This window comes from Gossypium arboreum, chromosome 3 (assembly GCF_025698485.1).
Source record: "Gossypium arboreum isolate Shixiya-1 chromosome 3, ASM2569848v2, whole genome shotgun sequence".
NCBI lineage: Eukaryota > Viridiplantae > Streptophyta > Magnoliopsida > Malvales > Malvaceae > Gossypium > Gossypium arboreum.
The window spans coordinates 138,097,374-138,161,692 of record NC_069072.1 but is presented as its reverse complement, the minus strand read 5'-3'; the positions used below and the strand labels follow the sequence as shown (position 1 = coordinate 138,161,692).

Sequence of the window (64,319 nt, the reverse complement as noted above, 5' to 3'; positions counted from 1 at the left end):
ACTTCAGTAAATTTGCATCTCCAAGCAATGTTAAAGTGGTGGCTTCACAGAAGTCAGAGCTTGATTGTTACTTAGAAGAGACTTTGCTTCCCTCGGATGCAGACATACTTGGTTGGTGGCGTGTTAATTCTCAAAGGTTCCCTACACTTGCAAAGATGGCTCGTGATTTCCTCGCAATCCCAGTATCAGTTTCCGCACCATGTTCGCATATTAGTGCTATGACCAGAAATCCAGCCTACAGTAGATTGGACCCTGAGAGCATGGAAGCTTTGGTATGCAGTCAAAATTGGTTGGAATCTACAAAAGAAAGTAAGTCTAACTTTGACTTTGTTTAAACCCGTTTATTTAGCTAGAGTTTATCATCCTATTTTCCTACACTTCAATGGAGGGTCTACTTTTTAGAGTTACATCAAGTTTTCACCAATATGAATTCATTTTCTATCACAGATGATGGAGAACATCATGAACCCATGCAAAATATGGTACTAATATCCATTGAATTCTTTTTACAGCAACATGGCTAAGAATTTCAAAAGATTGAATTACATTAATGCATTTTCATTTCACAGGATAAAAGGAAAAGAAAGGTGGAAGAGAATGGCACTTCTACTGTAAAAGTTTTCAAAAACCGGAATCATGAAAAAGCTAGTAGTAATGGAGACATTGCTAGTGATTTCAACAAAAATGGTATTTGAACCATACTTGCCATTATTATCTGTTTTGCTACTTAAAATTGGTATCAATTGAACTGTTGAAATGCCAGATGGTAATCTATCTTTTGACAATTGGATGGAGCCACAATGTTCTTCTTCAGAGTCTGTTGGTGAAAAAGCAGAGATCATGGAAGCTTCGGTTCGCAATCGAGATAGGTTGGAATCGTCAATAGGAAGTAAGTTCTTATGGAGAAACTAGTGGTGGAGACAAATCCAAAACTACTTAAACAATGGTTTCCTTTAACATTTGGCACTGGCTGACTCCATTGTTAAGCAAAATTTCCTGATTCAGAACCAAATCATGGAAGAAACATTGCTGCCGCAATCGAAATTCCAAATGACGAACCATCATTCAACACTAATCAATTGGATGAGTTTCAAAGCTCATCTTCCGAGTCTGATGATGAGACAACATTGAGGGAGCAAAGGTCATGGTATAGAGAGGTTCATACTTTATTTCAATTTTTTTATGCATATTAGTGTTCTTACATTATGAATTTTATTTTCTTGTTCTTATAGGATGTTCGGACGTATTTAGTCTCAAGCTTTACAAACAAGGAGAAAAAACGATTAAATAGATGGGAAACGAGTGAGTTAAGCGGGTATGTTGCTAGTTTTAATTAGTTAATCTCATAATAAGAAGTGACCATTATAATCTAACTATATATATTAGAGTTTATGCTTCACGGAAATTTAACTATTTAATAAAATTTACTTTTCACAGAAAATAGATCGGACGAGACAAGGAATTTAAATTAATGGGCGAGAAACTAACACCTCTACTCATGGTGCCTCATTGTGATAAAACACTAATAGAGTACTATATCAATGATTCGGTAATTACTTATTACGTAATTGAGCCATAAATTAGTTTTTAAATTCTTATATTGGTATCATTTTTATAATATAATTAGTGTTACGTTTTACTCATCTTCAAAGTTAATAGTTCTACAATTTAATATTTTGATTGAAGATATGCTAATGATATTAATTATTAATGTTATGTGCAGGTCGTTAATGTTTTTTTTAAATTGCTTAAGAAGAGATCCGACAAATATCCAAATGTATAAATCAAACATTATTCGTTTGATCCTCAAATAGCTGTAAGAATTTTTATCTTGCCAAAAATTATTGGTATTTTAAAATAAAATTATTAGTATATTGTATAAAATTATATAAAGAGAGTAACATTTAACCTGTATATTTTGCAATTACCAGACTTGCTTAATACAAGGATCCAAATTAGAAGATGAAGTATTAGCTTGGTTTAAAGCTAAGAAGTTAAGAGGGGTCCATAAAGTAAGCTCAAATTTTCATCATTGTAGCTTGTGATGTAATTTGGACTTAAATCATTATCTAACTGTAATTCTTTTTCTTTATTTGTTTTTGTAGTTGTTTCTACCAATGTGTTTATCAGCGCATTGGGTTCTTTTTTGTGTCGATACCAGAGAGAAGAAGATTTCATGGTTAGATCCGATACCATCTTGTCGGATAATGTCTAATAATGTCGAAAAACAAATAATATTACAGTGGTTCACAAACTATCTACTGCCAGAGTTTGATTATAATGATGCAGATGAATGGCCATTTGTAGTGCGTACTGATATCCCAAAGCAAGAAAAGTAAGAATTCATCTTTCAAAACTTACAAGTTTTCTATATTTTATTTACTTATTATCTTACAATATTTTTTTTTCATTTCTTTTACTACAACTAAAGCTCGATTGATTGTAGAGTATTCGTGATGAAATATGGTGATTGTCTAACGCATGGTGATTTCTTCCCTTTTACACAAAAAGATATGATTCATCTCCGACGTCGTATCTTTCTTGATATATATCGTGGAAAGCTGCATGGTAAAAGATAAACAAATTTGCCACTTGTTTTGGAGCTGAAATTCAATGGATGTATTTTTTTTAATGTCTTTTTATTGTTATTTTTGTTAAATGTGACCCTTTTATGGACATATAGTATTTTCGTCATTAAATTTATACTTATTTTCCATCGCAATTGAAATAATGTTGAGCTTTTTGCACTTTAATTTAGCTCAAGCTTAAACAATTGATTCCATTTTCAATGTTAAGTTTTTCTGTTTCTCCTCCCATTGTTCATGATTCGGAGGCTAAAGTTTTATTAAACCAAAAATAGGCCCTGTTAGCTGTCCGTTAAATATTTAACTATGAGTCACTAAAATTTTAAATTTTAAAAATATTAGTGATGAAATTAAAAATTTTTGAAGTTAGTTGATCAAAATAGAATTTACTCTAAAGTTAGGTGACTAATATTTTAGTCATTATTTACGTTAAAAGAAAGCAATTTTGCTCTTTTTGAAAGGTTAATAGTCAAAATTAGCTTTAAAAAAATAAAAGTAAAATTGACAAGAGATATAAAAGTTAAAGCTAAATTTGAAAAGCACCAAATTTTAAATGGGCCAATTTTTTAAATGAGTCGAGCTTAAGTCTTGAATGTTTAAACTTGAATTTGACTCATATTTTAAATGGGCTTATTTTTTTAATAAGCTCATTTTTTGGGCCTAATATTTTTACTCAAATTCTCTCAAATTTTGCACAAGTTTTCGAGCCTGAATGGCTAATCCAACCCATGAATAAATCTAGGTGTAGCTAAGGAGGTCATCAAGGGTCTTGGCTCGTTAAATAGAATAATTTCAATATTAGTCCCTTGTAATCATCAAGTATTCAATTTAAACCCCTTTTTAGACAAAAAATTTACCTTTGAAAACTCAATACCAAATTCTCGACTTCACCCTTGATTATTAAATATATTTTGTCTCTTCTACAATTTTTTTTTTCCTTTACCTTAATATCTTAAGTTTCTACAAGGTACCTAAATTTGGCAATTTATATATACTTGGTAGCTAAATTTCTTTTAGACCTAACCAGTACTTAAACTTAAAAATCATAAACTAACTTGGTACCTTTTTTTAGGTACCTGACTAGCATTATTAAAATACATTGACATGCTACTAATAATCAATAGTATAATGACACGTGACAGCCTTACATTTTGACATATGACAAAAAATTTAGACACTAAGTAAATATAAATTACTAAGTTCAATTACCTCTATAATAATAATAATAATAATAATAATAATAATAATAATAGAAGTGTGAAAGATCCATGGTAAGAAGTTTGTGATTAGCTATGCTCAATTTGTTGTAATTTTTATGACATTCATGCCATTAGCATCCTCAATACATATGTTCTATTATTCAGATTATATGTCAATTATTTAGAGTTTAAATAGAAAAGATGAAAACTCGAATTTGACTGACATTTATTTTTCGATTTTTTATTTTGTTTTGCAGCCGACATTTGTAGTTATTATATGTGTTGATGGTTTAGAACACCATAGTCCTACAAATACTATGAGACCCTACACAGCACAAGTAATTGGATGCAAGTGTCACCATCCCACCATTTTTCTTCTTTTATTATTATTATTATTATTATTAAATTTTAAAGGTATAAGATAAAATTAATAATAATTTCAATAAATATTTATTGGGTCAAGCAGAAAAGAAGCTTGATGTTTCTTAAATAAAGTCTTAAGTTTGAATATTGTAGTTAAAAACAATAATGTTAGAAGAATTTTTTTCCCCTCCGATATAACTTGAGTCTGAATATAATTGAAGCTTAATGTAAATATCAAATATCGGAATACCAAACAATAATAATAAAAAAGTATATTTCATACTAGTTTGATCCCGTCATTAAGTTGACTTGAATTGGGTCAAATTTCAATTTTTATTTTTTTATTTTTTAGGTCTAACTAAACTAAATTGATTAGTTGAACCAAAACAATTGAAAATTAGAAAATTAAACAGCTCAATTTGAATCGAAAAATGTCAAATTACATATAATTTTATAAAATAATAAGCATGACATTTTTTTCCTCTTCAGTATTAATATGATAAAAAACGCAAAATAGAATAATTTTATTTAAATTTAATTATTAAAAACATTTGTTTTTTAAAAGGAAGAAAAAGTTAATAAATTAATAATGGACCCATTGAGAAGTGTACATGAAGATATACAGCATGAATGCACATCATGAGGTACTGAAACTGAAGTTTTTGTGTTTGACAGCAACATCTGAGCTAAAAAGATGCATTACACTGACTTCCTACCATTGATCCATTCAATCGTTTACTTCAACGTTTCAACTCCTAAAACGCCTATGTTACATTTCACGTGTTGTGTAAAAATAAGGCTTTTAAATCATGTTTTTAGAATCAGATCTATAGTTGAATAGGTTAAATTATCGGTTCATTTGATATGTTTAGATTTTCGGTTCAATCTGTTTATTATCATTCTTTTAGATTGGTATTTCATCCAGTTTTCAGTTTAACTGTCCGGTTTGGTCTTGTCTAATTCAAACATCATTGGATGTAAATGAGATACTAATACTCGCAAACTATTTAATTGAGTTTGATTTGAAAAAAAAAAATTCAAACTAAGCCGAATTCAAGCTTAATCTACTTTACCCAAACGGCTCGCAAACCTTATCGAGTTTTTTATTTTTTTATATTGTTAAAATATGTTATTGCCTTAATATATATCATTAACCCTAAACTTATTTATCAAGCTATAATTCTAGCTTAAATACAAAAATTGATAAATAAGATTAACCAAGCTCCAACATGCACAGCTCAGTTATATCTTGAGCCAAGCTCGAGCTTAAAAATAAATGTTTGATCAAGCTCAAGCAAATATAGAGTTCCGAATTTCAAGTCAAACTCGAGCTTGACATTATTCGGGCTCAGCTTGGCTTGATTACACCTCTAATAAAAAGTATATATATACAATTTTAAATTATTGCAAATCAATTTAAGGTAGTCTATATCGTACTAGTAGAGCTATTGTTTTTGTTACGATACTGATGCATATCAATATCAATGTGTTTTGGTGTACTATTTTGAATTTATTGAATATATTTCATATATAAAGGGATTAAAGCCTTGCCTGCCCCCAGCTATGTCCTAGATTTTGAAAACTTTGAGACTTCAAGTTTGGTTCCCACCGTATTCGTAGGTTCTCAATTATATTTATTTTAGTTTAAATCCCGCAATGTATATGTACGGATATATTTCAATTATTAATTTTATTTTACTTCACAATTCAATTCTAATTATAATTAACCCGACACATCATTAATATTTTGAATTGTAATTTTAATTTTAATCATACTTTTAATTTCTTAAAAATAGAAAACATTAATTAAAAAATCTAAAGTCAACTAATATAATATTTATAATTATAAGCTTGGAGTAAAGTTCAATAATTGATAACTTAATCCATTCTTTTATTGAATTGGTTGAAACTACTATTATATATAATAAATAAAAATATTCTTAACAAAAATCCTTTTATAAATAATTTAAATTTTAAAAATAGGGTAAAAATCTTTTGAGTATGAAATGCTTTAATACTTTAATTAATAAATATGTTAACAAACATTATTGAATCTTTGTTGCTTTATCTTTATTAACTTTAAGGCAATAAATTCTAATTACTACTCCTTAGTATATTTATTATTTGGGTTTTTTAAGGAAAAAGAATTAAATGCTTTGTTCTTTTTGTTTTATTATTATCGACCCGTTACTCAATTACTCTATTGGATCCTAATCCATATTTTATGCGGTTCGCACTTTGGTCTTGTAAGTGAAGTGTTCACGCTCTTTTACGAGACCGCACGATGTGGGTTTGCATCATCCTGTAAGCGAATCCACATTTAGAAAACACATGTTAACTATAAAGTAAAGTACATGTTGATATATATAAAAACTTGCCTATGATATCATATCTTATAAATACACAGTTTAATCCATTTCAAGAGGGTAAACTCTAAAATACTCTACAATTTCATAATTTTGAAAGAATTTTTTTCAATAAAAAATTAATTAATTAAATAATCAATAATCCTTGTGTCGGCCATAGGGTGAGAAGATTTTTAGTGCTCTTTTTGTGTGAAATCTAGTTGGCGAATATGAAATAAAATGATGTTCAATCTCAATCATTATTTAACTTTTAAAATATCTTTTTTTTTTACATTAATTAATCTGACATTTAAAAAATAAAATTAATGGATTATTTTAAAATCGACGAAAGTAGTGTATTAAATGTAAAATAAATACATAAATTAGTAACTAATTTGATAAATTTTGAGATTTATTAAAGATAATAAATTATTATTTTATTAAAACACGGTTAATATTTTCTTAAATACCATCTTAATTTTCTAATAATTGATATTAAATATTAATTAATATTTTTTCTCAATTTTTATTTTTTAATTGAAATGTTCTTAAAAAATGGATTAAAATAAAACAATTAAAACCCATTAATTATTAATAGAAAGTACTTGGGATTCTCTTTCATTATCTAAATTAAAATAATTAGGTAAACAACCCTTTTTTAATAAAATATAAATAAATTAATATCATTTTTAAAGCTAACGAATCCAATGTTTTTTTAATACAAAATATTCCCCAAAAAGTAGATGTTTTTCATTATTTATACTTAATTATATCAAAACATGAATCAAGAATTTGGTCGGATTATCGATTATTAATTTAACGGATTAAATTGTTGATTAAATAATAATTTAATAAAATAAGAATATCAATTAAAATGGGTAAAAGTACTATTGATGCCCCTATATTAAGAACCGGGTTACATTTTTTTCTCTACTTAAAAAATGAGTAAATCGATCTTTATACGTTAGATCAAAAAGTAATTTAGTCATTCTATTAAAAATCTCATCCATTTCTATTATTGGAAACTAGTCCCTATATGCCAGCATAAGGTATATATGACACGTCATGTGTCACCGTCAAAATGGATGAATTCTTTAATAATAAAAAAAACCAAATTGTTATTTGATCTAACATGCATAGACTAATTTATCCATTTTTAGTAGATGGAGCAAAATACAGTTTAACTCCTAGTATCGGGGCCATGATACTTTTACCATAAAAAAGGTTAAGATTAAAAAAATTAGAAATTAGTTTAAATTTTAAAATATCATAATTTGTACGAACTAATACGCATTGGTACGGGACAATATTGATCGAAATAGGTTAAAATGCATTACAATTTTAATTGAACAATTCTTAGACTATTGAGGATGGTTTATGACTAGAACGATGCATATTGACTAACATGCTCGTATCAACATTATATCAATTAAGAATATATGTAAACTTTTAACTCTGTTTTAAAATTAAAAAAATTCCACTACTAACTTAACAAATAACTATTTTTATATTTATTATAGAATTTATGCATATAATATTGATGTACTATTTTCTTGTTTTTACTTGACAATGTCAAGAGGGAATTTTTTAAATTATTGACTTGAGAATGTTAAAAATAAAAATAAAAAGTCTATGAAAGATGCTTCTGCAGTTAGCTTTTTTTAAATTTGTTTTTAAGTTGACTTGAGAATATATTTCATGTCGCTTTATTCTTCAACGATTTATCTTGTTTATTAATTATTGCTTTTCCACCAATACTGCATAAATTTGGCTGTTCTCTATTGCTTAAAACTTTGGTCATTATCAAATAGTAAATATTAAAATTTTTATTTTAATATTTATATATTATAATTAAATTTAAATAATAATTTGCTTATTAAATGATAATCTAAATACAATTATTATTTTATTAATTTTAAACTTGTTTAAAATTAATAAAATAATCCTTTCAAAAATTAATAAAATAATAATTATATATTTTATATAAACATTTTTATTATTTAAATGGTATTAGTCAAAATATATAATTTTTTATCCAGATTTGATTCAAATCGAACCGAAGCCTACCAAGTTGGATGAGTTGTTCAATTCATGAGCATGTTCATATATATATATATATATATATATATATATATATATAGATATTAGGAAATTATTAGTATAATTATAATTGTAATTATAAATTAATAATATATTCAAATAATTATAATTAAAATCGACCATTACAAAAGCAAGATATAACAAATAATCAAACCAATATCAAAATAAATTTGAATGGGATCCGCATATGATAAGGCTTAAACCATAATAAATTTAAAGAAAATATGCACATAGTTTACATTGAATTGGTGGTCAACCTGATCAGGCATTAGTTCATCAGTCTAATTGATTCGTCCAGTCCAACCACTTCGTCTGATTCAATTAAGTAAATCATTAAAAAAATTATAAAAATAAAAAATACTAAATAAAAATCTAGTTTAACCAGTCCATACCAATTCTCAATTTAACAAATCTGATACCTCTATCCAGACAAATACTTCAACCGGTTTCCAATTCATGTAATTGATCCATCTGGTTCAAATAACCATACATAAAACTAGAATCTAAGTTTTCAAAAATCTCAAAACATCAACCCTACTATAAATCCAAAAACATGTTTAAACGGGGCAATGCAATCGATATAATTCATTTCCAAACAATTGTATTTATATTATGGGTAATTATTTGATACATCGATTGTGAAGTTTTTAGATTTTACAAATGGATTTAAGATATGACAAGTGTTGCATTTATCTATATGTTTATTCTTTTACTATATCGTATAATACACTTATTATACCCTTAATTCACTTGTGAAATTTAATGAACTTAGGTAGGAGATGATTTTCCTTACAATACTTTTCTTTTTATTAAAATACACTCTAATTTCTTGCACTATTTATATATTTTAAATTTATTTTTAAAATATAAAATTAAGTGTTAATATTATTAGGATTATTTTATAGAATTTATGCAGGTCACATTTTAAAATAAAATTATATATGCGTATTATTAAAAAATATAATTAAATTCGAATAATTTTATTCTTAATCATCTAATATGCTAACGGTTACCCATTCCCTACTTTTTGATTCATGATATTTGATAGTCCATTTTCCATTAAACAAATGTGAAACACATTGAAAGACCATTTTTTTATATATATATAAAATCGAAAGCGTAAAATTCTAAAGAAAATCTTATTTCATTCTTTTAGAAAAAAAATCTCTAATGAAAGATTAATTTACGTTGGATCCGAAATTTATCTTATTTAATTAATACATTTTTTCAAAAAAATATGATATTCGATTTTTAATATTTATATTAGGTCTTGAATAAATTTGAAGTTAAAATTTATAAAGACAAATTCTCGTAGCTATGTTCAAAATTTTATATTTGAAATATCAAACTTCTTACTACTCGATTTAACAAGCATTTGATTTTTTTAAAAGCTATATTTCACATATTTGAGTTCAAATTATGTAAAGATAATAAAATATAATACTACCAGTAAGTGTTGAGTGTAGTTATGAGCAAGATTTTTAGAATCGAGCCAATGATTGAACTAATCAAACCATCGTTATTGGTTTGATCGATTTATCTAATTTAATTGAATAAATTATTTAAAATTTTAAAAATTCTAAACTAGTACCCTAATCAGTCTAATTTCAATGAAAGAACATAAATTTAAACCTTAAAACTATATTATTGAATCAATAGTTATAAATTTCGGATATGAATGATAAAAATAATTTATTCAAATAAATAAGTAAATTATTTTTTGTTAATTAATTTTATTTAACCAATGAAAAAAAATGTGTAGGGAAGAGCAATAATCTTGGGGATGTGACATATATTTATTTATTTTAAGGTAGCCGACAAAGCAAATTACATTGTTTCAAACACCCCCACTGCTTTGCACATGCAACCATTAGCATACATATAATAAAATATTCCATTATTAATTTAATTTTAAATACTAAAAGAAAATCTCCACTATTTTGAAAGAAATTCTTTATTTGTTATGCTTAACTTATTCTCTCTGAATAGATTCTTATTTCAGAATTCTTGCTTTTAATATTTTAAAATAAAATTTAAAGATTATAAAAAATTATATGTATTATTTTATCAAGAAATACAAAAAATAAAATTTTCAGAAGTAAATAAAAATAATATGACTACTGTGTTAAATATAAATGGATTATTGTTAAAAAAGTTAATTTCATAAGTGGATTAAAATATCTTATTTATTTAAAATTTTAAATATTAATTGAAAGGGCTTGATTAATTTTTAATTTCATTTATGAATGTATGGATAATTTTATAAAAATTATATAAAAATAATGAGATTTTGGTTAAAATGATAAAATTAAAACATTAAAATGATAATGTTCTAAGTTCAAGTCTTATTAAATCTATTTATTTTAAAATTTTACGTAAAGTATAAAAGGATAAAAATATCAAAATTTTTAAAACCATTTTGACGGTCGAACTGATTTATCGGTTTGACTCGATTAAAATCATAAAAGTCTAATAAAAGTTAAAAGGTTAAATATTAGATAAATAAAAATTAAGTTTAACGAGTCTATATCGGTTCATAGATCAATCGACTCAATGTCATTTATAATAATATTTACTAATTTATTAAAAATAAAAATTTAATAATTTTTATTGAATTGTAGCTCAATAATTGCTGAATTCATAAATAAATATTAAAATAGTTTTTAATAAAAAACTGAAATATTAATTAAAAACTTAAATAAATTTATAAAAAATAACTTATTCTCTCTACCAAAATATTCCTATTTCAATCGATTCTTGTAAATGTCTTCTTCAAATCAAAACCCAAATTTGAAGTTCAACAAAAAAGAATCAAAACCCAAATTTACTTCATAATATTTGGCTCCAAAAAAACATTAAATATGAAAAAATATATATATAAAATAAAACCCATTTCTTTATCCTAAGGTCTCTCATGTTTGCCTAAGTACTGGGAACTCAATCTTGAAGCCAAAGTGTAGGTCAAGGGTTCCATGTTTGGTTTCTTACAGTATAGGTGTTGTCAGATTCTGACACACAATTTCTATCTTATTTTCTCTCTCCCCCTTTTTTTTTAATGTTATGTCATTCATATAGTGAACCATTCAATTTTTTCTCCTGTATTTTCCTTTTCACTTACTTTTCCTGGAAAATTTTCAGCTATAACTTCAAGTTTCAGCCCTTCTTAAAAGCTGTATTTTCCTTGTATATTATGTGACTTCAAAACCAACCCAAAGTTTATCAAGTTTTCTTTTCACCCTTTTTCACCATTACCATATTGGGTTTTGGAAATTATATTGTTTGTTCATTTTTCTTATCTGGATTTGGTGGATTATATTTGGTAATTTTTCCCTCTTTTGTTATTCCTTTCTTGTACTACCATTTTTGTTTATTTTTACTAGTAATTTATTTAAAATAATCCCATTTTAATTCAATTTTTTTGGGGTTTTTTTGTTAATAAATCTCTTCTGGATTGTCGTCCTTCTTTTTCTTTGTTATAGACCAATATTAAAGACCCCTCTGAATATTGTACAATATGAACCCTTTGTTTATGGTAACATTTTTTATTTCACTATAAAACCATAATCCCAATCTTAACCTACCATCTGTTTGTCAAAATCCCTAGCTGTAATTATTGATTCCTTGTTTCAACTTGTGTTTTGTCACTTTTTTCCAATCTGGGTATTCACAAAAAGTCCTTTTTTTTTCAGTTTCTTTCATTAAAGGTCTCTTTGATTCTCTCTTTTCATATAGAAAATCTTTGGGTTTTCATTTTCTTGGGGTTTTTTTGTTGTTGTTGTAAAAGTAATGCAAATTGGAGGCGTCCAAAATGGCAAATCTTGTTCCAGGGGTTCTTTTGAAGCTTTTACAACATATGAACACTGATGTTAAAGTTGCTGGTGAACATAGGTCATCATTATTACAAGTAGTGAGTATAGTTCCTGCATTAGCAGGTGGTGAGTTGTTCCCTAACCAAGGTTTTTATCTTAAAGTTTCAGATTCATCTCATGCTACATATGTATCATTGCCTGATGAACATGATGATTTAATTCTTAGTGATAAGATCCAATTAGGTCAGTTTATACATGTAGACCGGTTAGAATCCGCTTCACCGGTTCCGATTCTTCGTGGGGTTCGACCGGTTCCCGGTCGGCACCCTTGTGTGGGAAGCCCTGAGGATATTGTTGCAACTCATTCTCTTGGGTTCCTCAATAATGGTAGTAAAAGTGGGTTGGGTTCAAAACCTGGAGAGAAAGTTAAGTCACCATCAAAAGTGGTGTTAGGTAGTGGTTATGGTGGAGAGAAAGGGAAATCTGTCGGGAGTAGATCAAATGTTGGATCAAAGGATGATGGAACGGATAAGAAAACAAAACCAGGTTCTTTGACTCGAACTAAGTCTTTATTGAGTAAACCGGCATTGAGTGTGGATGTGAAGAAGGATTCTTCAGGGAAATTGAAAGCTTTAAGTTCACGGTCAATTCCTTCGTCCCCAACAAGTTGTTACTCGTTGCCAACTTCTTTTGAGAAGTTTGCAACCAGGGTTAAGCATCAAACTGAAATAAAGGGGATGAAGAAAGGAAGTCCCAAGGTGGGATCTTTGGAGAAGACAAATTCCTTTAATGGGCCAAGTTCAACTGGAAAGAAAGCACCTGTCATCAAAACTTTGGTTCATGGGATTGAATTAGGGGCAAAGGCTTTGAGAAAGAGCTGGGAAGGGAATATGGAAGTAAAGGGTAAGAACCATTTGAACAAACCAAAGGCAACCAAGCATGATACCAAGGGAGAATCTCGGAGCATTTCGGTATGTATTCTTGTTCTTGGTCTGTTGTCTCTAACCATATAAAAGATAAGAAAGTTTAAAATAAGAGATAATAGAATCTGTTATGTTCTTTTGCCGAACATTGGTTTTTACTATTCTATTTTAGTTGTTAGATTTCCGGACTGGTATTTCTCGAAGGACATGATTTGATACTTGGACAGTGCTATTAAGTGTAGGGGTCGTTTAGTTTTTACTTCAATTTGCAGTAGATTTTTTTGAAGTGCTTGATGCGTGTTAGATATAGGTACATCAGAGCTTAAGGTTTGGGCACTGTAGAACGATTCGATCTATTTTTGTGGATTTTGATCGAAAGAGTTTAAGCATTGAATACGACTTCTCCTCCCCTATTATCTTCTAATGTCAAAAATGTTCTAGAATTGGAAGTACATGCGAATTATTTCTTCATTGTCTTGAATTCATGTTTCATTGAGCTACTTTTTCCCCATCTTATAATTGTAATTTCAATGCCAGGCTCCAAGGAAAAGCACATCAAGTGAAAAGTTGTCGTCCAGGGAGGAGACTAAGCTCCCGACATCTACCAGGTCATTAAAAGAGGAGAGCAAACCTCAGGTGTCAACTAGGAAAGTCGTGGGAAATGGAATGTCGAGTGACCATGACAAACAAAACAAACCCAAAACGTATGTTGGGAATAAATGCGGAGAACCAACTAATAATGGTGGCCTTGGAAACTTGGTTAAGGTTCAGATCAATAGTAAAAGATTGACAGATGGAAGTAGTGTTTCATGGGGCTCACTCCCCTCTTCACTTTCGAGGCTCGGGAAGGTATGAATATATGACTTTTGGAAGCCTTTGGGACCATACGATATACTTTTTGCATGGCTACAACAACTATTAATCGATGTTTAAGGGTCATTGCTTGTCTTTGACACATTCTAGCATTGGGAAATATATGGTTGCTTCTTTTATTCATGCCAAATTTTGTGTTTGTTGTTACAGGACATCATGAGACACCGGGATGCAGCGCAAACAGCTGCAATAGAAGCTTTACAAGAGGCTGCTGCTTCTGAGAGCTTACTTCGATGTTTAAGGTACGGATTTTAAACAATAAAATGAAGAAATTTGATTGAAGAAAATTCCAAAATGAGGAATCATCAACTATGTTAAATGTCTTTGTTTTGATTCTCTTTACCACTTTGTCAAATTTATTAATATGTTTGTGACAGAAACCTGTAAAACATGCTAATCTCGATGGAACTATACTTTCCCCAATCAATTGTTTCTATTGTATCCTCATTTTGCATGTCTTCGGTCTTGCCGGAAAACTTTTTGTTCTTTGCTTTTATGACATATTCGGTATACTATTTTATCTTGCAGCTTATATTCCGATCTTACTACCTCGGCCAAGGAAGACAACCCTCAGCCGACCGTGGATCAGTTCTTGACTCTCCATGCAAGCTTGAATAATGCTCGCATGGTTGCAGATTCTTTATCGAGAACTATCCCAGCCGGTTCATCTCCGGAATCGGAAGGTACCGTATCAGAAGAGGCAGTAAAAGTCGCATCAGATAGACGGAAATATGCAGTTTCGTGGGTGCAAGCCGCATTGGCTACCAATATGTCATCATTCTCTGTATTTACCAAAGAACATCATTCAACCTCGATTCATGGTTCAGCTTTTGCACAAAGCCAGAAGATCATCCCTGCCAACCAAAACATGTTAATTCTTGAACATTCGGCTAAGAACGGTTCCACAAAAACCCAAGTAAAAGCCCGTCCGGTAGTTGGTTCTAAGCTTGTAGCACAAGGTGTTCTTCGTAAACCCGGGAATGGCTCAGCTCTTGGTCCCAAGGCTTCGGTTCAACCACCACCTGAAATATGGACAAGGGGAAATGGCCTTGATGAAGTTGTTGACATGGCAGATATGTTGCAAATGGAATCCCAAGATTGGTTCCTAGGATTTGTCGAGAAATTCTTGGATGCCGATGTGGACACATCTGTTCTATCCGACAACGGTCAAATAGCCGGGATGTTGACACAGCTCAAGAGTGTTAATGATTGGTTAGACGAAATTAGTTCGAGTAAAGACGAAGGTGAGACACCCCCACATGTTTCGTTAGAAACAGTTGATCGGCTCCGGAAGAAAATATATGATTATCTTCTTACACATGTAGAGTCTGCCGCCGCAGCTCTAGGTGGTGGATCACAGTCGTCACCTCCCATCCGAACAGTTGAAACAAAAGCGAGAAAGTAACTCATTCGATGATCATTAAAATGCGGTTAGGCACAACGAAAGCTGGAGCCGAAGTCAGTTTACCGATTCATTGATATGTATATAAATCCTACATGGGTTTGGAGGTATAGATGCATAAAATGTCAAAAAATTAGGGTTTCAATTGAAAGTTGAGGTGATTTCATTTTCTTTTTCTTCTTCCTCCCCATATTGGTATTTGTTGCATGCAATTTATACAAATGAAAACAGTTTGAAAGGTATTTATACAACTCATTTCCAATGGCAATGAGATATTGTTTTCCTTTGGTAAAAATATGTTATAAGTCCTTGTAATATTCGTAAATGTGAAATTTAGTTGTATTTTTAAATTTTAAAATTTAAGTTTAATTGTTAATATCGATAAGCTTATTTTGTTATATTTAGGTTTATTATAACATTAATTTAAAATTAGATTGAACTCAATTGAATCCTATTATAGAAGCTTCAACTCGGTTTAAAGTAAAATTAAACCATACAACTTAGCTTGATTAAGTTGTTAATTATGATTTGTACATAAATATTTTAATTTATATTTAAATAACAAAATAAATTTAGGATTTCAGTTTTAAAGATTTATATTTTAAAATGTAATAATTTAATATACCAACACGTATTTTTATTGATCAATGAAAATATTTATAATTTTAAAATTTATATTTATAGAAATTGAAAATATAAATAAAATAAAATTCTATTTCTAGTCACCGTCAGAATCATGAAGTATATCAAACTTATTTTGATCTTGATAGGCATCCACTTCGTAATAAAATATTTATAACACACCTATTTGAATGTCTATAAGTAGATAATGTACCTCATTAAATCGAAAAATTATTTTATAGATTATTCCCACCACGTCATTTATGGCCCATTTTCAATTATTTAATTATTTCAACAATTTTTCCGTGTAATTGATACATAATTTTGGTAATTTTTTACCCTTAACTCTGAATTTTGAACTCGTTCGAGGTTTAGAGTTCGTGGTTCATGGTTCGAGTTTGAGTTCAAGTTTGGGGTTTAGGGTTCAACGTAAAAAAATTACCAAATTATATGTCAATGACATGATTTTTTTTTTGAAATGTCATTAAATAATTTAAAAAGGGAATATGGATGATGTGGTGGAAAGGGTCTATAAAATAATTTATCCGTTAAACTTTATTAACGTAAAAGCCTTTTGAGAAAAAAAAATTATTAGTGAAGGAAAAAGAATACAAATATTTATAATACGCAAAACAAGTTATCTCATTACAAATTTTATCAAGAAAATTCAGCGAGACAAAATATGAATTAAAAATATATATAACGCGTATTTACTGTCATTCATAACAACCAAGTAAAATATTATACTCAAGTATTAAAATATTCATAACAATATTAAAAATATTAACATATATAATAATTAAATAATTAAATGGAATTAAATATTAAAAGATTAAACATTGACTCACTTCAAGTTACAAAACCTAAAGGAACAACCTTTGTCTTTGTTTCTAGTGGTACAGCTTTAAAAAGTTGCGTGGCCCATGAGTTTGTGCAACAAATTGATGTGTTCTTTTTCTCCGCCCGTCCAAGGACTGCTTTTTTCACGTGATATCAACTTCAAAAGGTTCAAATTTTCACACTACACATCTCGTTTTACCATTCAGCCAATCACACCTCTTTTCTAGTTGATTGAATTTTCTTGGTCATTTATTAACATCCATTTTGCCATCAACGCCCTCTCGTTTGGTACAGTTGATAAAGACGAATAGATTGGTGTGGTTGTTTGAATTGGTTTAATTATTCGATTTAATCGGTTTTTTAATTAAATTGAATTAGTCAGTTGAATTTGTTGGATCATATTTTTAAATATTTTTATTTTATGAATTTTTAATCATTTATATAATCGAATTAGTCGAACTAATTAGAGACAATGAACTGAAATTTTAATTGGTTTGATCTCTGATTTAATTCTGAAAATTTTGAGTTTAGGTTTTCGAGATTTTGTCATGCACAATTATATGTATGGGTTTTTGAGGCCCGTATAATTGTCATGTATGAGTTTTAATTTAGTTCGTTAATTTTAGTCCGAACTGTATCAATTCTTAGTCTATTTATGCTGCAATAGTTTGATTCTACTTTATGATTATTCATATGGTATATGGTTTGCTTGTACTACAAGTGTGTTATAGTTTGATATTTGTGGCTACTTGATCATGTATTTGTATTGTACTTTGTATTCATACCTGATAACCTAATCATATCATTGACAATTAGGGATAGCTATTCGAATTGCAAAATTCGAGTTGTTGTTTTTTGGATTTAAATAATATTCAAATCTAAATTTTAAATTTATTGACCGTTACTGATTTGAAGCGAATCCGGATAAAACCAAATATTCATTACTTAAATTTTGAATTTAAATATTCAATCTACCTTATAATTTTGATTATATATATATAATGATTTAAATATTTGAGAAATGATTGAAAATTTTGAATGCTTTCTTTGCATATGAATAATAATATTTAATTTGAATTCAGAATTAAATAAATAATATTTAAATAATTTACGGATTATAAATTCGAATTTTTATGCAGATTTGCATAATCAATTTGAGATAATTAAAAAAAATATAGATATTTACCTTGCTATCATTTATATTGCCAATTAGACCTCTAGAAGATCTAATAACAAACCTAGCCCAGCCCAATAGACCTAATTCGATTCAGTTGAGTTTAGGCAAATTTTTATATTTTGTTCTGACTCGAATTCAATTTAAATAATAATAAATTTATTTTAAAATTTAAATTTAATTATAAAAATATTTAATAATTTTTAAATTTCGAAACGGGCTACAGAACTGGACTCTTTTTTTTTTTTTTCCCAAACTAACCCAACATCCTTACTCCGCTTATCAATAGTTTCACTACCAACACATCAAAGGACAGTTATCGGTGACTGAAAATTTTTATAAGGTTTAAATGAGAAGATGGACAGGCGAAATCAGAATTTTTACATAATTTTATTATTTTAATACTTTATATTTTATATATTTTTTAAAATTAAATTAAATTTTATTATTTTAAAATATTAAATTATAATTTTATCATTAATAATTTAAAATTTTATAAATTATAAACACTTAAATACAAAAATTATTTTAAAAGGTAAGCCTTACCAACCCCTAACTGAGCCACTGAAAGATGAATTTATCCTTATTAAAAGCCTCTCATCCTTTTGTAATAATTTAGAAGTTGAATAGAACTCATTAAATATGTATATATATATTTTTAAAATGAAAGTGATAATGTGTTTTTACTTTTATATTTTAATATGTTTTCTTTTTAGAAAAAAAAAGCCTGCTATAATAAGTAGATTTATTAGTAAGTACCTAAAACAGAAAAGGTCAAATTATGGTTTTAATCCTTCTATTATAAGAATGGAGACTTAGTCCACATAAATTAATCTTTTCCATTTTAAAGTGTTATTAGTTAATGGGTAAACTGCATTAATAGTTATTAACAGTCATCCAATTATTAGTAAGTTTCTTTTTTTGGTCACTCAATTATTAAAAGTTACAAGATAGTCATTCAACAATTCGATTTTTTCTTTGTTAATCACTTGTCGTTAAATGACTTTATGATGAGGCAACTTTTCATTTGGCATAATAGCATTTTTAATCCTCAAAATCTGTACATTGTGTCAGTTTAGTTTTGATTCTAAACAATTTAACCCTCAACATTTATACATTGCATAATTTGATTTGATTTTGTTAGTTTTGATTATCTTTGCGACATTTCACCTAAAAAGTTACAAAAATAAATTTATCAGTTAAATTTAATTAAAAATACCAAAAATAAGAACACCATAAAAATCCAAGATAATACTTTTCATCTCTTCTCATTCTTTTAAAATTAAACCTTAATGTCATGAGAAAAATATTTTTCTTTGTGACATTTCACCTAAAAAGTTACAAAAATAAATTTATCACTAAATTTGATAAAAAATATACCAAAAAATAAGACCAAAGAGAAGATCCAAGATAATATTTTTCATATTTTTTCATTCTTTCAAATAATCACAAAGAAAAAAAAATATAAAAATTACCAAATTAGACAATGTGTGAATGTTGAAGATTATTTTTTTTAGAATCAAAACTTAATTGACACAATGTATAAATGTTGAGGCTAAAATTGCTATTATACCAATTTTAAAAGTTGCGAAGTTTTCTTTTGTTAGTAATTTAACGGTTGGTGACTAAAAAGAAATTTACTAATAGTTAGATAACTACCAATGTAATTTACCTTTAGTTAATTTAAATAGTTAATACAATTAACTATTCGATCAAAATATTGAAGTTATTTTTTATTTAAAAAAACAAGTTTTGAAAAGTACGTTCTAAAAACATATCAATATTTTAATTGGAATAGTTTGCTATGTTAATTATTTGGACTAACTAATAATATTATAAAAGTAGTGATCAAATTATGCCAAATCAAATACAAGGAACTAAATCTCAAAATTGAGCTAGAAGGACCAAAAGAAATATACATATGGCTAAGGTATGGGTTAATACATTATTTGGTACCTAAGTTTAGCTCAGTATTCAATTTGATACCTAAGTTTTCTTTGTCCCAATTTGGCACCTGAGTTTAGCTTCAATTTTCACATTGGTACTTAATTTTTTTCAATTTGATAATTTAGGTTTTTTTGGTCCCAAATTGGTACTTAATTGTGGCTTCAACATTTAATTTAGCACATACTTTTTTCATTATCCTAATTAAATTCCTATTTTTTACTAAAGCAAACATATCAAAATTTATTGGCTCACACGATTTCATTAGTTTTGGTACCAAATTGAACATTAAAACCGAACTCATGTATGAAATTGCAAAAAGAAAAGAACTCAGGTACCAAATGGTACATCAACCCTTAAGGTATGGACAAATATTGCCGTAAATGTGATTATTAGCACTAAGGGCATAAATGACATTACGCTTTCTCCATTTTTAAAAAGTAAGTATTTATTTACAGACAAAATGGGAAAGAGAAGACTTCAGTGAGTCAACACACCGAGCTAGTGTCCGTTTTCCACGATTGGCTTATTGCTTAGATTTGCTTAGCTTCTTTTAGATCAAAACACCATTGAAACACCATTTTAATGAGTTAAAAATCTTTATCGGAAATGGGCAAACTCGTTCCCGATCGCTCGTTTTTCCTTTTATTTTTCCTTTTTCTTCACTTTCTCCTCTTCGATTTCGCTCTCTCTGAGATTTTCTTCGAAGAACGCTTCGAAGGTAAAAAAGACAAGGAAGAAAAAAACTTCAATTCATCATTTCTTGTTATGTAAATACTATTAAATCTAATATCGTTGAGCTTTATTTCATCTGTTGTATCCTTCTATAATTGTTTTTTTTGTGATCTGTAGAAGTTTCTAGAATACTTTTGGATTAGTTGTTCTTAGCAAATTAGTGAAAGAATTTACTGTTTTCTTCTTTTAGGATTTTAAACGGAAAATTTGTAACTAAGTTAAATAAGAGTATTTTTACGGTAGTGATTGGAAAGAAGAAGGTTCTGGAAGCTTTTGGTCAAACAGTTTGACTGTAGTGTATTGTGCTTCTAATTATTGTTTTCAATGATGGATCCTGTGTATTTCAATGATTGGAATTGATTTATTATGAGTGAAGTGTGATTGCTTATGAAAATGATATTCGATTTTTCTTCTTTTGGTTTCCGGAATGCTTTTGGATTTAATTTGTTCTTTGCAAAGTAGCCAAAAAGTTCCTGTTCTCTTCTTTTAGGATTTAGTAACGAGAATTTTGTAGCTAAATCAAACATAAAGGATTTTTGAGGTATTGATAGGAAAAGAAGATTCTGGAAAATTTGGTCAAATAGTTTGACTGTAGCTTATTGTGCTTGTAGTTATCGTTTTCAATGATGGATCCTGTGTATTTCAATGATTTGAATCTATTTAGTTTGAGTAACATGTGATTGCTTATGAAAAATGATATTTGATTTTTCATTTTTGGTTCCTAGAGTATTTTTGGATAACTTGTTCTTAGCAAACCAGTGAAGAAATTTATATTTTCTTCTTTTAGGATTTAGTGAAGGAACATTTGTAGCTAAATTAAACATAGAGGGGGTTTAACTGTAGTGATAGGAAAAGAAGATTCTGGAAGTTGTGGTCAAACAGTTTGACTGGATCATTATACTTGTAGTTATCACGTTCAATGATGGATCCTGTGTATTTGAATGATTTGAATTTATTTATTTGAGTAAAGTGTGATTACTTATGAAAAGATTTTTGATATTTTTTGTTTTCTTTTTGGAATTCGGAGACAGATGGGTGGAAGAGCCGATGGGTGCTGTCAGATTGGAAAAGGAGTGAGGGAAAAGCCGGCACCTTTAAGCACACCGCCGGCAAGTGGTCTGGCGATCCTGATGATAAAGGTATATTTACACTGTAATAATATATTTGGATTTTAGAGATTTAAATGCTGAATCATGAATCCTAGTAATTTAAGATAAAAAAATGCAATGACTGTTATATATAATGATTTTGTGAATTGATTGCGTTCTATAAGAACTGTTACTATTTTTATCATTTTCAACTTCTATGATCTTTTTATGAAGCATTACTAGTAATTGTTACATATTCATACATATTTATGTTTACCTAATAGGGTTAAAAAAAAGGATGTCTAAATATACATGGTTACATTTATGGAAGGCCTACCAAATTAGAGTCTTGGTGTACTTATTACATATATGGAATAGCACTGCTGGCTATAGCTGATTTTTTTATGCTTGGAAATCTTGCAGGTATTCAGACTTATAATGATGCCAAACATTATGCCATCTCTGCTAAGATACCAGAGTTTAGCAACAAAAACAGAACTCTAGTGGTCCAGTATTCTATTAAACTTGAACAAGACATTGAATGTGGTGGTGGTTACATCAAGCTTCTCTCCGGTTACGTAAACCAGAAGAAATTTGGTGGCGACACTCCTTACAGGTCTAGCAATTCATTTATATACGTTCGGTTACTAGTGTAATAACATGAGGGAAAAAGCTTATTTAACACATGTTCTGAAATAGTTAGACTTAAAATAAAGAATATTTAGTACAAATTTAAACTTGCCGTTAGAAAGATGACTATAAACTTTTGTGAAAATTAAGACCACTTCAAAATAAGCAATAAGTTTTCCTTCTCTTTGCCACAAACAAGTCATTAGAATGACAAAAAATTACCAATTGTGATTAGTTTATAGCTAACCAATGACTAAAACATGTGGAAAAAATAATACTCCCACCAAACGTAGCATAACATATAAATTTTGCCAATGGCAAATTTCATATTTCCACATCTTAGATTATTTCCATGCGAATCCAGACTGAAATAATCAGTTATCTACAACAGAAATTTCAGACTGTTGACCTGCTGTTTGTTTTCCAAAGTCATATTTATTGCTTTTGTATGTATATTTTGGTACCATATATAATTTTCTGGTTAGATTGCATTTTTTTCTTTTCCTCTTGGTGACGTTTGCCTTTTCTATAGATGTTATTATAGAAACTGATGCCATTTTCAGACTTACTTCATATTTACTTTAAACACTAGCTGATGGGTCTTTCATCGTGGTACAGTTTGATGTTTGGACCAGATATTTGTGGCACACAGACCAAAAAGCTCCATGTTATACTATCCTACCAGGGTCAAAATTATCCTATTAGAAAGGATCTACAATGTGAAACGGACAAGCTAACTCACTTTTACACATTTATTCTAAGGCCTGATGCCTCTTATAGCGTCTTAATTGATAACAGAGAGAGAGAAACAGGCAGCATGTATACTGATTGGGATATCCTTCCTCCACGAAAAATAAAGGATGTTAAAGCCAAAAAGGTAGGACTCCAAGTGTCAACATGAGGTATTCATTGATGGATACCAAATATGATATCTGATATGATGCATCTACACTATTATATTTGAAATTCAACTTTAAGAACGTACTTAGGCAAACGACCTTGATGAAGCACTGATTTATATTATGTTACTACCCAGAAAGAATTAGAGTCCCTCTCATTATTTTTTTGAATACGCTGGTATGTCCTGGTCTATTTACCTGCTGCCTCAAAAAATTAACTCACGTTTGTTCTTTTCACAGCCTGCAGATTGGGATGAAAGAGAATACATTGAGGATCCTGATGATGTCAAACCAGAGGTAACAAATGCTTCTCGTCCCTTTGGAATGTGATCTCTCAAACGATCATGTGATTTACTTTGAACTAAACACTTCTATTTTTATGCAGGGATATGATAAAATTCCAGCTCAGATTCCAGATCCAAAGGCAAAAGAGGTTTGTGCTCATTGTTCAGCATCCAAAGGTCGTATTTTCAGATGGATAGAACAATTTCAGTACAGATATAATTTGTGCCCATATTCCTATTCCTTTCTTTTGTCAAAACACGATGCGTCCCCCCCCCCCCCCAAAACTCCCCCTCCCCCTGAAGGATGATAAGGAGGCTCTAATTCTGGTAGTTGATATGCTTTCAATGATAAGAAGTTATTTAAAATTTCTTTTAATTTTGTTCTCATAGCCTGATGACTGGGATGATGAAGAGGATGGTATTTGGAAACCACCTAAGATCCCAAACCCAGCATACAAAGGACCATGGAAGCGTAAGGTACTTTCAAGCTATTAACGTAAGATAGAAAGTAAAACCTCTGCTAAAGTTCTAACTTCTTCATCCCTTATTCAGAAAATCAAGAACCCCAACTATAAGGGAAAGTGGAAGACTCCATGGATTGATAACCCAGGTATGTCCTTGCTAGATGTCAGCAACTCAATGGTAAAATCACACAACTAGAGCGTAACCAGGGGACTTTAACTTGCCATAAATGCTTAATATAGGCTATAAGTAGTCATCGAGCTGCTATGACTATTCAAGCTACTCTTCACATTTATATTGAGTTCTGATGGATTTATGCAGTTGCTATCCATGCCTGTCTTCGATACAGGCTGAATATGTACTCTCCCCCTTTTTTAATTGTTTCTTCTGATATGTTGCATAAACTCTAATTAATTTGTGAATTTTCCATTGTCTTCATTTTCCTGTCTTCCAGAGTTCGAAGATGATCCAGACCTCTATGTGCTGAGACCAATAAAATACGTGGGTATTGAAGTCTGGCAGGTAAGCATCAAACATTTCTTCATATGCTTTTGGTGGAGGGTGGTTTAAGATAGAACTAATCTTTTCAGGAACAAAGGAAATAATCCCATTGTTCTGAAGTTGATTACTTCCAATCTTGTTTCCTTTTTCGATAATGTTTATTAAATGACAAGTTAAAGAGGCATACCTCTTGTTCCTATGGTACATTTGCATGTTGGTTGCCAACCCACATCGAATACCTAATTCTCGGAAAGAAATGTATATGTTGAAATGAGGATGGGGTACAGTAAGCTGTATGGCAAAACTAAATGGATTATATCTCATATTGCAGGTAAAGGCTGGTTCGGTTTTTGACAACATATTGATTTGTGATGACCCACAATATGCAAGAGAAGTTGTAGAAGATATATGGGCCAGGAATAGGGAGGTGAGATGTTGATTTTCAGACTTCAGATTTAGAGTGAATTGAAGTGTCTAACTAGCTAACAATTTGCGTGGAATATTTCAGGCTGAAAAGGAAGCCTTTGAAGAAGCAGAGAAAGAACGAAGAGCCCGGGAAGAGGAGGTTGTTAGCCCAATATAGTTTCTCTTCGAACTTTGAATCCGGAATTCGTTGCATTATTTCTGAATATTAAGTCTTTGAATCTCTATTTGTGCAGGAAGCAAAAAGAGCTAGAGAGGAAGGTGAAAAGCGGAGAAGAGAGAGGGACCACCGACATAGAGACAGGAGGCACCGTAGAAGGGTATTTTATTTGTCTTCTTTATTTACTTTTCTCTAACACTTTCTTTTTACCTTTGTAAATCATTTAATCAACAAAAGTCAATGACCCCATGTGTGTTCATTGTTGAAGAAAGTGAGATCGAGTTTTAATCATAATAAATGAAGTTTATGGTAACTTTAGTTCTTTTCCTAAGTAGTGGTGGCTGATGGTATGTGTATATATAATATGCGTACGTATACATATTATACACATATTATACACACGCCAACGATTTGGAAGAAAGCATTTCTACGTTACGTTATAGTGGTGATGGAAGTAATCATGGGTTAGTGTGAAGAATTAGATTGTCATTGTTTGCACCATGTTAGAAAGAGAGGTCTGAACTGCAAATCGTTAGAATATTGCCTTTCTTTACCAAGCTACATTATAATATGAGTTGAAGTATTTTTTTTTTTCTTGGCAGCACGATCCTCGTGATTATCTGGACGATTACCATGTAAGTGCAATTCCTTTCCATTCCTTCACAAAAATTCTTTTTATGAAACCATTTATTCGTTTTGGTCTAGTTTTTATCTCAAATCGATGAATACGATTGTGGTAAAATTTGGTATTTGTGACATTCAGTGCCATCATAAATTGTTAATGTCCTTTGCATTTAGGTTTAGGGCTATCATAGATTGTTCTCTCCTTTCTTTTTTTCTTTGTTACTAGCTTCGAATTAGATCTGTCTATATTAGACACGACACGGACAAAATAAGTACAACACAATGCATAATCAAATATCCGACACACTAGAGTCCGAGTAACACATAACTCGATAGCATTCCTGACCAAACACTTAACCACAGATTCTTTTTTCTTTCCTTATTCTTTAGGATGAACTATGAGGTTGTCCACCACAATTTCGCGAGTTTTAGGATCCCATTTCGATTACGAAAAAGAGAAAAATCGAAGCAAGGTTCCACCTTGAGAGAGTTGGGGTTACTGTGTACTGGTTGTTCTCATTGTTGTCGTCGTTGTTGTGACATCGTTGTTGTAATATGAACAGTTAAGCTGAAAACTGCTAACATTCCATGATCCACCTCATGTTTGGATGCTAATTTTGTTGAATAAATTGGAACTTTCAATTATTGTTGTTTTGCTTACACTTTGCATCTGATTTAACTTTTCCACGTCATTTACAAATTATTTTTAAATTTAATTATAAAAATATATATATTTCAAATTAAGTGTAAGCCAATATTTTATTTTATTTTATTTTATCCTTTTGAGAATATCAGCCCAGATTTCATTGTAATGGGAAATCTTTTGTTATTATATTAGGGTTTAGTTTATATTATTTTATTTTTAAAATGTTTATTAGTTAGTTGAAAATTTTAACTCATAATTTTTAAAATAAATTTATGTGAACTTCAAATGATTACGATTTTTTTAAAGAAAATTAGTTGAATAATTATTAAAAGACTTCACATTGAATTTCAAGTTAACATTTTAACAAGAAAAAGTAAGTGTTAATAATTTAGATTAATTAATAATGTTATAAACATAAAAGTATTTAATTATGTAAAATTAAAATATTAAATTTTTCTGTTTCTTTTTTATTTTTAGATTAAACGCTCAAGCTCAATTAAACTTTTTAAAATGATTAAATAAAAGTTAATTTTTTTAGAAGTGTTTAATTTTTCATGCATTTCATTATATTTATAATAAAAATAAATGAATAGTGACTTATTTAAAATAGGAACACATGATAATTGAATTAGATATTACTTAATATATATTATTAAAAGAGTTTTTCTTTGAAATATTTTTGAAAAACAATTGACTCTTATTTGAGCACATTCAAAAGTAAGGTAACTTGAATCGAATCAAATTGATTAGATTAAAATTTATCAAAAATTAGTTTGGAATATGTTAATTTAAGAATCGATTACGGATTAATCGGACAATTGAACTAAAATTTTAACATATACCATAAATTTTTAATAATTTATTTAATAAATTAATTAAATTAATTGGACCAACAAATTGATGATTTGATGAATTTAATTATAGTAAGATTTTGAAAACTAAAAAGTTATAATTCCAATGTAAACATTTAATCATTTTTTGATGATGAGGTGAGCAGTTCCGTTTTGATCGAGGGACCAAATTTGTTGAACAAACTTATCTTAAAATTTGCCCCATTTCAAAGAGCGGTAGGTGAAGCTAACAGATGTCTCATAAAAAGGGGACAGCAATTATGTCACCAAGTTGGCTCAATTTCACTTCTACGTGTAGTTGCACAACCTTTATAAAATCGTCACCGACCAGTAACTGTATCATCACCTTTTAAAATGGTAAAAATCTTAGTGAAATCTAATATATATAGCTCATTTATTATAATTTAATTATCAATTTTCCATTAATTCTATAAAGTAGTTGCTTAAATTTCGCTATTAGTCCTTGTACTTTGCAAAAGTTATGGATTTAGTTTCTATGCTTTAATTTAATTAATTTTAATCTTTGTACTTTTTAAATTTTAAAATTTCAATCATTATCGAACAATAACTATTACATCCATTAAGTTAAATATTGCTATTTTCAAAATATGATGTGGCAAACATTTGATTATATGTGTAATATCATGTTAGCTTGCTATTTTAACATTGCTCTTTGAAAATTCAGTTAATAGATTAATAAGTGACATTTACGATAAGACTGAAATTTTAAAATTCAAAAAGTATAGAGATTTAGAATAATCTAATTAAAGAATATGTACTAAATCTACAACTATACATATAGTATAAGACTATTAATTGAATTTAACTGAACTAATTTAATTGCTACTATTTAAATCGAACTAAAATTTTAAAATTTTAAAAATACAAGGATTAACATTGACTAATTTGAAAAGTATCGAATTAAAATGAATCAGATTAAAATATAAGGACTAAATTCATAACTTTTGCAAAGAACATGGAATAATAGTAGAATTTAACCAAAATAATTTGATATAATTTATTTTTAAATAATATGACAGATACACCTTGAATTTTTATAGTCAAATGCTCTTTTTACAGTTTTAGAAAAACATAAAATAATAAAATATATAATATTATCAAGTTGTCAGAAAAAGAAGAAGCATATGCCTATTTTCAAACATAAATAAAAATTAACGAGAAAATTTTGATATTAAAATTAAAATACACTCCTTGAAAAATAAAAAATTAAAAATAACTAAATAACTAAATAACAATAAATAATTAAATTTATAAAATTAAAGTAATATATAATAACTATAATAAATATATATAGAAAGCGTTCCTTTATATTATATATTCTATCAAAAGTGTCAAGGCGATGAAAATTGAAAAAAAGGTGGGAAAATTTAAAAATAAAAAATATTTATTTAACAAAATATTTTCTTAGTCTCTCTTTTTAAAAAAATAGAATTTTTCTCTCGTAAAATAAAAAATGATCAAAATTTACTTTTTACTAATAAATTTATTTATTTCAAAATAAATTAATAGTTTTTAATATCCACAAATTTTTTTAAAAAAACTTTGCTTTACAATTTGATTAAATTTTATTTATACCTAGTAGAAAAAATGTTTTAATTTAATTTATTCCTATTACTTTAGAAAGTAAAGGCGAAATTGACAAATTTTTAATAATAAATACCATTTATTTTACCTGATGTTAAATAAAATAAAAATTGAATAATATAAAACAATCATAGAATATCTCAATAATATCACATAATCAATATTTTTTTCTCAAAATCTTTGAAAATCAATAGTTTGGGGTAAACTATAACCGAGGTCACTAAATTGTTAGTATGTTTACTTTTTGATCATTTAACTTCAAAAAATTACAAAATAATCATTAAATTGTTTGAAATTTTTTAATTAAGTCATAGGGCTATTAAAATCGATGTTGTATGGCATTTTTTGCTTGCACCGCTTGCACAAATCGAAAGCTCTCTTCCCCTTCTTTTTTACAATTCAGTTTTTTTCATGAAACAACTTTGAACGTTATGAATCTATGAATCAAAATTCAAATAGATTTCTTCTCTGATCTCCGTTATTGATCGTCAACTCGATTTGGATCTAAAGTATGTTTTTTTACTTATCAATGGGTATTGAACTACTGATTCATCGTACAAATCGTTAAATCATAGTTTAGAGTTCGTTAGCTGAACTTTAAAAAAAAATAACAATCTGGTAACTTAAATGAAAATTTTCATATAGTTTAATAACTTAAATGAAAATTTTTAAATAATTTAGTGACCGTTTTATAATTTTTTTAAATTAAGTGATCAAAACGTAAATTTTTTAATTAATTAATGATATTGAGTACAATTTACTCAATAATGAAAATCTATGTTTTTCCTCAAAATAAATCTTTTTTCATGTGTTTCACTCAACAAAAAACAGACATTTTATTGACAAGTGACAGCCCACAATGTACATACGCTGTATCTCTCTCTAAAAAGAGAAAGCTTTCTCTAAAGGAGAATCCATTTTTAGAAGGAGAAAAAAGAGAGAGAAATGCAAATGCTCTCTAAAGCTTCATCTGCTATGGCCTCCTTTCCTTGTTCAAGGGTTTGTTTTCTTCTTCCTTTTTTCATTTTCATTTTCCCTTTTTTTAATCCTTGAATTTGAATTTTTTTAGGAAGGAAACTGAAAATATAATGAAATATAATAGCAAAGATCTGATTTTTTTTTATACCCAATTTGAGAAAAATGACATTTCCTTTTATGGCTAATCGAAGAAATGGGTGTTGGACTAGTTTTAGCTTGATGGGAAATCTGGGTTTTGGCTTTTGTGATGTATAATTTGCTCTTTTTATGCCATTTTTAGCCATCTGTTTTTTTTTTCCCAAATTAGGGTTCATATGATTTTAACTGGTTTTGCCTTGTATGAACACTTGAAACTTGTTTTGTCACTGTATGTTGATATGAATCTTGTTCAATATGTTGTGATTTATAGTTAGTGTTTCCATTATCTGAATTTCATATGATGCACTTTAAAAAAGAGAACTTATTAAGGTGGGATCTAAGTCCCATTCCTTGTACTTAGATACATAACAATTCACCATGCTCGGCAGTCCCGGTTCCGAGGTTGGTTTTGCGATGGCTTTATCTGGTTTAGGGTAAGCATTGCAATACCAATGTCAGATACGAGCCTCAAGTGACTTTCCATTAGTTTTTGTTTTTCTCGAGCCTCAGGCTTACGCTATATTACCTATATCACCAGCTATGTTATGTGGTCTAGGTTTGCAATGCTACAATACCGATTTCACCTATACGGGAAGCTTTGATACCAATTGATATGGATCTCCAGAGAACCATACCAAAAAAGCTAGATATTAGGGCGAGAGAGAGTAGGTCCATATAAACCTTTTAAGGAAATCCCCTACTTTCCAATGTAGGATCCAAGCCCTATAACAGAGTTGCATGATGTCACCAGCTATGTTATGTGGTCTAGGTTTGCAATGCTACAATACTGATTTCACCTATGATGTGAAGTTTCGATACCAATTGATATGGATCTTTGGAGAACCATACCCAAAAAGCTAGATATTAGGGTGTGAAAGTATAGGTCCATATAAACCCTTCTAAGGAAATCCCGTACTTTCCAATGTATGTTCCGATCTGAGCCCTATAACAGAGTTGCATGATATGAATCACTTCCCACAAGTCATTAAACTAAAGCCTTGACTTTGATACGAACTTGCTGCTTTCTCTCTATACATTTACTTGTCTTGTATGTATGTAGCTATTAGGGTGAGAGAGTCTAGGTCCATATAAACCCTTTTAAGGAAATCTCATACTTCCCGATGTAGGATCCGAGCCCTATAACAAAGTTGCATGATATGAATCATTTCCCACAAGTCTTGACTTTGATACGAACCTGCTTTCTCTCTATACATTTGCTTGTCTTGTATGTATGTAGATATCCGTATATGAATTGGTGGTTTGCAATCATGATTATAATTTGAAATAATTTTATGTGATTTTGTATTTGATTGTTATTGCAGGAACTTTTGTCTTGATTATATGTTGGTTTATGGTTATATTTGAAAGCCTATTTTCGAATGTTTTAGGTGAGGAGTGGGCTTTGTGTTTGGCCAGGCTTGAGGCAACTTTGCATAAGAAAGGGTCTCGAGTATGGCTTGCGCTTATTATCGATGCCCCTCAAAACCTTGCGCGGGGCAAGTCGTTCTCTTAGGGTCGCGGAGTTTTGTAGTGTCACCAACGTGTCTTCCTCATTGCAAATTGAATTGGTGAGCACACCTCTTTTAATATTTCTCGTGTTTAAAATGTTCCGTTTTAATAATCTTTTTACTTGTTTTGTTTTCGTGATTGTTTGTTCACCTTCATTTTGTCAACTCATTGTTTTTTGCAGGTACCATGTCTTAGAGACAACTATGCATATCTTTTACACGACGTGGACACAGGCACGGTTGGAGTCGTTGATCCTTCAATAGCTATGCCCATTATCGATGCTTTGAGTCGGAAAAACCGGAACTTGAATTATATATTGAATACCCATCACCATCACGATCATACTGGTGGGAATGCAGAGCTGAAAGCAAGGTATGGAGCAAAGGTATGAAAATTGGTATCTCTTGGTTCAGTCATCTTTTCAGCTCCTATCAGACATTAAAATCATAAACTCGACTGGAATATCCATTTGTAGTCTGTGAAAGCAAGGTACAGAACAGGGTATCAGCTGGGCTTGGCAAGTAAAGTGAGCCATATCCCAGCCTGGCCTATAGACAGGTTTATTTACAATGCATGTGCAAGTGAAGCTTATTAACGGTCTTTAGACAGTGACATATATATGGGTTTCAATTGTTTGGAAAGGCATTTGAATTATGGATTTTGTATATCATGACCGGGATAATGATAGTATTAATAACTGTTGTTCTTCGTGTAGGTTATTGGTTCGGGAATAGACAAGGATAGGATCCCTGGAATTGATATTGTTCTAAATGATGGGGACAAGTGGATGTTTGCGGGTCATGAGGTGCATGTCATTGAAACTCCTGGTCATACCCGAGGTTAGATTCATTACCCATTTTATCTGAAATTCAACTGAATAATGTATGAACTTACAGCAGTCATATTCTGGTCTCCGCTTTGTGGTAGCTTGTACCTTCTCAATCCCCCTTTTCTCTTTATTAGCTATATTACTCGGACTTGGTCGTGAGTGTTGGATATGTATATATGTCCAACCAGGGTATTTTCGTTTTTTAAAAGTTTTTCATGTCTTTGGAGGGTCATATCTCATCATACTAATGTTCATATATGCATCAAATCCAAGCATCACAAGTACTTAAAGAAAAATGAAGAGCTGGAGTAACATAGTTTATTAGTATTTATTGTTATTATTAAATTGAAACATGTCATGCAGGCCATATCAGCTTCTATTTTCCAAGTTCTGCAGCAATATTTACCGGGGACACATTGTTCAGCTTATCATGTGGCAAGCTTTTCGAAGGAACCCCGGAACAGGTATCTTCTTTGACATCTAAAATTTACGATATCTTAGTTAACGGTGGATACCCTAAAGGGCTATTTGGACTTGGCTGTTAGTATCGAATGTCGGTATGTTCGATATTTTTCAAGTTTTCCATGTATTTGGGGGTTGATCCAGTATCCCCGCACCTATATCTGGCATTAGACATGACTATCATACGTAGGTTAGGAAAAATGAAGAGTCCGGATAAGTGAAAGTAACATAGAATTAAATGTGAAACAAATGTAAAATTCTGGTGCCATATATCACAAACTTTCATATTCTGGTGAATCATCTGTGTTATTATCAAAACATATCTTAACGGCTGAATTCTACCCGGCAGATGCTTTCTTCCCTTCAGAGGATCATGTCTCTGCCTGATGATACAAATATATATTGTGGTCACGAATATACTTTGGTTAGTCTATTAATCTTTTCAATTGAACCCTTCAGTTTTCCCCACGCGGAATTCAGAAAGGCACTAACCATATAACGTACCTGTTTTGGCAGAGTAATTCGAAATTTGCATTGTCGATAGAACCCAAGAACGAAGCACTTCAGTCGTATGCAGCGCATGTAACTCACCTTCGCAACAAAGGGTTGCCTACGGTAATTTCTATAGTTTGTCTTTCTTAGCTGATTTCTCATACCTTTTAAGGATTTCTTTTTTGTTCAATATACCTTTCAAGGACTAGATCATAAAATTTGTCGAACAAACCGATAATGATTTGTTTCACCGAGCTTTGGGGCATTTGTTCTTCTTAATGCATTTATGTAAATGCCTATTTCATACATGTGTTTAAGGACATCGTCACACTGCTATTTGCGTCTTCTTACCTTCGATAACATGGGTTTTCCTTTGTTGATCGGGTTATATGTTGTTCAGCCCTAAACTAGTCATGTCAATTGTTTTAGATAGGGATAATATAATTTTTGGTCATTGAACTTAGTAATTAGGTATACTTTAGTAATTGAACTTGGATTTCGTGAAGATTTAATGATGTGACTAGTGTGCTTGTAACATGACTGGATTGGTCAGTCGAATTAATTGGACCGATAATTGACCAGTATACTGATCCAAACAAAGGGTTGAACTGATTGAATCAAAAACTGCTTGAAACCAGTAAAAATAAAAAAAAAAACTAAGACAAAAACCAGTAATTGAATAGGTTGAAACGGTTTAATAATCTTTTTTTAGTTATTTATGCAACTGTGTTTGACCGTTGGCTCAACTAGATCCATACGAGTCGAGCAAGCTCCCCCGAATTGCCCAATAATGTAGCATCAACTAACAATCTGCTGTTTTTCAGATTCCAACTACGCTGAAAAAAGAGAAGGCGTGTAATCCGTTCCTTCGAACATCGAGCACAGAAATCAGGCAGGCATTAAATATTCCGGCCAATGCAAATGCGGCTGAAGCACTGGGTGTCATTCGTCAAGCAAAGGATAATTTCTAGGGCTTGTTTAGACATCATTTCTGTATGTGTATAGGTGATGTTAGCTCTTCCATATGTGAAATAAAAAACCACAAATGTTTACCAATGTTCATATGCTTTGATTTTTCTTTTTGGTTCTTTCGAAATTCTCTTGAGCTAATCTCAAAATATTATTTTGCTTATTTCCTCATAACAATTTTTTATTCCTTTGCCTCTTATATACATGTAATTGTTTAACATTAAAATCCCAAAATCGGATTGGAGATCGAATTGATTTGTTTTATGGTCCAATAAGTTTAATTGATTAGGTTGATTGGTTTTGAGTTAGGTCAATTTAGATCATGTTAATTTGAAGTTTTAAAAATTTCAGGTTTTTTGGTCATGTAAGTTTCAAGTTTGGATCATTTTGAATCTGATTCATTGAGTTTATTTGTGTTTTAGGTTTGGGATTTTTGGGTTGAATTATTATTGGTATAGATCAGTTTGGATTTTTATCACTTCCATAGTAGGTTATTTATTTGCGCTATTTTTAAGTTTGAATTAATTTAGGTGTGATTGAAGAAGTTTAAGTTGTGTTTTTGTTAATAAATTAGGTTAATCGGTCGAGTTTAGGTTTGAATTGATTGAGTCGGATTTTAATATATTTTTATAAAGATAAGGATAGTTTAAAAGATGAATTTTAGAGAATTTATTGATAATTTAAATATAAATTGTTATTTCATATTGATTTAATCAAAATTAGTAAATTATAGGAAGATTTTTAAAATAGCATCGTTCAGTTTTTGGTTATTTTAAATTTTTTATCAATTTATTTATTGCTGTTAGAAAAATTAATCAAAATGGTTATGCGGTAGTTTGTTGACTGGGTTTGCAAAAAGAAAAAGAAAAATTATCTTATAATCCCTTTAAAAATTACGAAATTTTTAAGTTAATCCTTTAAATCCCCATATTAAATAACATAAAAAAAATGCTAGATCTAGGTTCCAAACTTTTCTTCAGTTTCCTCCTCTATCTAGACATTGAGATAAATTTCTTAATTATTCTTGTTTTCCATTTATTTATTTTCCAACTTAATAGTTTAGTTGCACTGTGTTTTTAAAAGCGCTTTGATTTATGAAAAGATGATTTATCTTCAAACAGAAACTATATGTGTTAAGGTTTTTTTTTAAATACAAAGCTTTCTGTTAACCCAAACACTGAAACCACAAAACAATTGCATTCTAATCAAATCATACCAAAAAAAAGAAAAAAAAATATTAATCTGCACAGCTTTTGATTAACCCAAACTCTGAAATCTTGATATAGTTTTCATATTTGAGTAAAAGACGACAAAGTAAAGATTTTAAAATTTAGGTTGAATAACCACGGGGTTAGGTGACATGGTAAGTATTTCTTCTACTTTAAACAATGATTTAGGGTTTAATCCTCGCCTTGAGTATGAAATAACTTTAAAACTCGTGGCCATCATCTACCCTTTTAATGGGCTTACAAAATGGTAAAGATTGGTGATTAGACTTCTTTTGTTAGATGTATTGATTCAGTGGTAGGTTTTAAACCGATTGAGGGCTTACAAAACGTAGAGGATTAGTGACTGAGTTTCTTTTTTCTTAAATGTATTGATTCAAAGAAAGGCTTTAAATGAATTAAGCCAATAAACAATTGATCCATATTTTTTATTCTTTTAATCTTTTTATTTTGAAATTTTGAAATAATTTATTTAATTAAATTGGATGAACCAATTGGACTAGCGAACAGGTGGCTTGATCGATTTGATTTTTGAAAACCTTAGTAATTGGACTTAGATTTTTTAAAATTAAAAAAGGAAAGAAACTAAATTTTAAGAAATAAAAGTAGAAAATTAAATTCTAAAAATACGAAAAAGTATAAAAACTTAGAGCATATTTTAACTGTTAATATATATGGTTAAAGTGAATAGCTTAAGTCCCTTGAGTACTTAGGTCTAAGTCTCGCCATATGTGTATAATATATGTGGTTTATTTATTTATTTGTTTATCATTCATGTTCGTTTTACAGTCTATATTAAGGATTTATGATTATCATTTTCAACTATATCATCATTAAAGTTAGAACTTGCATTCTATTTTTGAAATTTTAATATGCCTTACCACTATATCTACCACTTAGAGCAGAAGTTTTAATCAATATTTTTTTTAATCAAATTTTATTCAATATTAAAGATAAAACGGGATAATACGGTTTAAACCCGTATTAAACAAGCAAATCAATACTTTAATCACCATGTTTATCATACATATTAATTTTTTTATTTATAAGTTATGTCATATTTATGTAATATTTATATCATCATATTTAAAGAAAAATTTGGAAAGAATTTAGGAAGACAAATAGTAGCCAGTAGGTGACAAATGAAGTTTAGTGGGAGCTGTAATTTTCACCTGAAAGCGCCCATGTATCTGACGCCCCATGGACCTTCTCACCCGATTTCTGGTCCCCACCACCCACTGGCCACTAGTCACTACCCCACTTTTTTTCCTTTCAACCAAAATATTAGTTACATAAGATTTATTATGGTCTAATTTTGGTTTTAATCCTCTATTATTTTGGAATTTAAAATTTAGTCCTTTTCTGATAATTGGTAAGGTTTAAAGGATTTTTTACGGATCAAACTCGAGATTGGTGTTAACCAAATACTCTTAACGCAAGTACTTTTTCACTCACTAGTGGTTCAGTGACAAACCATCTACTTTTGGTGGATACCAAAAAAAAATATAATTTAACTAATAATATTAACAATTAAATTTCGAGTTCTAGAGATTTTTTAAAGAAAAATTATAGCTAATAATATTAACTATTAACTTTCATCAAATTAAGCTAAGATCAGGTAAAAGTACCAGAGAAGCTCCTGTACTTGGAGGCAAATTGCATTTTGGCTCTTTTATTGAAAAAATAGATAAATTAGTCCTTATACATTTTAAAACATGCAAATTAACCCTTCCGTTAAATTTCATCTGTAAAATGATGATGTGGAATGTTAATTTAAATGGTTAATTCTTATTTTAGTCCCTAAAATATAGCTAAAATATCATTTTGATAAAGGGTTAATTTTCACGTTTCAAAATTTCAAATGGTATAAAGGTTAATTTACCCATTTTTTAGTATAGGGTCGAAATGCAATCCACCCCTCAATAGAAGGGCTTCCCACATACTTTTACCACTAAAATTAGTATATTAACAAAATCATGAGAACTTAAACTTAAAATTAACAATTAACTCTCGTCAAATCAAATTTTAAATCCAAATTAAATACTAAAAATTAACATAATAATATTTAAATTCCAAAATGTACAATATTCACGAAATATAAGTATCACATTGGACAAAAAAACACAGATAACAAATTAAAAAAATGTCAAACTCGTGATAGTGAAATTAAATACCAAATTTCAGTACAGTAGAGGGACTAAAATAAGAATTAGTCCTATTAATTTTCCTTCACTTTGAGAAGGGGAAAGAATAATAATTAAATCAACGTTTCGCCCCGCCAAACAGCTTTTTTATTCACAACGCCCATAATATTTATCAATTTTCCGCACACTAATCGATAACATCGACGATCCCCATTTTTTGCTGATAAAAAAGGGGAAAAAAAAGAAAAAGGAGAGGAAATGGCGGAGAAGGCGGCCGCGTATGACGTGGCGCGTGGAGGTTGGAGCGAAACTCGGACGTGCGTTGTTCTAGGAGGTCGAGGATTCATAGGAAGAACGTTAGTCAACAGGTTACTGCGACTCGGAGGCTGGATCGTCCGAGTTGCTGACTCATCATCTCACTCGCTGCTGCCCGATTCTTCCTCTGGTTCAGATTCTCTCCTCTCTGATGCTATCAGTTCTGGTCAAGCCTCCTTTTGCCACGTCGATGTTCTCGATACTTCTCAAATCGTCAAAGGTAAAAAAGTAAAGTAGATATACGATCAATATTCGCATGTGTGTATTGATCCGCATGTGTGTATATACCTCTTTAAACATATAAGCATTTCCGATGGAGATACTGGAGAAATGCTAGGAAAGAGAGCTCGATCAGTTATCTATTTAAGGCGATTTAAAGTTAGTTTAACTGAGAATGGAGTTTCCGCTTAGCATTTTTGTTGATTGTTGATTTTTGCTTTCTAAAGAAGTTGCAGTGAAGTCAAATAAAACTCATAGTTGATCGTAAATGAACAAATGATTGACAGGTCATATCCGTTATAGCATAATCGGTCTCTATAAAAGTAAAATCATATATATATATTTAAAAATATGCTTTTTTGCTTTCGACTTAAAACTTGTTTGTTTTGTCTCTGGAAATGAACGTGAGTTGAAAAAGCGATTGTTAAAATAGTATTAGATTTACATTAATTGAAATAGAGGCTTTTTGTTGTTACCTCAGAGATGGCTTTAACTTTAGCTGGAGATCTTAGAAAATTAGGGATACACATAAGTTAGTTAGTGAGACGCCATGAAAAAATGTTTGAGAGTTGAAAATGTTAGTTTTATCAATCTTTTTTATTTTCACCCTTTGCAAGCTAAACAAGGAAGATAGACCTACTGGATGCATTTGTTTCTGTTTGTTTGCGAGAAAAATAGATAAAAGAAATTAGTATCTGAATTTTTTTTTTTTGTTAAGGAACTGAAGCGTATGCTGAGACAGAAAGGAAATAAATTTAATTCACATATGTTGCATTTTTATGTCATCTTCAGTTTTAAAATATCATTGCAACTTTGGAAATGTTTGAGAAATTGGCTCTGTTCTGACAATACACCTCTTGCAGTAACTACAGGTGCAGATGTTGTATTTTACATGGAACCGACTGATTTAGACGCACATGATTTCTGTAATTGCTACATGATCATAGTTCAAGGTAATGGGCCTTTCTTGTTTGCCTCTTTTGATGAGATTTATAACTATATACTATATTTTAAAATCATACCATTGCGTTGACAATATTTTCAGGTGCAAAAAATGTCATTAATGCATGCCGGGAAAGCAAAGTTAAGCGACTTGTATACAATAGTTCTGCAGATGTTGTTTTTGATGGTTCACAAGATATACTTAATGGTGATGAGTCCTTCACTTATCCAGGGAAAGTATGTTTCATATTGCTTCAATATGATAAAACTATTTTGGGTTTTGAGTTTTCATCTGTTTGCTAATTGTCCTTTTGTTTGTTGATGCGCCCCTAAAGTTTAAGGATATGACAGTTGACCTTAAGTTTCAAGCGGAAGGACTAATTAGGGTAGCTAACAATATTGGCGGTCTTCAAACATGTGTACTTCGCCCTAGCAATGTCTTTGGATCTGGTGAAACACAATTTGTGCCTTTGCTAGCGAATCTATCCAAATTCGGTTTGGCAAAGGTTTGTGAACAATCTTAACTTCGCTTTATTTGTGAAGAGCTGTAGTTTTACTATTATCTTGATTATTTTAAAATTCTTACTGTTATATATTTCTACATTGATTATCAAAGTATAGGCTAAAAGTGAAATACGGCAATGTGTGTTTATGAACCTCTTTACTTTTAGTCCTAATTTCCCATGTTTGATTTAACTCAAGTAAGATCCTTTTTGCATCCCAGATCATTTATGCCTTTTGGGAATGTGCAGCTAGTTGTCTGTTTCTAAAATTATATTATGTCTTGCTTTTTGTTTTTTTTGGAAAATCTATGTTTACTTTATATTATGATGGAATATGTAGTATTTCTATTAATCCTTTTTATAGTAACAGCTCTCATTTCAGTTCATTACAGGAAGTGGTGGAAATATGTCTGACTTTACCTATGTTGAGAATGTTGCTCATGCTCATATCTGTGCTGCAGAAACTATAGATTCTCGGGTAGTCTCGGTGGCTGGAAAGGTACTCCTTAAGTTTGAAAGATATGTAAAGTTCTCTCATATTTTAATTAATATTAAAACTATGTCTAAGGGAGATGTTCTCAATATGCAGGCTTTTTTCATTACAAATCTCGAGCCTATAATGTTCTGGGAATTTATATCTCTCATACTTGAAGGCTTAGGGTATCAAAGGTAAAGCATGCTGGTTTTCCAATGTGTGAAAGTCTGCGATATCGTACTGATTCGTGGTAGGTTACTATGCTGTAGATTCATCAAACTAACATGATTGTGACATGTAATATATTTAATTGTGTTACATTTTTTGTTCATAATTTACTTGTGTTACTAAGACGGTTATCATGGGCCAGAGGAGGGAACAAAGAAACTGTGATCATTTTATGAAGCCTTGTTCCTTATTTGGATCCTGTCCTTTGGTCTTTGAAATTTGAAATATGTTTTTCATTGCCAATTCATCAGCACAAATACTGCTAGATTTTGGCATACCATTAGATGCAAGAATTTTAGTGTAGGAATGGATGTTCTTTCTTGTTTGGAAGTGGAATCCTACTAATATGATATACAAAATCTGCTGGTTTATGTTTTAGTGTCCTGTTTGACTTCCTTCTCTGAATTCTCTTTTCTTTTGGTTGACAATTTATGTACCTTTTTTCATTCTGCTAAATTGGCTGCTGAAGCAATTACAAAATCCCTTTTCCCTTTTATTTTCTTTTTTGTCACCTTTAGTATTCTCCTAACTGGCATTGTCTATTGCATTACAGACCGTTCATAAAAGTTCCTACTTGGATGGTTTCCTATGTAGTCATACTTAGTCAATACATACACGACAAGTTGAGCTACAGAATGTATAGATATTCCGTGTCACCTCATTACATTGTTCAGTTAGCTTCACGTAACAGAACTTTTGACTGCTCCGCAGCTCAAAAGCATCTTGGATACTCACCTGTTGTCTCACTAGAAGTAAGTTTCTGCTGTTTTTCCTTATATGTAAATCCATTCTTTTGTAACATGTAATATTCTTGTCATCTGTCTTTTCTTTTGGCATCCCTATTTTATACAGAATATTTCCAGATCCTCTGTTAGCTGTTAGTTTTTCATGATTTATTAGGACTTTTACAAAAATAGAAAAAAAAATCAGTTGACTAGCCAAAGTTTAAACTTAGTGTATTCAACATACTTTTCAATATCTGAACATATATTTTTCATCTCTTGGTATTTCTGAATAATATTCATCTTTATAGAGTAGAAGCACTAATTGTTGTCTCCGCTTCTAAGGGATTGAGTGGTTATAACTCATAAGTTGACACATGAACATATCTTTGGTGGGAAGTTAGCTAGAGTTTAGGTTAATTCAGCTTATTTTCATGAACTGAACACTAGGATGAATGGAACTTGGTGGAATTGGGTATCCTCATTGCTTTGCTAAATTTGAAAGCTGGAGGAATTTTTGAAGCAAAGGAATGGCTGTTGGGTGTAGAATTTTCTTATAGAAACTAATAGCTGCTTTTGTCCTTTACGCCTTATCCTTTTCTTCCTTAAGTTGATAAATGGAAAGAAAATTTTCATTCTCTATTACACTTTTTCCCGTTCATGTTACATTTTGTTATACCTTTGAGAAATTGAATTGAGCTCATAGAATGGTTTATCTGAAGATCGTTTTTGTCATCTCGTGACCACATCAATCACATAAAGTAGTTTTCAAAGATCCACTAGGGTGACTACAACTTTTTTATCTGAAAGTTTGACTTACCTTTTTTATTTTTGTTGCCGATAATGCAGGATGGTATCAAGTTAACAGTTGCATCATTCTCTCATTTATCTAAAGACTCATCTTTTATGAGATTCGGCAATTTTGATGAGCAATCCAAAGCAGAGAAGCTGCTAGGCAGCGGGATAGGTATTCTATTATATGTTTTTTATGCAGATTTCAATAATGGTATTGCATAGCTATTTCTCTGAAGTTTATGCTTAGCCAAAGAATTTGTAGGGTCCTTTCAACAATTGAGCACATGATTAGTCAGTTTGTAGATTTACTTTTGCGTACTAATTTTGAGCATGTCATGCTATGCCATGAGATTGTACTATGGGATTGAATAGTTAAAATGATTCTTTCTTCTAAAGTTGGTGAAGGTCTTTGAGGTTGTAATTGTAGCCTACAGGCTGCATAGTCTATCTTGACTTCAGCTTTAAGCCTAAGCCGAGGCAACATTTCATTTCAAACTGTACAATCAGATGGAGGCATAAAACAAGATGCATCAATTGGTCACTATTTGAACACTTGAGTCAGCATCGTTTCTCTGGATGCACTCCATACCTGAGTGTTACATTTATTTTTTAATCTATTATGTGTTGTTTTTAGCAGTCATAAGATGTGGTTAGGGTTTTTCTAAATATATGTTTTCTTAAAAATTTTAAAAGAAAAAAATATCTTTGATTTTTATTTTATTAATAATAGTTTATTTAAACTTTTAGTAATTTTACCGAGTTGGTGTCATTTGATACCAAAGCTCAATCAAACACTGTGTTATAGCATATAGATAGATGTATCCAAATAGGCTCTTATAAATAAATGAGGCATGATAGTGCAATTTTCTCCATATAGTGACCTTGAATTACTTCGATTCAGTTGCAGATGTCCTGCTGTGGAGGGATGAAAGGAGAACATTTATGTGCTTCCTTATACTGGCTTTGGCATTTTACTGGTTCTTTTTCTGTGGAAAAACTTTTACCTCATCTGCAGCCCAGCTTCTGCTGCTAGTTACAGCCATTCTTTATGGATACGGTATTTTAGCATCAGATATGTGAGTATTGCTAATTACATCCCTTGGTTCTTTCATTGCAGTTCACCAGGTCAATTTGTTGTAGTTCCCTGTTTTTACTCATCGATTGATTCAATCTGGAATGTGAACCAGTTCCATGGTCCTCTTTGGACCTCTTTCACTTTTTGTTTTCCAGTGTCCATGTTCGATGCCAAATTCTTTTGATTAAGATACTCTTTCCATTAACTCTCTTCTTTTCCATTTCCTTGTTTTTGCATATACCCCAGCTTCGGGAATGTCATTACCAATACAGAGATGGGGTTTGATTGCTTGTTTTCCTTTAGAATTTCTTTTTAAATAGTTAAAGAAATGTTCTAAAGTACTAATCATGTTTCCCTTGGTTCACTTTTACCATTTCCATCAACATGACCCAATCGGGCTTTCTTCCTGTCTGGTAAGCTAGTTTATTAGATGCCACGCCCTTTTCCCCCTTGAAACAATTGGGACACCTACCTGAACCAATTTTCTCTTACAGTATTTACATTCCTACTATTAGCTTATAAAATCTGCAGTTCTATTTTTTATTCAGTAACTTGCTGAATATCGTATTATTGAAATATATTTTTCTGTCTTAATTATGATTGCCTTTGCGACAGATGTGGTTTTGCTGTTCAAAACATACCTTCATCTTGTTTTGAAATCCAAAACTCAGACATGAAAAATTCAATCAGATCCATATCTTATATGTGGAATAGAGTAGTTTGTAGTATCCGATTGTTGGCCAAGGGAGAGGATTGGAGCAGGTTTTTCAAGGTTTGTATTTTGATGGCAGTGTGTTTACGGTTTCATGCTTTCTTTTATAGTTTCTTTTACTTTTTAAACTTTTCATTCTTGAACATGTCAAACACGTAATCTCAGTAAAAGTATCATGGACGCCCCTGTACTGAGAGTTGGATTATTTTGCCCCTTTCTACTTTAAAAAGTGGGCAAATTAGCTAATGGCAGAAATGAATGGAATATTTTACGGAAGGACCGGTTTTCTCTTTGATCTAATTTGCAGAGGCTAATTTGTCCTTTTTTCTATAGAGGGGGCAAAATGCAATCTCACTCTTATAACAAGGCCCTACATAGTACTTCTACCCGAAATCTCCGACGGTCCGACCTCATATGCCACCCTTGAAACCCTCATTTATTTCAGTTGAAATTTTGTATCCAGGTGCATTCTGGTACTTCATTGTTTTGCAAAATGTGCCACTATAATTTCCCATTGCATCTTAGGTTTTAAATAAATGTAATAATGTTATCGGGTTATTGAGTTACAACTGTCCATCTCCTTATTATAAGCACTCATCGACGAAATTGGTTTCCCTGTCAAATATTTTGAATCTAACTGAGGGGTTAGCTTCTTTATAGCCTGACATACATAAACTTTACTGCAAACTTAATGTGGATCTGTTCCAAACTTTGACTTGAAGCAACCTGAAATTTTTTGATTGATTATAACCATATGAGCTATGCATAGGTCCATACAAATACTGACATATGCATGTAACTTATACAGGTTGTGGCTTTCCTTTATTTGTTCAAGTGGATTGTATCGTTTTCCTTGGCTGTTCTTGTTGGCATCAGTAAGTAACTATATTACTTTTTGTTTAAAGGGGTAATTATATTGTTTCATCGTGTGATACTGACTTCGGAAATAATCTGTAATGCAGTTCTGGTTTTTGCCTTCACTGCATTCTTCATTTACGAACAATATGAATCAGTGATAGAAGGACTCTGGGCAGTTTTGTTGTTTGGTATCATGGAATCAAAAGGATTGATAATAAGTACCCTGCCAGAGTCTGTCACAGCATTTCTTCGAAATGACAACGGTTCGCATCAAGAAAAAGCTCACTTCTCGTAAATGCACGGTAATTACCAGTTCAAGCTCTTGTAGTAGTATTTTAGTTTTCCTTACTGATCGGCTTGTATTGTGTTTAGACTAGCTTAGACTAGCATCGATGATCAGACGATAGAAATTGTTTTCCTATCAAAATATAGTAGCTTAATTGAACAGCATAAATTCTACCCCGTATCAGTAAAAGTAAATCAGGGTAAAATACACATGTTACCAGACTTGACGGTGAGTGTTGAATACAGGTACGTTTATATTGTTATCTTTTTGTATCTCATCATTTTTCAACATCGGTATTCGAATATATGCCTAGTTTTAGAGAAAATGAAGATTCTGAGTAACATAGGGGACAACTATGTAGCACATGTTACCTGAATATTTCAACTGTTGAAATGTGGTTACTGGCCAAATGTAGTGTTCTAAAACTACATTCCATCAGGGACTTCCTTTTCTGGGTCGATTCGAAATTGAGAAAAGGCTGTAGATGTTATAGTTCGAATTCTAGATTTATTAGATGTTCACTCTTTTATGTAACTACATAAATAAAGGTAAATTAGTGAAAAATGGGCAAATTAGGTCTTACACGTTAGATTCAAGAACAAATTTGTTCTTCTTTTAAAAGTTTTATTCATTTCTATTATTAAAAATTAGTCCATGTATGTCAACACAAGTTGTACGTGTTATGTATAACTGTCTGGTTATTTTGTCAACTATGTTAGTTTTAAATAGTAAAAATGAATTACTTTTTTAACAGAAAAAACTAATTTACTCTTTGATTTACTACACAGGAACTAATTTATCCTTTTTTTTTTATTAAAGGGGGTGAAATGTAATCTAAGAGACCTTCATAATCCATTTACCCTTAAATAAATTATAGTAATCCTCAAGTTCAGCTCGAGATGTTTTGTATCAAGCATTTTTCTGTTTTTCACCTTTCTTCGGCATATTGCTGGGGTATGTTATTCAGACTTAATGCGGTATGTTTAATATTTTCTAAACTTTTTCATGTATTGAGATTGTAATTTGAGTTGCATTTTGTCCTAATTATAAATTTAGAATTTATATAACTTATAAAGTTGTACTTAGAAATTTTGATCCTGATTTTTCATTCTCGATTTTTGTCTGTTTTATTCATTTGAAGAGAATATTAAGCTTTTCTCTTATACCCTTAATTTTATTATTTCCAAATTCCGATCATAACTTTGAGAAATATTTTTAAAATACATACTATCTTATACGTAATGAATTTTAATTAAAAGTGTTCCAAAATTGAAAGAATTCTTTATTAAAACATTTTTAATCCAATTATTTTCCTTTTAACCAACAAAGTCTTAGATTAAATATCAATGATCCAATTCCTTTTATTAAAAACATGACGCATAATATATACGATAAATCAGACGTTACAAATCGATGTTTAAATATTATGTTTGTAAAATAATTTTTAATGAAGAGAAAATAAAATAATAGCGCTCTATTATGATAAGGTACTTTGAGAACGATTCTCAATAAACATATCAACACTCTTATTTAGGCAAATCACATATAAACGTTTTAAACATGATTAGAAACTAAAATTTAAAACAAAAACTACAATTACTTTTAAATAAAATAGAGTGGACAAAACAAAATTTACGAAAATGTAGATAAAAAACATGACCATGAACGAAAATTAAAAATAATTTTTAAAAAATCATTTGAAAATAATTATTAAGGAAACCGTAACCAACAACTAACTTAAACATCGATACCATTTCATCTAAAGAAAAAAATTAAATTAGAAAAAAAAAGCTGTTAGGGTTTTAGATTTAATAATGGGTGTTATGATTTGATAATACTCTCAAAAACTTTTTAAAATTAAATTAACATTACACCCTTAAAAAATCAAATATATGAATAAAAATGTTAAATTTAGGATCATAAGGTTTTCATTTATAAATATTACACAGCTTTGAGGCTACTAAAATTGATCACGTAAGCAAACATTCTCTTTTCTAAATTCTATATAATTCAATTTAATTGAATTCCAATATTATTATCAATAGGAATTTTATTATTAAATAGAGCTAAATTTTTAAATTTAAAAATAAAACTAAATTTCAGATATATAAAAATACAGCGATGGGAGCACAAATAAGCAAGTTGTATCATCGAATTTATAAATAAATATCTTAAATCATAACTTCACCCTACACTTATACCTAATTTCCTATTTCTATACTTAAATTTTGTTTGTCCCATTTTATAATTGTGAATAGATACAAATTAATTGAATCAATACAATGAATTGAATTGAGCTTTTTTTTTTTATAAATTTTAGTTTAATCGGTCGATGAATTAATGACTTAATTAATTCAACTAAAGGTATCTTCAGGTTGGGTCAGGTTTGGATCGAGTCCTAGTAAAATTTTAGACTCCACCCAAAAAATAGATTTAAATTTTGCCCAAATCCGATCCATTATAGATACTAAACCTAAGTCTGGACCAATTCGACTCATATTAAAGCCTATAGTATCAATATAGTACGGAAGGTATTGATACCTTGGGGAGAGTATTGAGACTCAGTCAATTTTTCTTTAGGCATGTATTAATATATTGGGAAGGGTATTAATATCTTAAGTATGTATTCGGGTCGAGTCGAGCCTAGATGAAAAAAACATTGCCTGAAACACGACCCATTCTTTAAATAAATCTTGTTTTTCGTCCAAACTCTCACACTTTGTGGACAGATCTTCAAAATGGATTGAATGAACTGGCCATAAACACCTCTAAAATCAACCACTAATCAAGTTCTAAATACATTGATAAAAAGTGCCAAAATGAAAAAAAAAAAAAAAAAGAAAAAGAAAAAATAGCAGCCATCTGCTGACATCACTTACATGCACCTCAAGAGCGGCACGGCCTTTGGGTCACGGGCTAGGGCTTCCTTTATTGAAACGACGACGTTTACCTTGTTTCTCCTCCCTGTATATATATAAATAACTGTTCCCACATCTTCTACAGATTTCGGTTGGTCGGTTTTTTCTCTAGGAAAATTCATTCAATTTGATTTTCTAATTTTTAGGGTTTCTTTCAATTTCATATCACTCACACACAATTTAAGAAAAAAAAATATTAAATCACTACCGTTTTTATAACTCTAACAATGTTCCCGCCGATGAAGCAACAAAACATCGGGAAACAATCGGAAGTATCCGATACGCCGTCGAGCAATTTATGGGTAGGGAACTTATCGGGTGAGACCGTGGATTCAGATCTGATGGATTTGTTCGGCAAGTTCGGTGAACTCGATAGCGTCGCTACGTACTCTTCTAGAAGCTTCGCTTTCGTGTTCTTCAAGCGTGTGGAAGATGCGAAGGCGGCTAAGGAAGCTCTACGAGGAGCCACCTTGCATGGAAACCAGATCAAGATTGAGTTTGCTCGACCGGTTCGTTTCGATGTTCTTATCTTCTCTGACTATTTTTTAGGTTTTTCAGTTTTTGCTCGGTTTTTGTATATTTATTTGTGTCTTGAAAGAAACAAAAGAAAGTTTGATGTTTTAGTTCTGAATGCATATATTTACATTCTAGTTTTACAGTTTGTCATATATTATTCGTCTCATTTATATCAATGCTCGGAATAAATCTTGGAATTCTAAGGAATGCAACCAAATATGAAAATTAGAATTTAAATTTTATAAAGAGATATAAAAATTAAGGAATGCGGGCTCAATATGATATAATTCTTTTGTATTGAAAGAGTAGGCGACATTAAAAAGAGTCAAGGTGTAATCTGGGTTTCGATGAGAAAGCAATTTAGGCATGAGATTGCCGAAGTTTCTTAATTCTTTCTTTAGTGGAACTAGGAAATCTTTGCAACTGTTAAAGGCATATCAATCTAATGCGAAAATGTTTCAAATTTTATGGTTTTATGGCTTAAGGAGGGTAATGGTGTGAAACTTTTAAGACAATTTCCAGTGTTCTAACTCTATAAAGCTTTTCTCAGAAAAATGTGCAATTAGTGGTCCAAAGTATACGAATGCTAGTTTTTTCTTATTGTATTTGGATTGTTACATATCGGTTTAGTGATAATAATCTTACCAAGCAATATTTCGAATTTTAACATGTACTATTATTCTTCTAGCTATATGAATAGAAAAACGGGTGCAGTAATGATCTTACACCAAGCAAAATTTCCAATTTTAACATGCATGCTCAATGGATTGATACATGATCTTAACGTGTATTCTTTATTATTCACAAAACTCTACTTTTTTATTTCATTTTTCTGTCTTATCACTTCTCCCCTTAATAACCTAGCAACAAGCAATAAAAACGGATATGAAGTATGAAGGTTGATGAAATTAAATAATATTTAGTTAGTAATATTTGTATAAAAAAGTGCTACTTCCTTTCCTTTTGTTTCTATAATGTGGGAAACTTTATAGGAGAAACACGTATATTGAAAATGCCATACATGCCCTTTCAAAACTAGTTTCATTTGTAAAATGAGTTCAACCATTCCTCTATTGATAGCTAAATCATCACTGTTAGCTTAATTGGCTTCTAATCTAGCCGATAATCATTGGTAAAAAATTAACATGGTTCATTTGGTGGCTATTGTTGACTGAGGTAAACTACAAACTACTCACTGACATGTTATTGCAATGAAAATTTACAAGATATATGGTATTTTGTCTAAGAGAAGACTAAAGCCCTTATAAACTAGAATTATAAACTAGAAACCTTCCATAAAGAATCACAAACTATAATGTTAAAGAGAAACCAAAGTGCTCTGTGAATTCATTGACCTCCCTTTTTAAATGTCATTCCATATGAATTAACAGAGGGTTCTATGAGGGTTGTATTCCCCCAACCGTGTTTGGATATGTTTCGGGTATTTATACTTAAAGAAAAATGAAAAAGTTGTAGGAACATAATTTAAAAGATCTCGAGATACAAATTTGTTTCTTCATTGTCTTCTTCCTAAAACCCATCTTCATTTCCCTTCCATCTTTTTTCAAAATATGGTTACTCTTGTGCGCATTGGGCCTTTGTGCCCATGAGAAAAGAGAACAAAAGAAAAAAAAAATTGATGTGGTCATCAATCTTAATTGGAGTGTCATACTCTTATTTTTACTAAGCTGATTGAAGTCCTTTTCATTCTGACATCCAGAGCGAAGGGTCAAATTTATACAACATTAAGCAGAAATTGATGTTGGGGGAATCCTTTGAGACTTTCGCTTGTTCTTTTATTCTTTAAATATGCTTAAGTAACTCTTAGAAGTGAATTTCTATTTACTTGTTTCCCCTTGACTTGAAAGAGAAGTTTGCCATGCTGAAAGTGGTTTATATTGTTTTTATTTGCTATTTTTTCCCTTGTTCCTTGTTCTTGACTTGAAGGATGGTATAATGGCAGATCTAGACTTTTGCTTGCAATAGAATAAATATTTTGCATTTATATGAATTCATAGTAATAGAATCCTAGCATCACATCAATAGGTTGTGATTCAAATTTTGCAGTTATATGATCTATATTCCTCCAGTAATTAGTGTGTTTAAACTTGGATCATCTATTTTCTTTTTCCTTCTAACTTGTCCTGCCTTATGTGATAAATAATGTCTAATCTTTTATCTTTTTGGGGTTTGTTGTGAAATTCCTCAGGCAAAGCCTTGTAAGAGTCTATGGGTTGGTGGAATTAGTCAAACTATTTCGAAGGAAGAATTGGAAGAAGAGTTTTCCAAGTTTGGTAAAATTGAAGACTTCAAGTTCCTTAGAGATCGTAATACTGCATTTGTAGAGTATTTTAGAATGGAAGATGCTTCCCAGGCCATGAGAAGCATGAATGGAAAGAGAATAGGTGGTGCACAGATACGTGTTGATTTTTTGCGATCCCATCCTTCAAGAAGAGTAAGTACATACATTTAGAATGTTAAATCTGCTTTTAATAGTTAGGCTACCAATTGGTTAGCATCTATATTCCCAGACTAGTACTTTCCTGTGCTTAACACCTGTTCAACCGTTTTTCCATTTCTCCATGTAACTTCAAAGTTGAAACACTCATTTCAAATGCTTAATGTGCTAGTAGTTGTCATATTGAATGAACTTTCTCCTCGATCCTTTTAACAGGAACAGTGGCCTAACTCTCATGATCTCAGAGATGGGCCTTTTACTGGTAGAATGGGGCCTTCTGATAGCCATTTGTTGAAAAGACCAGTGAGTAATAAACCTAAAGCCTCTGTTGAACTAGATTTTGCATAATTATTCTTCATTTTTCTTGCACCTACATTTATTGCCTAAATTGAATATTTATACATTTTTCATGTAAATCATCTTTGTAGCATTCTCAAATAGTTGGCCGAAAGGGAGACAGTCAGCCTACCAATGTTTTGTGGGTAGGCTATCCTCCATCTGTGCAAATTGATGAACAAATGCTTCATAATGCCATGATACTGTTTGGTGAGATTGAGAACATTAAGAGCTTCCCTTCAAGACACTATGCTTTTGTGGAGTTCAGGAGCGTGGAGGAAGCTCGTCGTGCAAAGGAGGGTTTACAGGGTCGTTTATTTAACGATCCAAGGATTACTATTATGTTCTCAAGCAGTGAACTTGCACCTGGCAAAGATTACTCTGGCCTTTATTCAGGCATAAAGGGGCCAGGGCTTGCCATGCTCATAAGTGATCATCCATTTAGATCTTCACAAATGGACATGTTCGGTCAAAATCATACACTACCACCAAATACGGTAACTGGACCATTAGCAACTAGTGGTATTCTTGGATCGAATGTGCCAGTCAGGCCTTTTAATCATCAAGGTAGCTATGACCCTTTGCTTTCTGGTCCAGAATACAACGATTTATCTTCACATCATAATATGTTGGATGCTGATCTTAAAAATCTCACGGGTTCTAATTGGAGAAAATCTTCTCCTTCTCTCCCTTCTGCTCAAGTTGTCAGGCCTCCAATGAGACAGACGTCTGGTTCTTGGGATGTTTATGATGTGAATCAATTTCAAAGAGATGCAAAACGTTCGAGGATAGAGGTTTCATTGCCTATTGATGATGCTTCTTTTCCTTTAAGAAAGATGGATGATCTTGGGCCTGGCTCAGACCATTTTGGGCCAGTAATTGGTGGGGGTGCTTCAAGTCCATTTTTGAATGTCCAGGGAAAGGGTCGTTTGAGTCCAGTGCCTGGAAAGCTCCCTGCTGGTGGACCTGGACGAGCTCATCCTGATAATGATTACATTTGGCGTGGCATTATTGCCAAGGGTGGAACCCCTGTTTGTCATGCCCGATGTGTTCCCATCGGAAAAGGGCTCGAGATAGAACTGTAAGTGCTGTTATTTTCGTTGGTACATCTTTCCATTTAGACTTCCCTATTTGTGAAGGAAATGCTTGATATTTGTTTGATCTGGTTAGATTTCTATTAAGGCTTACTTTCAGTTTTGAATTCTGGACAGAGTATATTGTGGTTTTACTGGAACCATTCTTTTGACTCTGTTTTCTGTGGTTAATGTTCTATTAGATAGATGAAGGGCGTATTCCATAAACATTCCTGTTGTAATTTATGTGCTATTCATAAATGTTTTGCATGCTACTCTTGTAATTTGTTGTAGTTTTAAACTCCTCTTGGGTTTCGTTTTACTCGTGGTATCTGAATGAAATTTCTTATTTACTAAAGATTCCTGTTTGAGGCATTGCCTGTAAGGTTATTTTCTTTGAGTGCTCACTTCCTCAAAATATGTTAAATTTGAGTTTTCTTTGTTGTACTTCGGTGTTCTTTTGTTTATTTATTTATTTTTAATTCCTTCCAGTTGGATATTATTATGTTACTGAATTTCCTTCTTTTCTTTTCCTCAGTCCCGAAGTTGTTAACTGTTCAGCCAGAACAGGACTGGATATGCTAGCAAAACACTATTGTGAGGCCATTGGATTTGATATTGTTTTCTTCTTACCAGATAGTGAAGATGATTTTGCATCATATACTGAATTCCTTCGCTACCTTGGCTCAAAAAACAGAGCTGGTGTTGCTAAGTTTGATGATGGGACAACACTATTTTTGGTGCCCCCATCAGAATTCTTAACCAAGGTTCTTAAAGTTACAGGACCTGAACGGCTCTATGGAGTCGTTTTAAAGTTGCCTCCACAGGTGCCTTCCACTGCACCTCTACAATCACATCCACCTTCTCTTTCTCAGCATGATTATAGTCTTCCACATTTGAAGGAAGAACAAGCTTTGCAGAGGGAGTATGGAAGGGTTTCACACGAGGAGTCCGTACCTTCTGCAAGGCCTCTTGCGCAAACTACTGTACAAAATCAACCACCCAGCAATGCTGCAGCACTTCCCCAAACTGGTGTTTCTTTAACACCAGATCTGATTGCTACTCTGGCCTCTTTTCTCCCAACGGTGTCACAGTCTACTGCTGTTGGTGGTGTTCAGCCTCCATTAGTGACATCAACTACACAGCCCTCATTTCCTCAAGGCATTGCACCGAAAGGAGTTCCTGCACAAAATTGGAACCAGGAGCAGCAAGCTTATGACCCTGCAGCCTCATCTTTCCAACAGTTCAATCCTCCAGCACAGTTACCACCAGCTCAGCATTACTCATCGATACCCAAAACACCCATCCATTCTGCCCAAGTGGCCCATGGCAGCACACAATATGTGGATTCTGCAGCGAGCTTACCACAGCAAACTGCTTCATCTTCAAGGCCATTAACTAATTTCGGTATCCCTTCTCAAAGAGAACATGTTTCTGCCCCTTTTAGCCAACAGTATCATCCCGAGGCCCCTTCGAATACACAGAATGGATATGGAATGATGCATGGAGCAGATACTTCTGGGTTGTATGGTGCGCCAGCTTTTCAGCAGCCGAGCAATCCTAATGTTTTGTCTAATCAGGTTAATGGTGCTAATGTATTCCAGCCACAAAATTTGATGCAAGGTGACAAACAAAATTTGGAGCTTCCTAGTCACGGACAGCAGCTGCAGTCTGTGGTTCCCGGAGCTGGTCAGGGCACATCAGATGTAGAAGTTGATAAAAACCAGCGATACCAATCAACGCTGCAATTTGCAGCTAGTCTTCTCCTCCAGATTCAGCAACAGCAGCAGACAAATACTCCAGGTGGACAAGGGACAGGGAGTCAGCTGTGATATCTTCTTCAATCTAGGTAATTATCCTTTCCACAACTTATTTTCTTGAATGGATACATGCTAATTGGTTAATATAGGGATATGTCTTGATATTTGTTTATCATGTGGTGATGGATGTTTGTTGACTATTATTAATCCTTCTTTTAGATGGTTGCATATGCATTCTTAAAATTATGCATAACCTTTTGGATTTAGAACCTAGAAAATGTTGGTAGTGTTTAGGGCAAGTGTCATTAGATTCGGCTAGACCTTTTACTATTTTGAGAATAGGAAGTGGGGCATTAATATCAAAGTGTTGGGATGTTATGTCATGTAATGAGATGGTTGGAATCATTTTTTGTTTGTCTAAGTGTTTCAAGGTATAATGGTATTTTGAGATTGTTATGGGATTGGTTGTGACAAGAAGGATATGAGAGTTCGATTTAATCTGATGTGTTTTTTAAGAGATGGTTTGGAGGTTGAAAGCGAATTTGCTGTTTAGGTGGTGCAAAGGATGTGCGGAATATCTAAAGTTGAAACTTTCTAATCATCTTTTTATGCACTATTCTCATTAGCCTTCCCATTGTAGGATGGCAATTATTTAATGGTTCAAGCTAAGATGATGTGGTTTGATCTGAAGCCTGTTCTTTTTGTTCCTTTATCATGTTGGACAAAAAGAGTTTTCTCCGAACTGAGAATAGGTTTTTATTTTAGAAGTATTGCATTGGAAAATGTTTGGATGCTTATTCACATGGTTAAGAATTAAGCTGCAAATTTTGTGGTGCTGGGTAGTTCCAGATTGATCTAATAAACAAAAATGTACCTGTTGGATAGTTAAACAATTGGTGCATTGCTCTGAGATATAACCCTATAAAGACCTTCCAAATACATATAAAACTTTTTAGAAAATTGAAAATACCCGTGTCAAACACAACCATTTCTGACATTCACATGTGAGTCCATGTAACATAGGTTTTTATAATTAGTTATTTCTTTACTGAATCCATGAACATTTGCATTGGTATCTTTTTTCTCTAGCTCACTAGTTTTAGCTTTATAGAAATTATTGTATGCATATGTTTCCTCTAGAAATAGTAAATGTTAGTTTCTTTAATCTTTGCTTTATGAGCATTATTACCGTATTTATACATATCACATCTTATGCTATTTATCTTATTGTTTCAAAGCATTAATTTTGAAGATTTTGCCCTTGTCACTAGACTATAGGATGAACCTTTCTTAGAATTCTAGAAATGTAAATTTTTATGGGATTCAAATTTGTAATTTTGCTTTGTAAAACTGAGTTTTACTGAATTTGAGAACTTACGTTGAAATGCCAAAACTGCTTTTTCACTCAAATATTTATCGTAAAGCTAGGTTCCATAAGACTCTAACTGTGTTGAGTCAGCCACTCGGCTATTAAATGACGTTTGAAACTTAACCTTAGCGTAGTGTCCCTAATAATTTAAAGAGCAATAAACTCAAATCACCATTTACAAACACACTCCTGTCGTCATCATCATCCCCATCTTGAATTTCTCCAAAGCCACAAATTGTACATTTTAAAGTACTCACTAAACAAAAATTGCGGCCAATTGTATTGACATTCGTTACAATGATTCAGGAGATAGGAATTTGGATGGTCTACTCTATTTTTCATTTGTTTTAGTTTTTACTCTTTTAAGTGATCAATCTTTTATACTTAGGGGATTGCTTTTGCTTTGCTTCAAGATGGGATCCCCCTCTACCTAGTTCGTATTTAATCCCAAATCCTCGAAACAAATACTGCAAAAATCATTCTTCGGAAGTCAAATTTTTTGCGAAACAAATGATCTGAAGGTGACTGATATATTTTCAAATTGATCTGGTATATACACACACAAAGAAAGCAATTTTCGTAAAAGAGATATTCTTATAGTATATATAAAGTAATATATTAATCTTGATTAAGGCTCTGTAGTAGCATTTGAGAATCTAGTCAGCCAAATTCCAAATACATTGGAATTTGATGACAAAAATGTTAACGCACTTTGTTAAAAACGTCCGAGTCCGTTCTGATTTTGGTTGGGGATTCTATTAAACTTAGGTATCAAACTGTGGTTGGCTTCACAATACAATTTATATTATCTGCCCTTTAACTTTGACGAAACATGTCAACTTGAATGGATAACGTATTTTGTGTTCCGAGTTTTGGTTTCGTTGAGTTCCGTTAGTATCGAAGCGTTGGAATGATGTTGAATCTGATGCTTTATGATGTGAAATTTCTTATCTATGAGCTTGCCCACTGAGATGTGCATTAATCCTCAATTATTTGCATACATATATCAATGTTGTCATAGAACGTTTGGTGTTGCATTATTCACTATGATGTTACATACATGAATGCATTGAAATGCTATCGAACTGTCGATACCCTTTTTGGTTTATTTGTATCGACATTTAAGGGGCCGAAAAGGGTTGAAACTACAGGATGGATTACAACCCAGTTTTTGTCAAGTTTCATCTCAGTTTTCGTTTCCTTTTTAACATAAAACAGATCGCGTAGGGAACTCGTCGGAGTAGGGGTCGGAATAGGTCGTATTCATTTGAATGCTTCTATATGATTTAAACTCAAACCAATCTGAGCTTTAGCATAACTTTAATAGAAAAATGCATAGAATCCGAGCTCTGATTTAAAAAGAATACTGCAAACAATCTCCATACGTCTATTCAAATAACATAGCTTTTCTAATGGTAAATATATCTCTTGATACGTTATATTAGTTTCAATGCTCAAATTTGGTACTTGAATTCGATTTCTGTCTCATGGTTCAGCCCATTTCTGTAACATCATTAAAATGGTGTGATGTGGACCAATCAAGCTATTGCAAGTGGCAACTACATCAGTTGATAATGTCTCATTGATTGGTACCAATTTGAATATTGAAACTAAATTAAGTTGTCAAAAGGTGTATTTAACCATTTTTTTAGCAACGGTAGGATCATAATTTTTTGATTTTCTGATACTAAAATATGAGGGTAACTTATCTTACTATTTCTAATGCGAATGGTTGTTTTCTATTCGAACTTATTAGCATTTATTTAAATATCGGATATGAATATGTTTACGGGTATTCCTCTTTTTACTCGAGCTCGTCAACGTTATATATGTTCGGTTGAGTGTCGGATATAAATATGTTTATTAGCTCGTTCGAAGTTTGTCAACATAATTGCAGTATGATTTAGGATTCATATTCATGGCAAAAATAAAATCCAAAATAATTTTCCATGTTTATTTCGTTTGTTTCCAATTCCCAACATAACAAAGCCTTTTTATATTAATTCATTTATTCGATTTATGTAGGCAAAAATTTTGGGCTGTGAATCCGTAGATACGAAGCAAATTTCGATTTTTTTCTGAAAATGAGCGACTATCATCAGCCGTCGACTGTTCGTGAATGAAAAATCCTTGTTTTGCAAATTTTGTGGGTAATAGATTGACTTCAATCAAGGACTAGATTGTACAAATTATTATTATTTCTTTAGTTAATGAATATTGGCTTTGATTTTTATTTAGCCATGTCAAATATTTCGGCACAATTTATGTTTAATTATCTCGCTGTCTTATCGTTTTGTTATATTTAATCTGGAAGAAAGTTGAAATATGGATAAAAAAAAAAAAGCAGAAGAAATAATTAAGTTTAATTCAGTGAAATTATGTAATGGGACAAAAGCTGCTGTTCTCACTTTGGATCTTCATTTTTCTTAATACGGTTAATCCTTGAATTTTGACTTTTTGTTCAATTTAATCCTAAAACTTGGGCTCTAAACATGCCTTGCATCATCTTGGCCGAAAAAACACCTGCCCCGTATCATGTTTTAGGTTGGTATCATGTCAAAGTAAAGCGTCATTAATTGAAGCTTAAAATTTATTTTAATGAAACCTTCAAAAAAAAACCTCTTCTGATAAGAAAAATTGGTCCTTGTAGATGTACACGTGGCATAATAGTAAAATTTATTTTGGGATAATGGTAAAATTAGCTTTCGATGTTTATATTTCTTCAATCTTTGGTTATTAACTTTTGGGTAAACCACACAAGTAGTAATCCAACTATTAGTAAACTACACTAGTAATCATCTAACTATTAGTAAAAAAAAAAATTATCACTTAACTATGGAAAATTACAAGACAGTCACACAACTATGAAAAACTACAAAATGATCTCTAACTATTAGTAAATTTATTTTTGGTCACCTAACTATAAAAAGTTACAAAATGGTCACTCAACTATTCAATTTTGTCTTTTTTATCACCCAACTATCTTGGATTTTTAGGTGTTTCCATTTTTATGTTAGCCAATTGGTAACCAAGAAAGACAGGATTGAATAGTTCAATAATCATTTTGTAACTCGTCATAATTGAGTGAACAAAAAGAAATATACTAATAGTTGGATAATTATTTTGTAAGTTTTCATAGTTAATGACCTAAGAAGAAATTTACTAATAGTTGAATGACTATTTTCTAACTTTTTATAGTTGAGTAATTAAAAAAATTTACTAATAGTTGGATGACTACTATTGTAGTTTACTTAATATAATTTAAAATCATGTTTAGGGATTGTTCGTGGAATTTACCCTTTTTAAAATGAAAAATCTCGAAAAGCATTTGATAGATTTCTCATGTAAATACAAATCACTTAACCACACCGCGAGATAGCACAGTATAAAGTAGCCAACAAATATATAAGGTCTTTGCTGTCTCTCTCTATCCTTTCACTATCTCACAAGTTGAAAAATAAAAACCCAAATTTTAGCACAGTTCTGTTCAAGATTTAGTCATAGAAACTTGTCCCAATTCTCTCATTTTCTAAATTCAGGGTTTTTGAAGTTTTGGAATTTTTTTCAATGGAAAAAGAATTAGATGGGTTAGGGTATTTACCTCTCCGCATAATTCTATCAAAATTATCTCCTTCAGATATTATTAAAGTTTCTTGTGCTAATAAAAGGCTTAGAGGTTCAGCTTCTGACGATTCCCTTTGGGCTCAAATTTGTTATCAAGAACTTCAGCTTTCAACCCCTCAAGATGATCATGGAAACCCTCTACCTTGTTTTATGGTAATTTTGATTTCATTTTTCCAAAACCCATTTCTTTATTTGTTTTTCTAATTCTTTTCTTAGTTTGGATGCTTGGATTTTTTGTTCTTCATTGTGTTTTTCTGTGAAATATTTTGTTTTTGTTTTTGTATTATGCGGATGTTCTTGTTATTGAATTAGGAAAAGATTTAACTTTATATTGGTTAGTTAAATCAGTTTATTGGGATCGATGACTCAAACTCTTGAAATTTTACTTAATAAGTTGGAATTTATAAGGAGGAACAAATTTGGCTGAAATATTAAATAAATCAGTTTAAGGGGACCAGAGACTCAAATTTAGGAGATTTTAGACGAAAATAAGTTGAAATTTATATGTTGTAAAATATTTTATGTTGTTTAATTTTCTAATTCTTTTCTTCGTCTGGGTTTCTTTAATGGATTTTTTTGGATAAAAGGACCATTTTGCAAATTAATCAGTTTAATGGGACCAGAGACTCAAATTTTGGGAATTTTAGAAGAAAATAAGTTTGGAATTTATGAGGAGGAAAATATTTGAATAAAATATTAAAATAGCCCCTGAACCATACTGTTTTACTGAGATAAGCCCTTATACTTTTTCTACACCTAATCAAACCCTTATTCTTTTATTGATACCTAAGGAAGCCCTTATTTTCTAGTGAAAAGTTTATTTATGTTAGGGTTTTAGGTATAGATTAAAGATTAAGTGATTGTTTAGAGTTAAGTTAAAGTTTATTAGAATACAAGTTAAAAATGTTAAAGGGATTATTTTTGTGTACAAAATCGAATGAGAACTTATTTAAATACAATGGTAAAGTCAAGGGCTTTTTTATATTTTAGTCAAAATGTTTCATTAGGGTTGAATACTATATGATATGTATGAATTTATGGATTTATGGAAATGTAGATGATTAAGTTCTTTCAAGTAATGTTTTTATATTTGTTTCTTTTTCCTTTCCAGTTAGCTTATCAGTTGTGGCGAGAGGCTTTCTCGATGTATCCATGGCCGCTCGTTAAACGAGTTAAAAGATGTTGGGATAAGCTTAAGAAATGGTTTAACAACAATTTCCCGGAGGCTGAGGCGACACTTAGAAGGGGTGCATCGGAATCAGATATTGAACAATTACAAACACTTTTAAAAGTCAAATTGCCGCTTCCCACTCGGCTTCTCTATCGCTTTCATGACGGTCAAGAACTGCCGGACAAAATGAACCCGAAGACAGCTTCTAGTAGCTGGTTGGGAATTATAGGTGGTTACTCTTTCTATCAAAATTCAGTTAATGTTTACTTGTTACCATTACATCAGGTTATTGCCAAGACGAGATATGTCATTCGTTACCTAGGTTTTTCGAGCCGATCCAAGTGCATCATCGTGGCTTCTTCTTTCGCTTCTAGTAGGAAACTGTTTTTCTTGAACTGTACCAATGGCCAACTTTTTGTCGGTACAAGGAAGCCTCTTACAGATAATGAAATGATTCCATGTGTCCCGAATACACTTATTCGTTCCGTGCACGATTTGTATGGTGAAGAGCAACAAGACGCCATGTTGCTGTGGTTAGAGGAACATGGACGCCGTTTAGAGAATGGTATTATCAAAGTCTGTAAAGAAGGAGATGATCGTAGTATCAATTTATTTCCCGAGGTTCCTCCCTTATGTGTTACTACTGTAACAAATGGTGTGCAGGTAATTTTTGGATACTTAATTGTTTTGAATTGATTTTAACGAAGAGTTAGTACATGTGTGTGGCTAGCTGAGTTGACTTTGACTAACCGAAATATTTATCGGTTTTTGTATATTTCTATCCGTGCTGGAAACTACGTAATTATTTTAACATGTTTTAGTCAATTTTTATATTCTGACCCTACACTTAATGGTATTGCGATAATTGTTTTCATTATTTTTGACATGATGGTACTAACAAGAAGTATTATCTTCCAGGTTCGTGCTTCGGCTGTGTTCGTTCCAGAATTTTCTGACCTACTAGATGAAGCCGAGAAGTTCATGTTTGCTTATTCAATCCGCATGTCACTCTTACCCGAAGGGTGCGTCATTAATGGAATGACCTTCGGCTCCTGCCAATTGAATAGGAGGCATTGGATCATTCGTGCTGACAAAGAAGTCGTATCCAGTGTTGATGATGAGGCCGTGATCGGAAAGGTGATGAAATGCCTATTTCTCTCAGTTTAATTTCTCCTATAAAAATTTATGCTGGTCTGATTCTTCATTTCCTTTTATCTTCCTCGATTTTCTTTATATAAGTGAGCCTTATCTGAAAATAAGCTTTTGAAATGACGTAGCACTACCAGGTTTCTTCATTATTGAGTTACGTGAGCGAAAATGATTAAAGAAGGAAGTTCGATGTTCGAGTGCTGTTTTCTGTGGACTATCACTAGACTTGCACCTTTTTTTTTGTATATATTATTGACAAGAATCATCAAGTCATCAACGTTTTCTATAAATCTTGTTTTCCTTTATGCTTGCAGTTCCCTCTGTTGCATCCAGGAGAAGGCGAATTTGTTTATCAGAGCTGCTCGCCCTTACCATCTCCTTCAGGTTCCGTTGAAGGTCATTTCACATTTGTTCCTGGAAGGTATGTGAAACAAACTTTTGATTACTTTTAGAAGGTCTATTTCAATGAATCGTGCTACCTTTGACTGACTGTCTTGTCCCAATGTCTTGTAACGAGAGTCGAAATCGTTCAGCAACCGAGTTTAGATTTAAATCCGATGTGATCGTAGTAATCTGTTGAGAAGAATGGGAGTGAGAGTGATATAAATACTTTTAAGAAAAATAAGAAAGTCCGGAATGTATTTCGAGCGTAACCAATGAGTTCACTTTTGTATGAGAATTATTACATAAACATCGTTTTCTTCCTACATTTAGTTTCTTTTTGGTTAAGACCGGCAATATTTTCCCTATAAACGGCAACGAAAATTGATAAATGAGCTTAATTGAGCTCAATCTTTGAGTAGCTCAAACTTGCCACTAGTCGAGTTCATCTCAGCTCAAGCACACCCTTACTTTTATGATGCCCAAGTATGCCCATCATTCCTCAAGACTGATGTCGGAATATATGAAGTGAACACAGATAATTACTAATGTAAACTTTGATTATTTTGTGGTTAGGTTGGCTGATCCAAGAGGCGGTCCATTTAAAGTTCAAGTGGCAAGGTTCCCATTAGAAATGCCAGATTATGTTTTTTGACAAAATTCCTGATTTCAGACTTTTTGTCTGTTTGTATGTGTGAAAACCCTATTTTGCTCTTTCATTACATTTTGCCATATTACTCTCCATCATATTACTCTCAGCATAAAATTTGTTACTGGTCATTAATGAATGGGGTTCGCTTGTGTGTAAAACACAGAATATATTGGGTAAATTACATTCAAGGTCATGAAACAATTAGTAAATTTATGTTTTAGTCGCTCAATTTTAAAAGTTACAAGATGGTCACTGTATTATTGAATTTGATCCTTTTTCCAATTTTTGTAATGACATGCGTGGCACCACATCATCACATTGGACTAAATTTGAGAAATATTTTTCAAATTCCAAATACAATTTATATTATCTGCCATTTAACTTTGACGAAACATGTCTAACTTGAAAGGATAACGTATTTTATGTTTCGAGAGTTTTAGTTTTATTGGTATCGAAGGGTTGAAATGATGTCGAATGCTGATGGTTTGCTTTATGATGTGAAATTTCTTATCTATGAGCTTACCCACTTAGATGTGCATTAATCCTCAAGTATTTGCATACATAAATTAATGTTGTCATATATAACGTTTGGTGTTGCATTATTCACTATGATGTTACATATGTGCATGCATTGAAATGCTATCAAACTGTCGATACCCAATTTGGTTCATTTGTATCGACGTTTAAGGGGCCGATGAGGGTTGAAACTACAGGATGGAAGTTTCATCTCATTTTTCGTTTCTAGGGAACTCGTCGGGGTTGGGGTCGGAATAAGTCGTATTCATTTGAATGCTTCTATGTGATTTAAACTCAAAACCAATTTGAGCCTTAGCATAACTCTTTAAAGTGCCTGGAATCCGACCTCGGATTAAAAAAGAATACTGGCATACGTCTATTTAAATAACATAGCTTTTCTAAGGGTAAATATATCTCTTGATACCTTAAATTAGTCTCAATGTTCAAATTGATACTTATGGGTTTTTTTTTTGTTTTAATTGGCACTTGAATTCGACTTCCGTCACATGTTTTAGCCCATTTTTAAATTAAATAATTAGGCACTTTTCTTAATTCTTTTCACTGTGTTTTATGTTAAGGTTTTTGTTTTCGGTTATGTGGTTTGTTCTTGTTATTGAATTGATTAAAGTAATGAGGGCTTGTTTAAATTAAATGGTAAAGTTTAAGGGCTTTTTCCACAATTTAGTCAAAATGTTTCACATTGTATTTTCCATGAATATTTGTGTTGATTACTTGATTTTATAACTGTTCTATTCTTCTTAATGAAATTTAAAAGAAATAATATGCAAATTGAAAAATATAATAAAAACCAATTTGCCAAAATATACACAAAATACTAACACTTAAAAATTATTTAAATTATTTTAATAAGACTATAATATGTTAAACATAGAAAATATTAACACAAAAATTAAAACATAGAACTCTTTACTCGTAGTTAAACAAGTGACGTCTATTTTGATCCCTCGACTATTGACTTCATTCTATTTTGGTCATTCAATTATTATTATTATTTATTTAATTACTAAACTTTTCGAGATTCTAAAACTAAAATTAGCCCTTTAATGTTTACACATTTTTATCAATTTGATTTTAAATATAAAAAAATCTGACAAATTTGGCCCTCAATGTTTACAAAATTTGTCATTTTAGTTCAAATTCTAAAAAATTCAATAAATTTAGCCCTCAAAATTTACAAAATGCCACATTGTACTATTTGATTGGCTAAAATAGCCAACAAATTTTTTAAACCCCTGTTAAACATTTAGACCAAAAACCATAAGGGAACGATACTTTAAGTATTAAAAACAAAATTTAGCCCTCAACATTTACAAAAATTTTAAAAATTAAAATTTGTCATTTTGTAAGTGTTAAGGATTAAATTTATTGAATTTTAGAATTTGAACTAAAATGAAAATTTTCATAAATATTGA

The 64,319-nt window shown here is 31.1% G+C and overlaps 6 protein-coding genes and 2 long non-coding RNA genes across 14 annotated transcripts; all 8 read left to right on the top strand.

The window, feature by feature from the left end:
* The first annotated feature begins 781 nt into the window (after positions 1 to 781).
* Positions 782 to 1,912, top strand: LOC128290680 (uncharacterized). Its single transcript, XR_008280468.1, has 4 exons — positions 782 to 1,147; positions 1,233 to 1,315; positions 1,438 to 1,549; positions 1,724 to 1,912. It is a non-coding gene; the product is annotated as an uncharacterized LOC128290680 (long non-coding RNA).
* Positions 1,913 to 1,931: 19 nt separating this feature from the next.
* Positions 1,932 to 2,731, top strand: LOC128290679 (uncharacterized). Its single transcript, XR_008280467.1, has 3 exons — positions 1,932 to 2,012; positions 2,106 to 2,335; positions 2,447 to 2,731. It is a non-coding gene; the product is annotated as an uncharacterized LOC128290679 (long non-coding RNA).
* An 8,635-nt stretch (positions 2,732 to 11,366) lies between these two features.
* On the top strand, positions 11,367 to 15,957 carry LOC108474426 (uncharacterized). Its single transcript, XM_017776338.2, has 4 exons — positions 11,367 to 13,372; positions 13,862 to 14,173; positions 14,348 to 14,439; positions 14,726 to 15,957. Exons 1-4 carry the CDS (start codon positions 12,401 to 12,403, stop codon positions 15,600 to 15,602), a joined length of 2,253 nt encoding a protein of 750 aa, XP_017631827.1. The 5' UTR covers positions 11,367 to 12,400; the 3' UTR covers positions 15,603 to 15,957.
* A 4,664-nt stretch (positions 15,958 to 20,621) lies between these two features.
* On the top strand, positions 20,622 to 26,629 carry LOC108476335 (calreticulin-3). Its single transcript, XM_017778519.2, has 14 exons — positions 20,622 to 20,899; positions 21,945 to 22,052; positions 22,425 to 22,617; positions 23,250 to 23,508; positions 23,771 to 23,827; positions 23,916 to 23,963; positions 24,205 to 24,291; positions 24,367 to 24,424; positions 24,731 to 24,798; positions 25,109 to 25,204; positions 25,286 to 25,342; positions 25,437 to 25,520; positions 25,963 to 25,995; positions 26,375 to 26,629. The coding sequence occupies exons 1-14, from the start codon at positions 20,788 to 20,790 to the stop codon at positions 26,384 to 26,386; spliced, it is 1,272 nt and encodes a 423-aa protein (XP_017634008.1). The 5' UTR covers positions 20,622 to 20,787; the 3' UTR covers positions 26,387 to 26,629.
* A 3,257-nt stretch (positions 26,630 to 29,886) lies between these two features.
* On the top strand, positions 29,887 to 34,738 carry LOC108474527 (probable hydroxyacylglutathione hydrolase 2, chloroplastic). 2 transcript variants are annotated; one of them, XM_017776477.2, is made up of 8 exons: positions 29,887 to 30,085; positions 31,591 to 31,770; positions 31,893 to 32,096; positions 32,427 to 32,550; positions 32,904 to 33,004; positions 33,352 to 33,426; positions 33,519 to 33,617; positions 34,319 to 34,738. In XM_017776477.2, the coding sequence occupies exons 1-8, from the start codon at positions 30,032 to 30,034 to the stop codon at positions 34,463 to 34,465; spliced, it is 984 nt and encodes a 327-aa protein (XP_017631966.1). In that variant the 5' UTR covers positions 29,887 to 30,031; the 3' UTR covers positions 34,466 to 34,738. The 2 variants fall into 2 exon arrangements, with proteins under 2 accessions (XP_017631966.1, XP_052882035.1); XM_053026075.1 differs by having other exon boundaries at positions 29,936 to 30,085; positions 31,525 to 31,770.
* Positions 34,739 to 37,938: 3,200 nt separating this feature from the next.
* LOC108476304 (3beta-hydroxysteroid-dehydrogenase/decarboxylase) lies at positions 37,939 to 45,288 on the top strand. Of its 2 annotated transcripts, none has more exons than XM_017778479.2 (12): positions 37,939 to 38,368; positions 39,231 to 39,320; positions 39,413 to 39,546; positions 39,645 to 39,815; positions 40,195 to 40,311; positions 40,402 to 40,481; positions 41,069 to 41,267; positions 42,087 to 42,204; positions 42,940 to 43,108; positions 43,723 to 43,879; positions 44,628 to 44,694; positions 44,782 to 45,288. In XM_017778479.2, the coding sequence occupies exons 1-12, from the start codon at positions 38,092 to 38,094 to the stop codon at positions 44,970 to 44,972; spliced, it is 1,770 nt and encodes a 589-aa protein (XP_017633968.1). In that variant the 5' UTR covers positions 37,939 to 38,091; the 3' UTR covers positions 44,973 to 45,288. The 2 variants fall into 2 exon arrangements, with proteins under 2 accessions (XP_017633968.1, XP_017633967.1); XM_017778478.2 differs by having other exon boundaries at positions 42,934 to 43,108.
* A 2,458-nt stretch (positions 45,289 to 47,746) lies between these two features.
* On the top strand, positions 47,747 to 57,626 carry LOC108476067 (flowering time control protein FPA). Of its 4 annotated transcripts, XM_053026074.1 has the most exons (8): positions 47,747 to 48,390; positions 50,607 to 50,852; positions 51,072 to 51,158; positions 51,284 to 51,758; positions 51,894 to 52,272; positions 52,803 to 53,794; positions 53,888 to 54,113; positions 57,419 to 57,626. In XM_053026074.1, the coding sequence occupies exons 1-7, from the start codon at positions 48,109 to 48,111 to the stop codon at positions 54,094 to 54,096; spliced, it is 2,670 nt and encodes an 889-aa protein (XP_052882034.1). In that variant the 5' UTR covers positions 47,747 to 48,108; the 3' UTR covers positions 54,097 to 54,113; positions 57,419 to 57,626. The 4 variants fall into 4 exon arrangements, with proteins under 4 accessions (XP_052882034.1, XP_017633625.1, XP_052882033.1 ...); XM_017778136.2 differs by having other exon boundaries at positions 47,754 to 48,390; positions 52,803 to 54,113; XM_053026073.1 differs by having other exon boundaries at positions 47,765 to 48,390; positions 51,284 to 52,272.
* A 1,136-nt stretch (positions 57,627 to 58,762) lies between these two features.
* LOC108474470 (F-box protein SKIP16) lies at positions 58,763 to 62,579 on the top strand. 2 transcript variants are annotated; one of them, XM_053026072.1, is made up of 6 exons: positions 58,763 to 59,170; positions 60,129 to 60,417; positions 60,511 to 60,851; positions 61,107 to 61,325; positions 61,652 to 61,758; positions 62,295 to 62,579. In XM_053026072.1, exons 1-6 carry the CDS (start codon positions 58,961 to 58,963, stop codon positions 62,371 to 62,373), a joined length of 1,245 nt encoding a protein of 414 aa, XP_052882032.1. In that variant the 5' UTR covers positions 58,763 to 58,960; the 3' UTR covers positions 62,374 to 62,579. The 2 variants fall into 2 exon arrangements, with proteins under 2 accessions (XP_052882032.1, XP_017631888.1); XM_017776399.2 differs by having other exon boundaries at positions 60,129 to 60,851.
* The last annotated feature ends 1,740 nt before the right edge of the window (positions 62,580 to 64,319 follow it).

Bases quoted from the DNA above. Each gene is read 5' to 3' on its own strand.
- LOC108474426 (XM_017776338.2), top strand. From the start codon at position 12,401: ATGGCAAATCTTGTTCCAGGGGTTCTTTTGAAGCTTTTACAACATATG. The intron at 13,373-13,861 runs GTATGTATTCTT...TTTCAATGCCAG, and splicing joins GAGAATCTCGGAGCATTTCG to GCTCCAAGGAAAAGCACATC. The intron at 14,440-14,725 runs GTACGGATTTTA...TTTATCTTGCAG, and splicing joins AGCTTACTTCGATGTTTAAG to CTTATATTCCGATCTTACTA.
- LOC108476335 (XM_017778519.2), top strand. From the start codon at position 20,788: ATGGGCAAACTCGTTCCCGATCGCTCGTTTTTCCTTTTATTTTTCCTT. The intron at 24,799-25,108 runs GTAAGCATCAAA...CTCATATTGCAG, and splicing joins TGGGTATTGAAGTCTGGCAG to GTAAAGGCTGGTTCGGTTTT. The intron at 25,521-25,962 runs GTATTTTATTTG...TTTTCTTGGCAG, and splicing joins ACAGGAGGCACCGTAGAAGG to CACGATCCTCGTGATTATCT.
- LOC108474527 (XM_017776477.2), top strand. From the start codon at position 30,032: ATGCAAATGCTCTCTAAAGCTTCATCTGCTATGGCCTCCTTTCCTTGT. The intron at 30,086-31,590 runs GTTTGTTTTCTT...CGAATGTTTTAG, and splicing joins CCTCCTTTCCTTGTTCAAGG to GTGAGGAGTGGGCTTTGTGT. The intron at 31,771-31,892 runs GTGAGCACACCT...TGTTTTTTGCAG, and splicing joins CCTCATTGCAAATTGAATTG to GTACCATGTCTTAGAGACAA.
- LOC108476304 (XM_017778478.2), top strand. From the start codon at position 38,092: ATGGCGGAGAAGGCGGCCGCGTATGACGTGGCGCGTGGAGGTTGGAGC. The intron at 39,321-39,412 runs GTAATGGGCCTT...CAATATTTTCAG, and splicing joins CTACATGATCATAGTTCAAG to GTGCAAAAAATGTCATTAAT. The intron at 40,312-40,401 runs GTACTCCTTAAG...CTCAATATGCAG, and splicing joins TAGTCTCGGTGGCTGGAAAG to GCTTTTTTCATTACAAATCT.
- LOC108476067 (XM_017778135.2), top strand. From the start codon at position 48,109: ATGTTCCCGCCGATGAAGCAACAAAACATCGGGAAACAATCGGAAGTA. The intron at 48,391-50,606 runs GTTCGTTTCGAT...GAAATTCCTCAG, and splicing joins AGATTGAGTTTGCTCGACCG to GCAAAGCCTTGTAAGAGTCT. The intron at 52,273-52,802 runs GTAAGTGCTGTT...TCTTTTCCTCAG, and splicing joins AAAGGGCTCGAGATAGAACT to TCCCGAAGTTGTTAACTGTT.
- LOC108474470 (XM_017776399.2), top strand. From the start codon at position 58,961: ATGGAAAAAGAATTAGATGGGTTAGGGTATTTACCTCTCCGCATAATT. The intron at 59,171-60,128 runs GTAATTTTGATT...TTTCCTTTCCAG, and splicing joins ACCCTCTACCTTGTTTTATG to TTAGCTTATCAGTTGTGGCG. The intron at 61,759-62,294 runs GTATGTGAAACA...TTTTGTGGTTAG, and splicing joins TTCACATTTGTTCCTGGAAG to GTTGGCTGATCCAAGAGGCG.